Source organism: Musca domestica, unplaced genomic scaffold, assembly GCF_030504385.1.
Source record: "Musca domestica strain aabys unplaced genomic scaffold, Musca_domestica.polishedcontigs.V.1.1 107, whole genome shotgun sequence".
NCBI lineage: Eukaryota > Metazoa > Arthropoda > Insecta > Diptera > Muscidae > Musca > Musca domestica.
This window is the reverse complement of record NW_026712125.1, coordinates 2200315-2272403: the sequence shown is the minus strand read 5'-3', so window position 1 is coordinate 2272403 and position 72089 is coordinate 2200315.

Sequence of the window (72089 nt, the reverse complement as noted above, 5' to 3'; positions counted from 1 at the left end):
AAAAACCCCGAAATGTCAATATTTAAGGAGTTATGAGCGTTTTAAAATACCCTATTTTTCCTCTTTAAATATCTGCAATCAAAACGATGCTAAAAACCCCGAAATGTCAATATTTAAGGAGTTATGAGCGTTTTTAAATAAGGCTCTAAAATATCGGAACAAAACGATGCTAAAACCCCCGAAATGTCAATATTAAGGAGTTTATGAGCGTTTTAAAATACCTATTTTCCTCTTTAAATATCTGCAATCAAAACGATGCTAAAACCCCGAAATGTCAATATTTAAGGAGTTATGAGCGTTTTTAAATACCTATTTTTCCTCTTTAAATATCTGCAATCAAAACGATGCTAAAAAACCCCGAAATGTCAATATTTAAGGAGTTATGAGCATTTTAAAGCGGCTTAAAAAAAAAAATAAAAAAAACCCTGCAATCAAACGATGCCTAAAAAACCCCGAAATGTCAATATTAAGGAGTTATGAGCGTTTTAAAAACCCTATTTTTCCTCTTTAAAATCTGCAATCAAAACGTGCTAAAAACCCGAAATGTCAATATTAAGGAGTTATGAGCGTTTTAAAATACCCTATTTCCTCTTAAAATATCTGCAATCAAACGATGCTAAAAACCCCGAAATGTCAATATTTAAGGAGTTATGAGCCTTTAAAGCAGGCTATAAAAAAACTGCAATCAAACGATGCTAAAAACCCCGAAATGTCAATATTTAAGGAGTTATGAGCGTTTAAAATACCCTATTTTTCCTCTTAAATATCTGCAATCAAAACGATGCTAAAAAACCCCGAAATGTCAATATTTAAGGAGTTATGAGCCTTTTAAAAGCAGGCTATAAAAAAAACTGCAATCAAAACGATGCTAAAAACCCGAAATGTCAATATAAGGAGTTATGAGCGTTTTAAAATACCCTATTTTCCTCTTAAATATCTGCAATCAAAAACGATGCTAAAAACCCCGAAATGTCAATATTTAAGGAGTTATGAGCGTTTTAAAATACCCTATTTTTCCTCTTTAAATATCTGCAATCAAAACGATGCTAAAAACCCCGAAAAAGTAAGGAGTTATGGCCTTTAAGGAGTTATGAGCGTTTAAAAATACCCTATTTTTCCTCTTAAATATCTGCAATCAAAAAACGATGCTAAAAAACCCGAAATGTCAATATTAAGGAGTTATGAGCGTTTAAAAATACCCTATTTTCCTCTTTAAATATCTGCAATCAAAACGATGCTAAAAAACCCCGAAATGTCAAATTTAGGAGTTATGAGCTTTTAAAGCAGGCTATAAAAAAACTGCAATCAAAACGATGCTAAAAACCCCGAAATGTCAATATTTAAGGAGTTATGAGCGTTTTAAAATACCTATTTTTCCTCTTTAAATACTGCAATCAAAAACGATGCTAAAACCCCGAAATGTCAATATTTAAGGAGTTATGAGCGTTTTAAAATACCCATTTTTCCTCTTTAAATATCTGCAATCAAAACGATGCTAAAAACCCCGAAAATGTCAATATTTAAGGAGTTATGAGCTTTTAAAAGCAGGCTATAAAAAACTGCAATGTCAAAAAACGATGCTAAAAACCCCGAAATGTCAATATTTAAGGAGTTATGAGCGTTTTTTAAAATACCCTATTTCCTCTTTAAAATATCTGCATCAAAACGATGCTAAAAAAACCCCGAAATGTCAATATTTAAGGAGTTATGAGCGTTTTAAAATACCCTATTTTTCCTCTTTAAATATCTGCAATCAAAACGATGCTAAAAAACCCGAAATGTTCAATATTTAGGAGTTATGAGCGTTTTAAAACGGCTATAAAAAAACTGCAATCAAAACGATGCTAAAAACCCCGAAATGTCAATATTAAGGAGTTATGAGCGTTTTAAAATACCCTATTTTTCCTCTTTAATATCTGCAATCAAAACGATGCTAAAAACCCCGAAATGTCAATATTAAGGAGTATGAGCTTTTAAAAGCTAGGCTTTCTTAAAAAAACTGCAATCAAAACGATGCTAAAAAACCCCGAAATGTCAATATTTAAGGAGTTATGAGCGTTTTAAATACCCCTTTTCCTCTTTAAATATCTGCAATCAAACGATGCTAAAAAACCCCGAAATGTCAATATTTAAGGAGTTATGAGCGTTTAAAATACCATATTTTTCCTCTTTAAATATCTGCAATCAAAACGATGCTAAAACCCCGAAATGTCAATATTTAAGGAGTATGAGCGTTTTAAAATACCCTATTTTCCTCTTTAAATATCTGCAATCAAAACGATGCTAAAAACCCGAAATGTCAATATTTAAGGAGTTATGAGCGTTTTAAAATACCCTATTTTTCCTCTTTAAATATCTGCAATCAAAACGATGCTAAAACCCCGAAATGTCAATATTTAAGGAGTATGAGCGTTTTAAAATACCCTATTTTTCCTCTTTAAATATCTGCAATCAAAACGATGCTAAAAACCCCGAAATGTCAATATTTAGGAGTTATGAGCGTTTTAAAATACCCTATTTTTCCTCTTTAAATATCTGCATCAATCAAAACGATGCTAAAAACCCCGAAATGTCAATATTTAAGGAGTTATGAGCGTAAAATACCCTATTTTCTCTTAAATATCTGCAATCAAAACGATGCTAAAAACCCCGAAATGTCAATATTTAAGGAGTTATGAGCGTTTTAAAAACCCTATTTTCCTCTTTAAATATCTGCAATCAAAACGATGCTAAAAACCCCGAAATGTCAATATTTAAGGAGTTATGAGCGTTTTAAAATACCCTATTTTTCCTCTTTAAATATCTGCAATCAAAACGATGCTAAAAACCCCGAAATGTCAATATTTAAGGAGTTATGAGCGTTTAAAATACCCTATTTTTCCTCTTTAAATATGCAATCAAAACGATGCTAAAAACCCCGAAATGTCAATATTTAAGGAGTTATGAGCGTTTTAAAATACCCTATTTTTCCTCTTTAAATACTGCAATCAAAACGATGCTAAAAACCCCGAAATGTCAATATTTAAGGAGTTATGAGCGTTTTAAAATACCCTATTTTTCCTCTTAAATATCTGCAATCAAAACGATGCTAAAAACCCCGAAATGTCAATATTTAAGGAGTTATGAGCGTTTTAAAATACCCTATTTTCCTCTTTAAATATCTGCAATCAAAACGATGCTAAAAACCCCGAAATGTCAAATTTAAGGAGTTATGAGCGTTTTAAAATACCCTATTTCCTCTTTAAATATCTGCAATCAAAACGATGCTAAAAACCCCGAAATGTCAATATTTAAGGAGTTATGAGCGTTTTAAAATACCCTATTTTTCCTCTTAAATATCTGCAATCAAAACGATGCTAAAAAACCCCGAAATGTCAATATTTAAGGAGTTATGAGCGTTTAAAAAGCATTTTCCTATAAAATATCTGCAATCAAAACGATGCTAAAAAACCCCGAAATGTCAATATTTAAGGAGTTATGAGCGTTTTTTAAAATACCCTATTTTTCCTCTTTAAATATCTGCAATCAAACGATGCTAAAAACCCCGAAATGTCAATATTTAAGGAGTTATGAGCGTTTTAAAATACCCATTTTTCCTCTTTAAATATCTGCAATCAAAACGATGCTAAAAACCCCGAAATGTCAATATTTAAGGAGTTATGAGCGTTTTAAATACCCTATTTTTCCTCTTTAAATATCTGCAATCAAAACGATGCTAAAAACCCCGAAATGTCAATATTTAAGGAGTTATGAGCGTTTTAAAATACCTATTTTTCCTCTTTAAATATCTGCAATCAAAACGATGCTAAAACCCCGAAATGTCAATATTTAAGGAGTTATGAGCGTTTTAAAAGCAGGCTTATAAAAAAACTGCAATCAAAAACGATGCTAAAAACCCCGAAATGTCAATATTTAAGGAGTTATGAGCGTTTTAAAACCCTATTTTCCTCTTTAAATATCTGCAATCAAAACGATGCTAAAAAACCCGAAATGTCAATATTTAAGGAGTTATGCCGTTTAAAATACCCTATTTTTCCTCTTTAAATATCTGAATCAAAACGATGCTAAAAACCCCGAAATGTCAATATTTAAGGGAGTTGCGTTTTAAAACTTCCTCTTAAAAAATCTGCAATCAAAACGATGCTAAAAACCCCGAAATGTCAATATTTAAGGAGTTATGAGCGTTTTTAAAATAGTATATTTTCCTCTTTAAATATCTGCAATCAAAACGATGCTAAAAAACCCGAAATGTCAATATTTAAGGAGTTATGAGCGTTTTAAAATACCCTATTTTTCCTCTTTAAATATCTGCAATCAAAACGATGCAAAAAACCCCGAAATGTCAATATTTAAGGAGTTATGAGCGTTTTAAAATACCTATTTTCCTCTTTAAATATCTGCAATCAAAACGATGCTAAAAACCCGAAATGTCAATATTTAAGGAGTTATGAGCGTTTTAAAATACCCTATTTTCCTCTTTAAATATCTGCAATCAAAACGATGCTAAAAACCCCGAAATGTCAATATTTAAGGAGTATGAGCTTTTAAAGAGGCTATAAAAAAACTGCAATCAAAACGATGCTAAAAACCCGAAATGTCAATATTTAAGGAGTTATGAGCGTTTTAAAATACCTATTTTTCCTCTTTAAATATCTGCAATCAAAACGATGCTAAAAACCCCGAAATGTCAATATTTAAGGAGTTATGAGAGCTTTTTTAAAGCAGGCTATAAAAAAAAACTGCAATCAAACGATGCTAAAAACCCCGAAATGTCAATATTTAAGAGTTATGAGCGTTTTAAAATACCCTATTTTTCCTCTTAAATATCTGCAATCAAAACGATGCTAAAAACCCCGAAATGTCAATATTTAAGGAGTTATGAGCGTTTTAAAATACCCTATTTTCCTCTTTAAATATCTGCAATCAAAACGATGCTTAAAAACCCCGAAATGTCAATATTTAAGGAGTTATGAGCGTTTTAAAATACCCTATTTTTCCTCTTAAATATCTGCAATCAAAACGATGCTAAAAACCCGAAATGTCAATATTTAAGGAGTTATGAGCATTTAAAATTATGAGCCTTTTCGCTCTTTAAAAAAACTGCAATCAAAACGATGCTAAAAACCCCGAAATGTCAATATTAAGGAGTTATGAGCGTTTTAAAATACCCTATTTTTCCTCTTTAAATATCTGCAATCAAAACGATGCTAAAAACCCCGAAATGTCAATATTAAGGAGTTATGAGCCTTTAAAGCAGGCTATAAAAACTGCAATCAAAACGATGCTAAAAACCCCGAAATGTCAATATTTAAGGAGTTATGAGCGTTTTAAAATACCCTATTTTTCCTCTTTAAATATCTGCAATCAAAAACGATGCTAAAAACCCCGAAATGTCAATATTTAAGGAGTTATGAGCGTTTTAAAATACCTATTTTCCTCTTTAAATAACTGCAATCAAAACGATGCTAAAAAACCCGAAATGTCAATATTTAAGGAGTTATGAGCGTTTAAAAACCCTATTTTTCCTCTTTAAATATCTGCAATCAAAACGATGCTAAAAAACCCGAAATGTCAATATTTAAGGAGTTATGAGCGTTTTAAAATACCCTATTTTCCTCTTTAAATATCTGCAATCAAAACGATGCTAAAAACCCCGAAATGTCAATATTTAAGGAGTTATGAGCGTTTTAAAGCGGGCTATAAAAAACTGCAATCAAACGATGCTAAAAACCCCGAAATGTCAATATTTAAGGAGTTATGAGCGTTTTAAAATACCCTATTTCCTCTTTAAATATCTGCAATCAAAACGATGCTAAAAACCCCGAAATGTCAATATTTAAGGAGTTATGAGCGTTTTAAAATACCTATTTTTCCTCTTTAAATATCTGCAATCAAAACGATGCTAAAAAACCCCGAAATGTCAATATTTAAGGAGTTATGAGCGTTTAAAAGCGGGCTATTAAAAAACTGCAATCAAAACGATGCTAAAAACCCCGAAATGTCAATATTTAAGGAGTTATGAGCGTTTTAAAATACCCTATTTTTCTCTTTAAATATCTGCAATCAAAACGATGCTAAAAACCCCGAAATGTCAATATTTAAGGAGTATGAGCGTTTTAAAATACCCTATTTTCCTCTTTAAATATCTGCAATCAAAACGATGCTAAAAACCCGAAATGTCAATATTAAGGAGTTATGAGCGTTTTAAAATACCCTATTTTTCCTCTTTAAATATCTGCAATCAAAACGATGCTAAAAACCCCGAAATGTCAATATTTAAGGAGTTATGAGCGTTTTAAAATACCTATTTTTCCTCTTTAAATATCTGCAATCAAAACGATGCTAAAAACCCCGAAATGTCAATATTTAAGGAGTTATGAGCGTTTTAAAGCGGCTATAAAAAATGCAATCAAAACGATGCTAAAAACCCCGAAATGTCAATATTAAGGAGTTATGAGCGTTTAAAATACCCTATTTTTCCTCTTTAAATATCTGCAATCAAACGATGCTAAAAACCCGAAATGTCAATATTTAAGGAGTTATGAGCGTTTTAAATACCTATTTTTCCTCTTAAATATCTGCAATCAAAACGATGCTAAAAACCCCGAAATGTCAATATTTAAGGAGTTATGAGCGTTTTAAATACCCTATTTTTCCTCTTTAAAATCTGCAATCAAACGATGCTAAAAACCCCGAAATGTCAATATTTAAGGAGTTATGAGCGTTTTAAAATACCCTATTTTTCCTCTTTAAATATCTGCAATCAAAACGATGCTAAAAACCCCGAAATGTCAATATTTAAGGAGTTATGAGCGTTTAAAATACCTATTTTCCTCTTAAATATCTGCAATCAAAACGATGCTAAAAACCCCGAAATGTCATATTTAGGAGTTATGAGCTTTTAAAGCAAGGCTATAAAAAAACTGCAATCAAAAACGATGAAAACCCCGAAATGTCAATTTTAAGGAGTTATGAGCGTTTAAAATACCCTATTTTTCCTCTTTAAATATCTGCAATCAAAACGATGCTAAAAACCCCGAAATGTCAATATTTAAGGAGTTATGAGCGTTTTAAAAACCCTATTTTTCCTCTTTAAATCTGCAATCAAAACGATGCTAAAAACCCGAAATGTCAATATTTAAGGAGTTATGAGCGTTTAAAATAGGCTATAAAAAACTGCAATCAAAACGATGCTAAAAACCCGAAATGTCAATATTTAAGGAGTTATGAGCGTTTTAAAATACCTATTTTCCTCTTTAAAATCTGCAATCAAAACGATGCTTAAAAACCCCGAAATGTCAATATTTAAGGAGTTATGAGCGTTTTAAAGCAGGCTATAAAAAACTGCAATCAAAACGATGCTAAAAACCCGAAATGTCAATATTTAAGGAGTTATGAGCGTTTTAAAATACCCTATTTTCCTCTTTAAATATCTGCAATCAAAACGATGCTAAAAACCCCGAAATGTCAATATTTAAGGAGTTATGAGCGTTTTAAAATACCCTATTTTTCCTCTTTAAAATCTGCAATCAAAACGATGCTAAAAACCCCGAAATGTCAATATTTAAGGAGTTATGAGCGTTTTAAAATACCCTATTTTTCTCTTAAATATCTGCAATCAAAACGATGCTAAAAACCCCGAAATGTCAATATTTAAGGAGTTATGAGCGTTTTAAAGCAGGCTATAAAAAACTGCAATCAAAACGATGCTAAAAACCCCGAAATGTCAATATTTAAGGAGTTATGAGCGTTTTAAATACCCTATTTTTCCTCTTTAAATATCTGCAATCAAAACGATGCTAAAAAACCCCGAAATGTCAATATTTAAGGAGTTATGAGCGTTTAAAATACCCTATTTTTCCTCTTTAAATATCTGCAATCAAAACGATGCTAAAAACCCCGAAATGTCAATATTTAAGGAGTTATGAGCGTTTTAAAAACCCTATTTTTCCTCTTAAAATATCTGCAATCAAAACGATGCTAAAAACCCGAAATGTCAATATTTAAGGAGTTATGAGCGTTTTAAAATACCCTTTTTCCTCTTTAAATATCTGCAATCAAAACGATGCTAAAAACCCGAAATGTCAATATTTAAGGAGTTATGAGCGTTTTAAAATACCCTATTTTTATCTTTAATACTGCAATCAAAACGATGCTAAAAACCCCGAAATGTCAATATTTAAGGAGTTATGAGCGTTTTAAAATACCCTATTTTTCCTCTTTAATATCTGCAATCAAAACGATGCTAAAAACCCCGAAATGTCAATATTTAAGGAGTTATGAGCGTTTTTAAATAGGCTATAAAAAAACTGCAATCAAAACGATGCTAAAAACCCCGAAATGTCAATATTTAAGGAGTTATGAGCGTTTAAAATACCCTATTTTTCCTCTTTAAATATCTGCAATCAAACGATGCTAAAAACCCCGAAATGTCAATATTTAAGGAGTTATGAGCGTTTTAAAGCAGGCTATAAAAAAACTGCAATCAAAACGATGCTAAAAACCCCGAAATGTCAATATTTAAGGAGTTATGAGCGTTTAAAATACCCTATTTTTCCTCTTAAATATCTGCAATCAAAACGATGCTAAAAACCCCGAAATGTCAATATTTAAGGAGTTATGAGCGTTTTAAAATACCCATTTTTCCTCTTTAAATATCTGCAATCAAAACGATGCTAAAAACCCGAAATGTCAATATTAAGGAGTTATGAGCGTTTTAAAATACCTATTTTCCCTTTAAATATCTGCAATCAAAACGATGCTAAAAACCCGAAATGTCAATATTTAAGGAGTTATGAGCGTTTTAAAATACCCTATTTTTCCTCTTTAAATATCTGCAATCAAAACGATGCTAAAAACCCCGAAATGTCAATATTTAAGGAGTTATGAGCGTTTTAAAATACCCTATTTTCCTCTTTAAATATCTGCAATCAAAACGATGCTAAAAACCCCGAAATGTCAATATTTAAGGAGTTATGAGCGTTTAAAGCAGGCTATAAAAAAACTGCAATCAAAACGATGCTAAAAACCCCGAAATGTCAATATTTAAGGAGTTATGAGCGTTTTAAAATACCCTATTTTTCCTCTTTAAATATCTGCAATCAAAACGATGCTAAAAACCCCGAAATGTCAATATTTAAGGAGTTATGAGCGTTTTAAAATACCTATTTTCCTCTTTAAATATCTGCAATCAAAACGATGCTAAAAACCCCGAAATGTCAATATTTAAGGAGTTATGAGCGTTTTAAAGCTAGGCATAAAAAAACTGCAATCAAAACGATGCTAAAAAACCCCGAAATGTCAATATTAAGGAGTTATGAGCGTTTTAAAATACCTATTTTTCCTCTTTAAATATCTGCAATCAAAACGATGCTAAAACCCCCGAAATGTCAATATTTAAGGAGTTATGAGCGTTTTAAAGCAGGCTTAAACAAACTGCAATCAAAACGATGCTAAAAACCCCGAAATGTCAATATTTAAGGAGTTATGAGCGTTTTAAAATACCCTATTTTCCTCTTTAAATATCTGCAATCAAAAACGATGCTAAAAAACCCGAAATGTCAATATTTAAGGAGTTATGAGCGTTTAAAAACCCTATTTTTCCTCTTTAAATATCTGCAATCAAAAACGATGCTAAAAACCCGAAATGTCAATATTTAAGGAGTTATGAGCGTTTTAAAAGAGGCTATCTTTAAATATCTGCAATCAAAACGATGCTAAAAACCCGAAATGTCAATATTTAAGGAGTTATGAGCGTTTTAAAATACCCTATTTTTCCTCTTTAAATATCTGCAATCAAACGATGCTAAAAACCCGAAATGTCAATATTTAAGGAGTTATGAGCGTTTTAAAAATAAAGAAACTGCAATTAAAACGATGCTAAAAAAAAACGAAAAAAACCCCGAAATGTCAATATTTAAGGAGTTATGAGCGTTTTAAATACCCTATTTTTCCTCTTTAAATATCTGCAATCAAAACGATGCTAAAAACCCGAAATGTCAATATTTAAGGAGTTATGAGCGTTTTAAAATACCCTATTTTCCTCTTTAAATATCTGCAATCAAAACGATGCTAAAAACCCCGAAATGTCAATATTTAAGGAGTTATGAGCGTTTTAAAATACCATTTTCCTCTTTATATCTGCAATCAAAACGATGCTAAAAACCCCGAAATGTCAATATTTAAGGAGTTATGAGCGTTTTAAAATACCCTATTTTTTCTCTTTAAATATCTGCAATCAAAACGATGCTTAAAAACCCGAAATGTCAATATTTAAGGAGTTATGAGCGTTTTAAAATACCTATTTTTCCTCTTAAAATATCTGCAATCAAAACGATGCTAAAAACCCCGAAATGTCAATATTTAAGGAGTTATGAGCGTTTTAAAATACCTATTTTCCTCTTTAAATACTGCAATCAAAACGATGCTAAAAACCCCGAAATGTCAATATTTAAGGAGTTATGGTTTTAAAATACCCTATTTTTCCTCTTTAAATATCTGCAATCAAAACGATGCTAAAAACCCGAAATGTCAATATTTAAGGAGTTATGAGCGTTTTAAAATACCCTATTTTCCTCTTTAAATATCTGCAATCAAAACGATGCTAAAAACCCCGAAATGTCAATATTTAAGGAGTTATGAGCGTTTTAAAATACCCTATTTTTCCTCTTTAAATATCGCAATCAAAACGATGCTAAAAAACCCCGAAATGTCAATATTTAAGGAGTTATGAGCGTTTTAAAATACCCTATTTTTCCTCTTTAAATATCTGCAATCAAAACGATGCTAAAAAACCCGAAATGTCAATATTTAAGGAGTTATGAGCGTTTTAAAATACCCTATTTTCCTCTTTAAATATCTGCAATCAAAACGATGCTAAAAACCCCGAAATGTCAATATTTAAGGAGTTATGAGCGTTTTAAAATACCTATTTTTCCTCTTTAAATATCTGCAATCAAAACGATGCTAAAAACCCCGAAATGTCAATATTTAAGGAGTTATGAGCGTTTTAAAATACCTATTTTTCCTCTTTAAATATCTGCAATCAAAACGATGCTAAAAACCCCGAAATGTCAATATTTAGGAGTTATGAGCGTTTTAAAGCAGGCTATTTAAAAACTGCAATCAAAACGATGCTAAAAACCCCGAAATGTCAATATTTAAGGAGTTATGAGCGTTTTAAATACCCTATTTTTCCTCTTTAAATATCTGCAATCAAAACGATGCTAAAAACCCGAAATGTCAATATTTAAGGAGTTATGAGCGTTTTTAAAGCAGGCTATTAAAAAACTGCAATCAAAACGATGCTAAAAAACCCCGAAATGTCAATATTTAAGGAGTTATGAGCGTTTTAAAATACCCTATTTTCCCTCTTAAATATCTGCAATCAAAACGATGCTAAAACCCCGAAATGTCAATATTTAAGGAGTTATGAGCGTTTAAAATACCCTATTTTTCCTCTTTAAATATCTGCAATCAAAACGATGCTAAAAACCCGAAATGTTAATTAAGGAGTTATGAGCGTTTTAAAGCAGGCTATAAAAAAACTGCAATCAAAACGATGCTAAAAACCCCGAAATGTCAATATTTAGGAGTTATGAGCGTTTTAAAATACCCTATTTTTCCTCTTTAAATATCTGCAATCAAAACGATGCTAAAAACCCCGAAATGTCAATATTTAAGGAGTTATGAGCGTTTTAAAAACCTTTTTCCTCTTTAAATATCTGCAATCAAAACGATGCTAAAAACCCCGAAATGTCAATATTTAAGGAGTTATGAGCGTTTAAAAAACCTATTTTTCCTCTTTAAATATCTGCAATCAAAACGATGCTAAAAACCCCGAAATGTCAATATTAAGGAGTTATGAGCGTTTTAAAATACCTATTTTTCCTCTTTAAATATCTGCAATCAAAACGATGCTAAAAACCCCGAAATGTCAATATTTAAGGAGTTATGAGCGTTTTAAACCCTATTTTTCCTCTTTAAATATCTGCAATCAAAACGATGCTAAAAACCCCGAAATGTCAATATTTAAGGAGTTATGAGCGTTTTAAATAGCAGGCTATAAAAATCTGCAATCAAAACGATGCTAAAAACCCGGAAATGTCAATATTTAAGGAGTTATGAGCGTTTTAAAAACCCTATTTTCCTCTTAAATATCTGCAATCAAAACGATGCTAAAAACCCCGAAATGTCAATATTTAAGGAGTTATGAGCGTTTAAAATACCCTATTTTCCTCTTTAAATATCTGCAATCAAAACGATGCTAAAAACCCGAAATGTCAATATTTAAGGAGTTATGAGCGTTTTAAAATACACTATTTCCTCTTTAAATATCTGCAATCAAAACGATGCTAAACCCCGAAATGTCAATATTAAGGAGTTATGAGCGTTTTAAAATACCCTATTTTTCCTCTTTAAATATCTGCAATCAAAACGATGCTAAAAACCCCGAAATGTCAATATTTAAGGAGTTATGAGCGTTTTAAAATACCCTATTTTTCCTCTTTAAATATCTGCAATCAAAACGATGCTAAAAACCCGAAATGTCAATATTTAGGAGTTATGAGCGTTTAAAAATACCCTATTTTTCCTCTTTAAATATCTGCAATCAAAACGATGCTAAAAACCCCGAAATGTCAATATTTAAGGAGTTATGAGCGTTTTAAAATACCTATTTTCCCTTTAAATATCTGCAATCAAAACGATGCTAAAAACCCCGAAATGTCAATATTTAAGGAGTTATGAGCATTTTAAAGCAGGCTATAAAAAAAACTGCAATCAAAACGATGCTAAAAACCCGAAATGTCAATATTAAGGAGTTATGAGCGTTTTAAAATACCCTATTTTCCTCTTTAAATATCTGCAATCAAAACGATGCTAAAAACCCGAAATGTCAATATTTAAGGAGTTATGAGCGTTTTAATACCCTATTTTTCCTCTTTAAATATCTGCAATCAAAACGATGCTAAAAACCCGAAATGTCAATATTTAAGGAGTTATGAGCGTTTTTAAAATACCCTATTTTTCCTCTTTAAATATCTGCAATCAAAACGATGCTAAAAACCCCGAAATGTCAATATTTAAGGAGTTATGAGCGTTTTAAAATACCCTATTTTCCTCTTTAAATATCGCAATCAAAACGATGCTAAAAACCCCGAAATGTCAATATTTAAGGAGTTATGAGCTTTTTTAAAGCAGGCTCTATAAAAAAACTGCAATCAAAACGATGCTAAAAACCCCGAAATGTCAATATTTAAGGAGTTATGAGCGTTTTAAAATACCCTATTTTTCCTCTTTAAATATCTGCAATCAAAACGATGCTAAAAACCCCGAAATGTCAATATTAAGGAGTTATGAGCGTTTTAAGCAGGCTATTAAAAAAACTGCAATCAAAACGATGCTAAAAACCCCGAAATGTCATATTTAAGGAGTTATGAGCGTTTTAAAAACCTATTTTTCCTCTTTAAATATCTGCAATCAAAACGATGCTAAAAACCCCGAAATGTCAATATTTAAGGAGTTATGAGCGTTTTAAAATACCCTATTTTCCTCTTTAAATATCTGCAATCAAAACGATGCTAAAAACCCGAAATGTCAATATTTAAGGAGTTATGAGCTTTTAAAGCAGGCTATAAAAAACTGCAATCAAAACGATGCTAAAAACCCCGAAATGTCAATATTTAAGGAGTTATGAGCGTTTTAAAATACCCTTTTTCCTCTTTAAAATCTGCAATCAAAACGATGCTAAAAAACCCGAAATGTCAATATTTAAGGAGTTATGAGCGTTTTAAAATAGCTATTTTTCTCTTAAATATCTGCAATCAAAACGATGCTAAAAACCCGAAATGTCAATATTTAAGGAGTTATGAGCGTTTTAAAATACCCTATTTTTCCTCTTTAAATATCTGCAATCAAAACGATGCTAAAAACCCGAAATGTCATATTTAAGGAGTTATGAGCGTTTTAAAATACCTATTTTTCCTCTTTAAATATCTGCAATCAAAACGATGCTAAAAACCCCGAAATGTCAATATTTAAGGAGTTATGAGCGTTTTAAAATACCCTATTTTTCCCTTTAAATATCTGCAATCAAAACGATGCTAAAAACCCCGAAATGTCAATATTTAAGGAGTTATGAGCGTTTTAAAATACCCTATTTTTCCTCTTTAAATATCTGCAATCAAAACGATGCTAAAAACCCCGAAATGTCAATATTTAAGGAGTTATGAGCGTTTAAATACCTATTTTTCCTCTTAAATATCTGCAATCAAAACGATGCTAAAAACCCCGAAATGTCAATATTTAAGGAGTTATGAGCGTTTAAAATACCCTATTTTTCCTCTTTAAATATCTGCAATCAAAAACGATGCTAAAAACCCCGAAATGTCAATATTTAAGGAGTTATGAGCGTTTTAAAATACCTATTTTCCTCTTTTAAATATCTGCAATCAAAACGATGCTAAAAACCCCGAAATGTCAATATTTAAGGAGTTATGAGCGTTTTAAAATACCCTATTTTCCTCTTTAAATATCTGCAATCAAAACGATGCTAAAAACCCCGAAATGTCAATATTTAAGGAGTTATGAGCGTTTTAAAATACCCTATTTTTCCTCTTAAATATCTGCAATCAAAACGATGCTAAAAACCCGAAATGTCAATATTTAGGAGTTATGAGCGTTTAAAATACCCTATTTTTCCTCTTTAAATATCTGCAATCAAAACGATGCTAAAAACCCCGAAATGTCAATATTTAAGGAGTTATGAGCGTTTTAAAATACCCATTTTTCCTCTTAAATATCTGCAATCAAAACGATGCTAAAAACCCCGAAATGTAATATTTAAGGAGTTATGAGCGTTTTTAAATACCCTATTTTTCCTCTTTAAATATCTGCAATCAAACGATGATGCTAAAACCCCGAAATGTCAATATTTAAGGAGTTATGAGCGTTTAAAGCAGGCTATAAAAAAACTGCAATCAAAACGATGCTAAAAACCCCGAAATGTCAATATTTAAGGAGTTATGAGCGTTTTAAAATACCTATTTTTCCTCTTTAAATATCTGCAATCAAAACGATGCTAAAAACCCCGAAATGTCAATATTTAAGGAGTTATGAGCTTTTAAAGCAGGCTATAAAAAACTGCAATCAAAACGATGCTAAAACCCCGAAATGTCAATATTTAAGGAGTTATGAGCGTTTTAAAATACCCTATTTTTCCTCTTTAAATATCTGCAATCAAAACGATGCTAAAAACCCCGAAATGTCAATATTTAAGGAGTTATGAGCGTTTTAAAATACCCTATTTTTCCTCTTAAATATCTGCAATCAAAACGATGCTAAAAACCCGAAATGTCAATATTTAAGGAGTTATGAGCGTTTTAAATACCCTATTTTCCTCTTTAAATATCTGCAATCAAAACGATGCTAAAAACCCCGAAATGTCAATATTTAAGGAGTTATGAGCGTTTAAAATACCCTATTTTCCTCTTTAAATATGCAATCAAAACGATGCTAAAAACCCCGAAATGTCAATATTAAGGAGTATGAGCGTTTTAAAATACCCTATTTTCCTCTTTAAATATCTGCAATCAAAACGATGCTAAAACCCCGAAATGTCAATATTTAAGGAGTTATGAGCGTTTTAAAATACCCTATTTTTCCTCTTTAAATATCTGCAATCAAAACGATGCTAAAAACCCGAAATGTCAATATTTAAGGAGTTATGAGCGTTTTAAATACCCTATTTTCCTCTTTAAATATCTGCAATCAAAACGATGCTAAAAACCCCGAAATGTCAATATTTAAGGAGTTATGAGCTTTTAAAGCAGGCTATAAAAAAACTGCAATCAAAACGATGCTAAAAAACCCCGAAATGTCAATATTTAAGGAGTTATGAGCGTTTTAAAATACCCTATTTTTCCTCTTTAAATATCTGCAATCAAAACGATGCTAAAAACCCCGAAATGTCAATATTTAAGGAGTTATGAGCGTTTTAAAATACCCTATTTTTCCTCTTAAATATCTGCAATCAAAACGATGCTAAAAACCCCGAAATGTCAATATTTAAGGAGTTATGAGCGTTTTAAAGCAGGCTATAAAAAAAACTGCAATCAAAACGATGCTAAAAAACCCGAAATGTCAATATTTAAGGAGTTATGAGCGTTTTAAAATAACCTATTTTTCCTCTTTAAATATCTGCAATCAAAACGATGCTAAAAACCCGAAATGTCAATATTTAAGGAGTTATGAGCGTTTTAAAATACCCTATTTTTCCTCTTTAAATATCTGCAATCAAAACGATGCTAAAAACCCCGAAATGTTAATATTTAAGGAGTTATGAGCCTTTTTAAAGCAGGCTATAAAAAAAACTGCAATCAAAACGATGCTAAAAACCCCGAAATGTCAATATTTAAGGAGTTATGAGCGTTTTAAAATACCCTATTTTTCCTCTTAAATATCTGCAATCAAAACGATGCTAAAAACCCCGAAATGTCAATATTAAGGAGTTATGAGCGTTTTAAAATTACTTTTTCCTCTTTAAATATCTGCAATCAAAACGATGCTAAAAACCCCGAAATGTCAATATTTAAGGAGTTATGAGCGTTTTAAAATACCCTATTTTCCTCTTTAATATCTGCAATCAAAACGATGCTAAAAACCCCGAAATGTTAATATTTAAGGAGTTATGAGCCTTTTAAAGCAGGCTATAAAAAAACTGCAATCAAAACGATGCTAAAAACCCCGAAATGTCAATATTTAAGGAGTTATGAGCGTTTTAAAATACCCTATTTTTCCTCTTTAAATATCTGCAATCAAAACGATGCTAAAAACCCCGAAATGTCAATATTTAAGGAGTTATGAGCGTTTTAAAATACCCTATTTTCCTCTTTAAATATCTGCAATCAAAACGATGCTAAAAACCCCGAAATGTCAATATTTAAGGAGTTATGAGCGTTTTAAAATACCCTATTTTCCTCTTTAAATAATGCAATCAAAACGATGCTAAAAACCCCGAAATGTCAATATTTAAGGAGTTATGAGCGTTTTAAAATACCCTATTTTTCCTCTTAAATATCTGCAATCAAAACGATGCTAAAAACCCGAAATGTCAATATTTAAGGAGTTATGAGCGTTTTAAAATACCCTATTTTTCCTCTTTAAATATCTGCAATCAAAACGATGCTAAAAACCCGAAATGTCAATATTTAAGGAGTTATGAGCGTTTTAAAATACCTATTTTTCCTCTTAAATATCTGCAATCAAAACGATGCTAAAAACCCCGAAAGTCAATATTTAAGGAGTTATGAGCGTTTTAAAATACCCTATTTTTCCTCTTTAAATATCTGCAATCAAAACGATGCTAAAAACCCCGAAATGTCAATATTTAAGGAGTTATGAGCGTTTTAAAATACCCTATTTTTCCCTTTAAATATCTGCAATCAAAACGATGCTAAAAACCCCGAAATGTCAATATTTAAGGAGTTATGAGCGTTTTAAAATACCCTATTTTTCCTCTTTAAATATACTGCAATCAAAACGATGCTAAAAACCCCGAAATGTCAATATTTAAGGAGTTATGAGCGTTTTAAAATACCCTATTTTTCCTCTTTAAATATCTGCAATCAAAACGATGCTAAAAACCCCGAAATGTCAATATTTAAGGAGTTATGAGCCTTTAAAGCAGGCTATAAAAAAACTGCAATCAAAACGATGCTAAAAACCCCGAAATGTCAATATTTAAGGAGTTATGAGCGTTTTAAAATACCCTATTTTCCTCTTTAAATATCTGCAATCAAAACGATGCTAAAAACCCGAAATGTCAATATTTAAGGAGTTATGAGCGTTTTAAAATACCCTATTTTTCTCTTTAAATATCTGCAATCAAAACGATGCTAAAAACCCCCGAAATGTCAATATTTAAGGAGTTATGAGCGTTTTAAAATACCCTATTTTTCCTCTTTAAATATCTGCAATCAAAACGATGCTAAAAACCCCGAAATGTCAATATTTAAGGAGTTATGAGCGTTTTAAAATACCTATTTCCTCTTTAAATATCTGCAATCAAAACGATGCTAAAAACCCCGAAATGTCAATATTTAAGGAGTTATGAGCGTTTTAAAATACCCTATTTTTCCTCTAAATATCTGCAATCAAAAACGATGCTAAAAAACCCCGAAATGTCAATATTTAAGGAGTTATGAGCGTTTTAATACCCTATTTTTCCTCTTAAATATCTGCAATCAAAACGATGCTAAAAACCCCGAAATGTCAATATTTAAGGAGTTATGAGCCTTTTAAAGCAGGCTATAAAAAACTGCAATCAAAACGATGCTAAAAACCCCGAAATGTCAATATTTAAGGAGTTATGAGCGTTTTAAAATACCCTATTTTTCCTCTTTAAATATCTGCAATCAAAACGATGCTAAAAACCCCGAAATGTCAATATTTAAGGAGTTATGAGCGTTTTAAATAGGCTATAAAAAAATCTGCAATCAAAACGATGCTAAAAACCCCGAAATGTCAATATTTAAGGAGTTATGAGCGTTTAAAATACCCTATTTTTCCTCTTTAAATATCTGCAATCAAAACGATGCTAAAAACCCCGAAATGTAATTTAAGGAGTTATGAGCTTTTTAAAAAGCAGGATAAAAAATCTGCAATCAAAACGATGCTAAAAACCCGAAATGTCAATATTTAAGGAGTTATGAGCGTTTTAAAATACCCTATTTTCCTCTTTAAATATCTGCAATCAAAACGATGCTAAAAACCCGAAATGTCAATATTAAGGAGTTATGAGCGTTTTTAAATACCCTATTTTTCCTCTTTAAATATCTGCAATCAAAACGATGCTAAAAAACCCGAAATGTCAATATTTAAGGAGTTATGAGCGTTTTAAAATACCCTATTTTTCCTCTTAAATATCTGCAATCAAAACGATGCTAAAAACCCGAAATATGGAGTATGAGCGTTTTAAAATACCTATTTTCCTCTTTAAATATCTGCAATCAAAACGATGCTAAAAACCCCGAAATGTCAATATTTAAGGAGTTATGAGCGTTTTAAAATACCCTATTTTTCTCTTAAAATCTGCAATCAAAACGATGCTAAAAACCCCGAAATGTCAATATTTAAGGAGTTATGAGCGTTTTAAATAGGCTATAAAAAAACTGCAATCAAAACGATGCTAAAAAACCCCGAAATGTCAATATTTAAGGAGTTATGAGCGTTTTAAATACCTATTTTCCTCTTTAAATATCTGCAATCAAAACGATGCTAAAAACCCCGAAATGTCAATTTAAGGAGTTATGAGCGTTTTAAAATACCCTATTTTCCTCTTTAAATATCTGCAATCAAAACGATGCTAAAAACCCGAAATGTCAATATTTAAGGAGTTATGAGCGTTTTAAAGCAGGCTATAAAAAAATGCAATCAAAACGATGCTAAAACCCCGAAATGTCAATATTTAAGGAGTTATGAGCGTTTTAAAAACCTATTTTTCCTCTTTAAATATCTGCAATCAAAACGATGCTAAAAACCCCGAAATGTCAATATTTAAGGAGTTATGAGCGTTTTAAAATACCCTATTTTCCTCTTTAAATATCTGCAATCAAAACGATGCTAAAAACCCCGAAATGTCAATATTAAGGAGTTATGAGCGTTTTAAATACCCTATTTTCCTCTTTAAATATCTGCAATCAAAACGATGCTAAAAACCCCGAAATGTCAATATTTAAGGAGTTATGAGCGTTTAAAATACCTATTTTCCTCTTTAAATATCTGCAATCAAAACGATGCTAAAAACCTCGGGACGAAGCGAACGAAAAGAAAACCCGAAACGAAAAAATGTCAATATTTAAGGAGTTATGAGCGTTTTAAAATACCCTATTTTTCCTCTTTAATATCTGCAATCAAAACGATGCTAAAAAACCCCGAAATGTCAATATTTAAGGAGTTATGAGCCTTTTAAAGCAGGCTATAAAAAACTGCAATCAAAAACGATGCAAAAACCCGAAATGTCAATATTAAGGAGTTATGAGCGTTTTAAAATACCCTATTTTTCCTCTTTAAATATCTGCAATCAAAACGATGCTTAAACCCCGAAATGTCAATATTTAAGGAGTTATGAGCGTTTTAAAGCGGCTATAAAAAAACTGCAATCAAAACGATGCTAAAAACCCCGAAATGTCAATATTTAAGGAGTTATGAGCGTTTTAAAATACCCTATTTTCCTCTTTAAATATCTGCAATCAAAACGATGCTAAAAACCCCGAAATGTCAATATTTAAGGAGTTATGAGCGTTTTAAAATACCCTATTTTCCTCTTTATATCTGCAATCAAAACGATGCTAAAAACCCCGAAATGTCAATATTTAAGGAGTTATGAGCGTTTTTTAAAGCAGGCCTATAAAAAACTGCAATCAAAACGATGCTAAAAACCCGAAATGTCAATATTTAAGGAGTTATGAGCGTTTTAAAATACCCATTTTCCTCTTTAAATATCTGCAATCAAAACGATGCTAAAAACCCGAAATGTCAATATTTAAGGAGTTATGAGCGTTTTAAAATACCTATTTTCCTCTTTAAATATCTGCAATCAAAACGATGCTAAAACCCCGAAATGTCAATATTTAAGGAGTTATGAGCCTTTTTAAAGCAGGCTATAAAAAAAACTGCAATCAAAACGATGCTAAAAACCCCGAAATGTCAATATTTAAGGAGTTATGAGCGTTTAAAATACCTATTTTTCCTCTTTAAATATCTGCAATCAAAACGATGCTAAAAACCCCGAAATGTCAATATTTAAGGAGTTATGAGCGTTTTTAAATAGGCTATAAAAAAACTGCAATCAAAAACGATGCTAAAAACCCCGAAATGTCAATATTTAAGGAGTTATGAGCGTTTTAAAATACCCTATTTTTCCTCTTTAAATATCTGCAATCAAAACGATGCTAAAAACCCGAAATGTCAATATTTAAGGAGTTATGAGCGTTTTAAACCCAGGCTATAAAAAAACTGCAATCAAAACGATGCTAAAAACCCCGAAATGTCAATATTTAAGGAGTATGAGCGTTTTAAAATACCTATTTTCCTCTTTAAATATCTGCAATCAAAACGATGCTAAAACCCCGAAATGTCAATATTTAAGGAGTTATGAGCGTTTTAAAATACCCTATTTTTCTCTTTAAATATCTGCAATCAAAACGATGCTAAAAACCCCGAAATGTCAATATTAAGGAGTTATGAGCGTTTAAAGCAGGCTATAAAAAACTGCAATCAAAACGATGCTAAAAAACCCGAAATGTCAATATTTAAGGAGTTATGAGCGTTTAAAATACCCTATTTTCCTCTTAAATATCTGCAATCAAAACGATGCTAAAAACCCCGAAATGTCAATATTTAAGGAGTTATGAGCGTTTTAAAGCAGGCTATAAAAAAACTGCAATCAAAACGATGCTAAAAAACCCCGAAATGTCAATATTTAAGGAGTTATGAGCGTTTTAAAATACCCTATTTTCCTCTTTAAATATCTGCAATCAAAACGATGCTAAAAACCCCGAAATGTCAATATTTAAGGAGTTATGAGCGTTTTAAACCCAGGCTATCTAAAAAAAATGCAATCAAAACGATGCTAAAAAACCCGAAATGTCAATATTAAGGAGTTATGAGCGTTTTAAAATACCTATTTTTCCTCTTTATATCTGCAATCAAAACGATGCTAAAAACCCCGAAATGTCAATATTTAAGGAGTTATGAGCGTTTTAAAATACCCTATTTTTCCTCTTTAAAATCTCAATCAAAACGATGCAAAAAAAAACAAAAAAACCCGAAATGTCAATATTTAAGGAGTTATGAGCGTTTTAAAATACCCTATTTTTCCTCTTTAAATATCTGCAATCAAAACGATGCTAAAAACCCGAAATGTCAATATTTAAGGAGTTATGAGCGTTTTAAGCAGGCTATTTAAAAAACTGCAATCAAAACGATGCTAAAACCCGAAATGTCAATATTTAAGGAGTTATGAGCGTTTTAAAATACCCTATTTTCCTCTTTAATATCTGCAATCAAAACGATGCTAAAAACCCGAAATGTCAATATTTAAGGAGTTATGAGCGTTTAAAATACCCTATTTTCCTCTTTAAATATCTGCAATCAAAACGATGCTAAAAACCCCGAAATGTCAATATTTAAGGAGTTATGAGCGTTTTAAAATACCCTATTTTTCCTCTTTAAATATCTGCAATCAAAACGATGCTAAAACCCCGAAATGTCAATATTTAAGGAGTTATGAGCGTTTTAAAATACCCTATTTTCCTCTTTAAATATCTGCAATCAAAACGATGCTAAAAACCCGAAATGTCAATATTTAAGGAGTTATGAGCCTTTTAAAGCAGGCTATAAAAAAACTGCAATCAAAACGATGCTAAAAACCCCGAAATGTCAATATTTAAGGAGTTATGAGCGTTTTAAAATACCCTATTTTTCCTCTTTAAATATCTGCAATCAAAACGATGCTAAAAACCCCGAAATGTCAATATTTAAGGAGTTATGAGCGTTTTAAAAGCAGGCTATTTAAATATCTGCAATCAAAACGATGCTAAAAACCCCGAAATGTCAATATTTAAGGAGTTATGAGCGTTTTAAAATACCCTATTTTCCTCTTTAAATATCTGCAATCAAAACGATGCTAAAAACCCGAAATGTCAATATTTAAGGAGTTATGAGTTTTTAAAGCAGGCTATTAAAGAAACTGCAATCAAAACGATGCTAAAAACCCGAAATGTCAATATTTAAGGAGTTATGAGCGTTTTAAAATACCCTATTTTCCTCTTTAAATATCTGCAATCAAAACGATGCTAAAAAACCCGAAATGTCAATATTTAAGGAGTTATGAGCGTTTTAAAATACCCTATTTTCCTCTTTAAATATCTGCAATCAAAACGATGCTAAAAAACCCGAAATGTCAATATTTAAGGAGTTATGAGCCTTTTTAAGCAGGGCTATTAAAAAACTGCAATCAAAACGATGCTAAAAACCCCGAAATGTCAATATTTAAGGAGTTATGAGCGTTTAAAATACCCTTTTCCTCTTTAATATCTGCAATCAAAACGATGCTAAAAACCCCGAAATGTCAATATTTAGGAGTTATGAGCTTTTAAATAGGCTCATAAAAAAACTGCAATCAAAACGATGCTAAAAAACCCCGAAATGTCAATATTTAAGGAGTTATGAGCGTTTAAAATACCCTATTTTTCCTCTTAAAATATCTGCAATCAAAACGATGCTAAAAAACCCCGAAATGTCAATATTTAAGGAGTTATGAGCGTTTTAAAAGCTAGGCTATTAAAAAACTGCAATCAAAACGATGCTAAAAACCCGAAATGTCAATTTAAGGAGTTATGAGCGTTTTAAAATACCCTATTTTCCTCTTTAAATATCTGCAATCAAAACGATGCTAAAAACCCCGAAATGTCAATATTAAGGAGTTATGAGCGTTTTAAAATAACCCTATTTTTCCTCTTTAAATATCTGCAATCAAAACGATGCTAAAAACCCCGAAATGTCAATATTTAAGGAGTTATGAGCGTTTTTAAAGCAGGCTATAAAAAAAACTGCAATCAAAACGATGCTAAAAACCCCGAAATGTCAATATTTAAGGAGTTATGAGCGTTTTAAATACCCATTTTTCCTCTTTAAATATCTGCAATCAAAACGATGCTAAAAACCCCGAAATGTCAATATTTAAGGAGTTATGAGCGTTTTTAAAATACCCTATTTTCCTCTTTAAATATCTGCAATCAAAACGATGCTAAAAACCCCGAAATGTCAATATTTAAGGAGTTATGAGCGTTTTTAAAGCAGGCTATAAAAAACTGCAATCAAAACGATGCTAAAAACCCGAAATGTCAATATTTAAGGAGTTATGAGCGTTTAAAATACCCTATTTTCCTCTTTAAATATCTGCAATCAAAAACGATGCTAAAAACCCCGAAATGTCAATATTTAAGGAGTTATGAGCTTTTAAAGCAGGCTATAAAAAAACTGCAATCAAAACGATGCTAAAAACCCCGAAATGTCAATATTTAGGAGTTATGAGCGTTTTAAAATACCTATTTTTCCCTTTAAATATCTGCAATCAAAACGATGCTAAAAACCCCGAAATGTATATTTAAGGAGTTATGAGCCTTTTAGCAGCTATAAAAAACTGCAATCAAAACGATGATGCTAAAAACCCCGAAATGTCAAATTTAAGGAGTTATGAGCGTTTTAAAATACCCTATTTTTCCTCTTTAAATATCTGCAATCAAAACGATGCTAAAAACCCCGAAATGTCAATATTTAAGGAGTTATGAGCGTTTTAAATACCCATTTTTCCTTTAAATATCTGCAATCAAAACGATGCTAAAAACCCGAAATGTCAATATTTAAGGAGTTATGAGCTTTTAAAGCTAGGCTATAAAAAAATCTGCAATCAAAACGATGCTAAAAACCCCGAAATGTCAATATTTAAGGAGTTATGAGCGTTTTAAAATACCTATTTTTCCTCTTTAAATATCTGCAATCAAAACGATGCTAAAAACCCCGAAATGTCAATATTTAAGGAGTTATGAGCGTTTTAAAATACCCTTTTTTCCTCTTTAAATATCTGCAATCAAAACGATGCTAAAAACCCCGAAATGTCAATATTTAAGGAGTTATGAGCGTTTTAAAATAGGCTATTTAAAAAAATCTGCAATCAAAACGATGCTAAAAACCCCGAAATGTCAATATTTAAGGAGTTATGAGCGTTTTAAAACCCTATTTTTCTCTTAAATATCTGCAATCAAAACGATGCTAAAAACCCCGAAATGTCAATATTTAAGGAGTTATGAGCGTTTTAAAGCAGGCTATAAAAAAACTGCAATCAAAACGATGCTAAAAACCCGAAATGTCAATATTAAGGAGTTATGAGCGTTTTAAAATACCCTATTTTTCCTCTTTAAATATCTGCAATCAAAACGATGCTAAAAACCCCGAAATGTCAATATTTAAGGAGTTATGAGCGTTTTAAAATACCCTATTTTCCTCTTAAATATCTGCAATCAAAACGATGCTAAAAACCCCGAAATGTCAATATTTAAGGAGTTATGAGCGTTTTAAAATACCCTATTTTTCCTCTTAAATATCTGCAATCAAAACGATGCTAAAAACCCGAAATGTCAATATTTAAGGAGTTATGAGCGTTTTAAAATACCCTATTTTCCTCTTTAAATATCTGCAATCAAAACGATGCTAAAAACCCCGAAATGTCAATATTTAAGGAGTTATGAGCGTTTAAAGCAGGCTATAAAAAAACTGCAATCAAAACGATGCTAAAAACCCGAAATGTCAATATTAAGGAGTTATGAGCGTTTTAAAATACCTATTTTTCCTCTTTAATATCTGCAATCAAAACGATGCTAAAAACCCCGAAATGTTAAATTTAAGGAGTTATGAGCTTTTTAAAGCAGGCTATAAAAAAACTGCAATCAAAACGATGCTAAAAACCCGAAATGTCAATATTTAGGAGTTATGAGCGTTTAAAAATACCCTATTTTTCCTCTTTAAATATCTGCAATCAAAACGATGCTAAAAACCCCGAAATGTCAATATTAAGGAGTTATGAGCGTTTTAAAGCAGGCTATAAAAAAACTGCAATCAAAACGATGCTAAAAACCCGAAATGTCAATATTTAAGGAGTTATGAGCGTTTTAAAATACCCTATTTTTCCTCTTTAAATATCTGCAATCAAAACGATGCTAAAAACCCCGAAATGTCAATATTTAAGGAGTTATGAGCCTTTTAAAGCAGGCTATAAAAAAACTGCAATCAAAACGATGCTAAAAACCCCGAAATGTCAATATTTAAGGAGTTATGAGCGTTTTAAATACCCTATTTTTCCTCTTTAAATATCTGCAATCAAAACGATGCTAAAAACCCCGAAATGTCAATATTTAAGGAGTTATGAGCGTTTTAAAATAACCTATTTTCCTCTTTAAATATCTGCAATCAAAACGATGCTAAAAACCCGAAATGTCAATATTTAAGGAGTTATGAGCCTTTTAAAGCAGCTATAAAAAAACTGCAATCAAAACGATGCTAAAAACCCCGAAATGTCAATATTTAAGGAGTTATGAGCGTTTTAAAATACCCTATTTTTCCTCTTTAAATATCTGCAATCAAACGATGCTAAAAACCCGAAATGTCAATATTTAAGGAGTTATGAGCGTTTTAAAGCGGCTATTAAAAAACTGCAATCAAAACGATGCTAAAAACCCGAAATGTCAATTTAAGGAGTTATGAGCGTTTTAAAATACCCTATTTTCCTCTTTAAATATCTGCAATCAAAACGATGCTAAAAACCCCGAAATGTCAATATTTAAGGAGTTATGAGCGTTTTAAAGCAGCTATAAAAAAAACTGCAATCAAAAACGATGCTAAAAAACCCCGAAATGTCAATATTAAGGAGTTATGAGCGTTTTAAAATACCCTATTTTTCCTCTTTAATATCTGCAATCAAAACGATGCTAAAAACCCGAAATGTCAATATTTAAGGAGTTATGAGCGTTTTAAAATACCCTATTTTCTTTTAAATATCTGCAATCAAAACGATGCTAAAAACCCCGAAATGTCAATATTTAAGGAGTTATGAGCGTTTTAAAGCTAGGCTATAAAAATCTGCAATCAAAACGATGCTAAAAACCCCGAAATGTCATATTTAAGGAGTTATGAGCGTTTTAAAATACCCTATTTTTCCTCTTTAAATATCTGCAATCAAAACGATGCTAAAAACCCCGAAATGTCAATATTTAAGGAGTTATGAGCGTTTTAAAATAACCTATTTTTCCTCTTTAAATATCTGCAATCAAAACGATGCTAAAAACCCGAAATGTTCAATATTAAGGAGTTATGAGCGTTTTAAAGCAGGCTATAAAAAAACTGCAATCAAAACGATGCAAAAACCCCGAAATGTCAATATTTAAGGAGTTATGAGCGTTTTAAAATACCCTATTTTTCCTCTTTAAATATCTGCAATCAAAACGATGCTAAAAACCCCGAAATGTCAATATTTAAGGAGTTATGAGCCTTTAAAGCAGGCTATAAAAAACTGCAATCAAAACGATGCTAAAAACCCCGAAATGTCAATATTTAAGGAGTTATGAGCGTTTTAAAATACCCTATTTTTCCTCTTAAATATCTGCAATCAAAACGATGCTAAAAACCCCGAAATGTCAATATTTAAGGAGTTATGAGCGTTTTAAGCAGGCTATTAAAAAACTGCAATCAAAACGATGCTAAAAACCCCGAAATGTCAATATTTAAGGAGTTATGAGCGTTTTAAAATACCTATTTTTCCTCTTAAATATCTGCAATCAAAACGATGCTAAAAACCCGAAATGTCAATATTTAAGGAGTTATGAGCGTTTTAAAATACCCTATTTTTCCTCTTAAAATCTGCAATCAAAACGATGCTAAAACCCCGAAATGTCAATATTTAAGGAGTTATGAGCGTTTTAAATAAGGCTATAAAAAACTGCAATCAAAACGATGCTAAAAACCCCGAAATGTCAATATTTAAGGAGTATGAGCGTTTTAAAATACCCTATTTTTCTCTTTAAATATCTGCAATCAAAACGATGCTAAAAACCCGAAATGTCAATATTTAAGGAGTTATGAGCGTTTTAAAGCAGGCTATAAAAAAACTGCAATCAAAACGATGCTAAAAACCCGAAATGTCAATATTTAAGGAGTATGAGCGTTTTAAAATACCCTATTTTCCTCTTTAAATATCTGCAATCAAACGATGCTAAAAACCCGAAATGTCAATATTTAAGGAGTTATGAGCCTTTTAAAGCAGGCTATAAAAAAACTGCAATCAAAACGATGCTAAAAACCCCGAAATGTCAATATTTAAGGAGTTATGAGCGTTTTAAAATACCCTATTTTTCCTCTTTAAATATCTGCAATCAAAACGATGCTAAAAACCCCGAAATGTCAATATTTAAGGAGTTATGAGCCTTTTTAAAGCAGGCTATAAAAAACTGCAATCAAAACGATGCTAAAAACCCCGAAATGTCAATATTTAAGGAGTTATGAGCGTTTTAAAATACCCTATTTTTCTCTTTAATATCTGCAATCAAAACGATGCTAAAAACCCGAAATGTCAATATTTAAGGAGTTATGAGCGTTTTAAAGCAGGCTATAAAAAAACTGCAATCAAAACGATGCTAAAAACCCGAAATGTCAATATTTAAGGAGTTATGAGCGTTTTAAAATACCCTATTTTTCCTCTTTAAATATCTGCAATCAAAACGATGCTAAAAACCCGAAATGTCAATATTAAGGAGTTATGAGCGTTTTAAAGCAGGCTATTAAATATCTGCAATCAAAACGATGCTAAAAACCCCGAAATGTCAATATTTAAGGAGTTATGAGCGTTTTAAAATACCTATTTTCCTCTTTAAATATCTGCAATCAAAACGATGCTAAAAACCCCGAAATGTCAATATTTAAGGAGTTATGAGCGTTTTAAAATACCCTATTTTTCCTCTTTAAATATCTGCAATCAAAACGATGCTAAAAACCCGAAATGTCAATATTTAAGGAGTTATGAGCGTTTAAAATACCCTATTTTCCTCTTTAAATATCTGCAATCAAAACGATGCTAAAAAACCCCGAAATGTCAATATTAAGGAGTTATGAGCGTTTAAAGCAGGCTATAAAATAACTGCAATCAAAACGATGCTAAAAACCCCGAAATGTCAATATTTAAGGAGTTATGAGCGTTTTAAAATACCCTATTGTCCTCTTAAATATCTGCAAAAACGATGCTAAAAAAACCCGAAATGTCAATATTTAAGGAGTTATGAGCGTTTTAAATACCTATTTTTCCTCTTTAAATATCTGCAATCAAAACGATGCTAAAAACCCCGAAATGTCAATATTTAAGGAGTTATGAGCGTTTTAAAATACCCTATTTTTCCTCTTTAAATATCTGCAATCAAAACGATGCTAAAAACCCCGAATGTCAATATTTAAGGAGTTATGAGCGTTTTAAAATACCCTATTTTCCTCTTTAAATATCTGCAATCAAAACGATGCTAAAAACCCCGAAATGTCAATATTAAGGAGTTATGAGCGTTTTTAAAGCAGCTATAAAAAAACTGCAATCAAACGATGCTAAAAAACCCGAAATGTCAATATTTAAGGAGTTATGAGCGTTTTTAAAATACCTATTTTTCCTCTTAAATATCTGCAATCAAAACGATGCTAAAAACCCCGAAATGTCAATATTTAAGGAGTTATGAGCGTTTAAAATACCCATTTTTTCCTCTTTAAATATCTGCAATCAAAACGATGCTAAAAAACCCGAAATGTCAATATTTAAGGAGTTATGAGCGTTTTAAAATACCTATTTTTCCTCTTTAAATATCTGCAATCAAAACGATGCTAAAAACCCCGAAATGTCAATATTAAGGAGTTATGAGCGTTTTAAAATACCCTATTTTCCTCTTTAAATATCTGCAATCAAAACGATGCTAAAAACCCCGAAATGTCAATATTTAAGGAGTTATGAGCGTTTAAAGCAGGCTATAAAAAAACTGCAATCAAAACGATGCTAAAAACCCCGAAATGTCAATATTTAAGGAGTTATGAGCGTTTTAAAATACCCTATTTTTCTCTTTAAATATCTGCAATCAAAACGATGCTAAAAACCCCGAAATGTCAATATTTAAGGAGTATGAGCGTTTTAAAATACCCTATTTTTCCTCTTTAAATATCTGCAATCAAAACGATGCTAAAAACCCCGAAATGTCAATATTTAAGGAGTTATGAGCGTTTTAAAATACCCTATTTTCCTCTTTAAATATCTGCAATCAAAACGATGCTAAAAACCCGAAATGTCAATATTTAAGGAGTTATGAGCGTTTTAAAGCAGCTATAAAATATCTGCAATCAAAACGATGCTAAAAACCCCGAAATGTCAATATTTAAGGAGTTATGAGCGTTTTAAAATACCTATTTCCTCTTTAAATATCTGCAATCAAAACGATGCTAAAAAACCCCGAAATGTTAATATTTAAGGAGTTATGAGCGTTTAAAGCAGGCTATAAAAAAAACTGCAATCAAAACGATGCTAAAAACCCCGAAATGTCAATATTTAAGGAGTTATGAGCGTTTTAAAATACCCTATTTTTCCTCTTTAAATATCTGCAATCAAAACGATGCTAAAAACCCCGAAATGTCAATATTAAGGAGTTATGAGCGTTTTAAAATACCCTATTTTTCCTCAATCAATATCTGCAATCAAAACGATGCTAAAAACCCCGAAATGTCAATATTTAAGGAGTTATGAGCGTTTTAAAATACCTATTTTTCCTCTTAAATATCTGCAATCAAAACGATGCTAAAAACCCCGAAATGTCAATATTTAAGGAGTTATGAGCTTTAAAAGATTTCCTCTTAAAAATCTGCAATCAAAACGATGCAAAAACCCCGAAATGTCAATATTTAAGGAGTTATGAGCGTTTTAAATACCCTATTTTCCTCTTAAAATCTGCAATCAAAACGATGCTAAAAACCCGAAATGTCAATATTTAAGGAGTTATGAGCGTTTTAAAATACCCTAGGCTATTAAAATATCTGCAATCAAAACGATGCTAAAAACCCCGAAATGTCAATATTAAGGAGTTATGAGCGTTTTAAAATACCCTATTTTTCCTCTTTAAATATCTGCAATCAAAACGATGCTAAAAACCCCGAAATGTCAATATTTAAGGAGTTATGAGCGTTTTAAAGCAGGCCTATTAAAAAACTGCAATCAAAACGATGCTAAAAACCCCGAAATGTCAATATTTAAGGAGTTATGAGCGTTTTAAAATACCCTATTTTTCCTCTTTAAATATCTGCAATCAAAACGATGCTAAAAACCCGAAATGTCAATATTTAAGGAGTTATGAGCCTTTTAAAGCAGCTATAAATAACTGCAATCAAAACGATGCTAAAAACCCCGAAATGTCAATATTTAAGGAGTTATGAGCGTTTTAAAATACCTATTTTTCCTCTTTAAATATCTGCAATCAAAACGATGCTAAAAACCCCGAAATGTCAATATTTAAGGAGTTATGAGCGTTTAAAGCACGGCTAATAAAAAAACTGCAATCAAAAACGATGCTAAAAACCCCGAAATGTCAATATTTAAGGAGTTATGAGCGTTTAAAATACCCTATTTTTCCTCTTTAAATATCTGCAATCAAAACGATGCTAAAAACCCGAAATGTCAATATTTAAGGAGTTATGAGCTTTAAAAGCCCTATTTTCCTCAAAAACTGCAATCAAAACGATGCTAAAAAACCCGAAATGTCAATATTAAGGAGTTATGAGCGTTTTAAAATACCCTATTTTTCCTCTTTAAATATCTGCAATCAAAACGATGCTAAAAACCCGAAATGTCAAATTTAAGGAGTTATGAGCGTTTTAAATAACCCTATTTTTTAAACTAATATTGCAATCAAAACGATGCTAAAACCTCCGAAATGTCAATATTTAAGGAGTTATGAGCGTTTTTAAAATACCCTATTTTTCCTCTTAAATATCTGCAATCAAAACGATGCTAAAAACCCCGAAATGTCAATATTTAAGGAGTTATGAGCCTTTTAAAGCAGGCTATAAAAAAACTGCATCAAAACGATGCTAAAAACCCCGAAATGTCAATATTTAAGGAGTTATGAGCGTTTTAAAATACCCTATTTTTCCTCTTTAAATATCTGCAATCAAAACGATGCTAAAAACCCCCGAAATGTCAATATTTAAGGAGTTATGAGCGTTTTAAAATACCCTATTTTTCTCTTTAAAATATCTGCAATCAAAACGATGCTAAAAACCCCGAATGTTAATATTAAGGAGTTATGAGCTTTTAAATAGCTAGGCTATAAAAACTGCAATCAAAACGATGCTAAAAACCCCGAAATGTCAATATTTAAGGAGTTATGAGCGTTTTAAAATACCTATTTTTCCTCTTTAAATATCTGCAATCAAAACGATGCTAAAACCCCCGAAATGTCAATATTTAAGGAGTTATGAGCGTTTTAAATAGGCTATAAAAAAACTGCAATCAAAACGATGCTAAAAACCCGAAATGTCAATATTTAAGGAGTTATGAGCGTTTTAAAAATACCTATTTTTCCTCTTTAAATATCTGCAATCAAAACGATGCTAAAAAACCCCGAAATGTCAATATTTAAGGAGTTATGAGCGTTTAAAAGCGGCTATTTAAATATCTGCAATCAAAACGATGCTAAAAACCGAAATGTCAATATTAAGGAGTTATGAGCGTTTTAAAATACCCTATTTTTCCTCTTTAAATATCTGCAATCAAAACGATGCTAAAAACCCGAAATGTCAATATTTAAGGAGTTATGAGCGTTTTAAAGCATTCCTCTTTAAATATCTGCAATCAAAACGATGCTAAAAACCCCGAAATGTCAATATTTAAGGAGTTATGAGCGTTTTAAAATACCCTATTTTTCCTCTTTAAATATCTGCAATCAAAACGATGCTTAAAAACCCCGAAATGTTAATATTTAAGGAGTTATAAGCCTTTTAAAGCAGGCTATAAAAAAACTGCAATCAAAAACGATGCTAAAAACCCCGAAATGTCAATATTTAAGGAGTTATGAGCGTTTTAAAATACCCTATTTTTCCTCTTTAAATATCTGCAATCAAAACGATGCTAAAAACCCGAAATGTAATATTTAAGGAGTTATGAGCCTTTTAAAGCAGGCTATAAAAAACTGCAATCAAACGATGCTAAAAACCCCGAAATGTCATATTTAAGGAGTATGAGCGTTTTAAATACCCTATTTTTCCCTCTTTAATATCTGCAATCAATACGATGCTAAAAACCCCGAAATGTCAATATTTAAGGAGTATGAGCCTTTTAAAGCAGGCTATAAAAAAACTGCAATCAAAACGATGCTAAAAACCCCGAAATGTCAATATTTAAGGAGTTATGAGCGTTTTTAAAATACCCTATTTTTCCTCTTTAAATATCTGCAATCAAAACGATGCTAAAAACCCCGAAATGTCAATATTTAAGGAGTTATGAGTTTTAAAGCAGGCTATAAAAAAACTGCAATCAAAACGATGCTAAAAACCCCGAAATGTCAATATTTAAGGAGTTATGAGCGTTTTAAAATACCCTATTTTTCCTCTTTAAATATCTGCAATCAAAACGATGCTAAAAACCCCGAAATGTTAATATTTAAGGAGTTATGAGCTTTTAAAGCAGGCTATAAAAAAACTGCAATCAAAACGATGCTAAAAACCCCGAAATGTCAATATTTAAGGAGTTATGAGCGTTTTAAAATACCTATTTTTCCTCTTTAAATATCTGCAATCAAAACGATGCTAAAAACCCCGAAATGTTAATATTTAAGGAGTTATGAGCCTTTTAAAGCAGGCTATAAAAAAACTGCAATCAAAACGTGCTAAAAACCCCGAAATGTCAATATTTAAGGAGTATGAGCGTTTTAAAATACCTATTTTCCTCTTTAAATATCTGCATCAACACGATGCTAAAAACCCGAAATGTAATATTAAGGAGTTATGAGCCTTTTTTAAAGCAGGCTATAAAAAAACTGCAATCAAAACGGATGCTAAAAACCCCGGAAATGTCAATATTTACGGAGTTATGAGCGTTTTAAAATACCCCTATTTTCCTCTGTAAATATCTGCAATCAAACGATGCTAAAAACCCCGAAATGTTAATATTAAGGAGTTATGAGCCTTTTTAAAGCAGGCTATTAAAAAACTGCCACTCAAAACGATGCTAAAAACCCCGAAATGTAATTTAAGGAGTTATGAGCGTTTTAAAATACCCTATTTTTCCTCTTTAATATCTGCAATCAATACGATGCTAAAAACCCCGAAATGTCAATATTTAAGGAGTTATGAGCCTCTTTAAAGCAGGCTATAAAAAAACTGCAATCAAAACGATGCTAAAAACCCCCGAAACTGTCAATATTTAAGGAGTTCATGAGCGTTTTAAAATACCCTATTTTTCCTCTTTAAATATCTGCAATCAAAACGATGCTAAAAACCCGAAATGTTAATATTTAAGGAGTTATGAGCCTTTTAAAGCAGGCTGTAAAAAACTGCAATCAAACGATGCTAAAAACCCCGAAATGTCAATATTTAAGGAGTTATGAGCGTTTTAAAATACCCTATTTTTCCTCTTTAAATATCTGCAATCAATACGATGCTAAAAACCCCGAAATGTCAATATTTAAGGAGTTATGAGCCTTTTAAAGCAGGCTATAAAAAACTGCAATCAAAACGATGCTAAAAACCCCGAAATGTCAATATTTAAGGAGTTATGAGCGTTTTAAAATACCCTATTTTTCCTCTTTAAATATCTGCAATCAAAACGATGCTAAAAACCCCGAAATGTTAATATTTAAGGAGTTATGAGCCTTTTAAAGCAGGCTATAAAAAAACTGCAATCAAAACGATGCTAAAAACCCCGAAATGTCAATATTTAAGGAGTTATGAGCGTTTTAAAATACCCTATTTTTTCCTCTTTAAATATCTGCAATCAAAACGATGCTAAAAACCCCGAAATGTTAATATTTAAGGAGTTATGAGCCTTTTAAAGCAGGCTATAAAAAACTGCAATCAAAACGATGCTAAAAACCCCGAAATGTCAATATTTAAGGAGTTATGAGCGTTTTAAAATACCCTATTTTTCCTCTTTAAATATCTGCAATCAAAACGATGCTAAAAACCCCGAAATGTCAATATTTAAGGAGTTATGAGCGTTTTTAAAGCAGGCTAAAAGAAACTGCAATCAAAACGATGCTAAAAACCCCGAAATGTCAATATTTAAGGAGTTATGAGCGTTTTTAAAATTCCCTATTTTTCCTCTTTAAATATCTGCAATCAAAACGATGCTAAAAACCCCGAAATGTCAATATTTAAGGAGTTATGAGCGTTTTAAATATCCTATTTTTCCTCTTTAAATATGCAATCAAAACGATGCTAAAAACCCCGAAATGTCAATATTTAAGGAGTTATGAGCGTTTTAAAATACCCTATTTTTCCTCTTTAAATATCTGCAATCCAAACGATGCTAAAAACCCCGAAATGTCAATATTAAGGAGTTATGAGCGTTTTAAAGCAGGCTAAAAAGAAACTGCAATCAAAACGATGCTAAAAACCCCGAAATGTCAATATTTAAGGAGTTATGAGCGTTTTTAAAATACCCTATTTTTCCTCTTTAAATATCTGCAATCAAAACGATGCTAAAAACCCCGAAATGTCAATACTTAAGGAGTTATGAGCGTTTTTAAAGCAGGCTAAAAAGAAACTGCAATCAAAACGATGCTAAAAACCCCGAAATGTCAATATTTAAGGAGTTATGAGCGTTTTAAAATACCCCTATTTTTCCTCTTTAAATATCTGCAATCAAAACGATGCTTAAAAACCCCGAAATGTCAATATTTAAGGAGTTATGAGCGTTTTAAAGCAGGCTAAAAAGAAACTGCAATCAAACGATGCTAAAAACCCCGAAATGTCAATATTAAGGAGTTATGAGCGTTTTAAAATACCCTATTTTTCCTCTTTAAATATCTGCAATCAAAACGATGCTAAAAAACCCCGAAATGTCAATATTTAAGGAGTTATGAGCGTTTTTAAAGCAGGCTAAAAAGAAACTGCAATCAAAACGATGCTAAAAACCCCGAAATGTCAATATTTAAGGAGTATGGAGCGTTTTAAAATACCCTATTTTTCCTCTTTAAATATCTGCAATCAAAACGATGCTAAAAACCCCGAAATGTCAATATTTAAGGAGTTATGAGCGTTTTTAAAGCAGGCTAAAAGAAACTGCAATCAAAACGATGCTAAAAACCCCGAAATGTCAATAGTTAAGGAGTTATGAGCGTTTTAAAATACCCTATTTTTCCTCTTTAAATATCTGCAATCAAAACGATGCTTAAAAACCCCGAAATGTCAATATTTAAGGAGTTATGAGCGTTTTAAAGCAGGCTAAAAAGAAACTGCAATCAAAACGATGCTAAAAACCCCGAAATGTCAATATTTAAGGAGTTATGAGCGTTTTTAAATACCCTATTTTTCCTCTTTAAATATCTGCAATCAAAACGATGCTAAAAACCCCGAAATGCTCAATATTTAAGGAGTTATGAGCGTTTTTTAAAATACCTATTTTTCCTTATTAATATCTGCAATCAAAACGATGCTAAAAACCCCGAAATGTCAATATTTAAGGAGTTATGAGCGTTTTAAAGCAGGCTAAAAAGAAACTGCAATCAAACGATGCTAAAAACCCCGAAATGTCAATATTTAAGGAGTTATGAGCGTTTTTAAAATACCCTATTTTTCCTTATTAAATATCTGCAATCAAACGATGCTAAAAACCCGAAATGTCAATATTTAAGGAGTTATGAGCGTTTTAAAGCAGGCTAAAAAGAAACTGCAATCAAAACGATGATAAAAACCCCGAAATGTCAATATTTAAGGAGTTATGAGCGTTTTAAAATATCCTATTTTTCCTCTTTAAATATCTGCAATCAAAACGATGCTAAAAACCCCGAAATGTCAATATTTAAGGAGTTATGAGCGTTTTTAAAATACCCTATTTTTCCTTATTAAATATCTGCAATCAAAACGATGCTAAAAACCCCGAAATGTCAATATTTAAGGAGTTATGAGCGTTTTAAAGCAGGCTAAAAGAAACTGCAATCAAAACGATGCTAAAAACCCCGAAATGTCAATATTTAAGGAGTTATGAGCGTTTTAAAATACCCTATTTTTCCTCTTTAAATATCTGCAATCAAAACGATGCTAAAAACCCCGAAATGGTCAATATTTAAGGAGTTATGAGCGTTTTAAAGCAGGCTAAAAAGAAACTGCAATCAAAACGATGCTAAAAACCCCGAAATGTCAATATTTAAGGAGTTATGAGCGTTTTAAAATACCCCATTTTTCCTTATTAACTATCTGCAATCAAAACGATGCTAAAAACCCCGAAATGTCAATATTTAAGGAGTTATGAGCGTTTTAAAGCAGGCTAAAAGAAACTGCAATCAAAACGATGCTAAAAACCCCGAAATGTCAATATTTAAGGAGTTATGAGCGTTTTAAAATACCCTATTTTTCCTCTTTAAATATCTGCAATCAAAACGATGCTAAAAACCCCGAAATGTCAATATTTAAGGAGTTATGAGCGTTTTAAAATAACCCTATTTTTCCTTATTAAATATCTGCAATCAAACGATGCTAAAAAACCCCGAAATGTCAATATTTAAGGAGTTATGAGCGCTTTAAGCAGGCTAAAAAGAAACTGCAATCAAAACGATGCTAAAAACCCCGAAATGTCAATATTTAAGGAGTTATGAGCGTTTTAAAATACCCTATTTTTCCTTATTAAATATCTGCAATTCAAAACGATGCTAAAAACCCCGAAATGTCAATATTTAAGAGTTATGAGCGTTTTAAAGCAGGCTAAAATGAAACTGCAATCAAACGATGCTAAAAACCCCGAAATGTCAATATTTAAGGAGTTATGAGCGTTTAAAATACCCTATTTTTCCTTATTAAATATCTGCAATCAAACCGATGCTAAAAACCCCGAAATGTCAATATTTAAGGAGTTATGAGCGTTTTAAAGCAGGCTAAAAAGAAACTGCAATCAAAACGATGCTAAAAACCCCGAAATGTCAATATTTAAGGAGTTATGAGCGTTTTAAAATACCCTATTTTTCCTCTTTAATATCTGCAATCAAAACGATGCTAAAACCCCGAAATGTCAATATTTAAGGAGTTATGAGCGTTTTAAAGCAGGCTAAAAAGAAACTGCAATCAAAACGATGCTAAAAACCCCGAAATGTCAATATTTAAGGAGTTATGAGCGTTTTAAATACCCTATTTTTCCTCTTTAAATATCTGCAATCAAAACGATGCTAAAAACCCCGAAATGTCAATATTTAAGGAGTTATGAGCGTTTTAAAATACCCTATTTTTCCTTATTAAATATCTGCAATCAAAACGATGCTAAAAACCCCGAAATGTCAATATTAAGGAGTTATGAGCGCTTTAAAGCAGGCTAAAAAGAAACTGCAATCAAAACGATGCTAAAACCCCGAAATGTCACTATTTAAGGAGTTATGAGCGTTTTAAAATACCCTATTTTTCCTTATAAATATCTGCAATCAAAACGATGCTAAAAACCCCGAAATGTCAATATTTAAGGAGTTATGAGCGTTTTAAAGCAGGCTAAAATGAAACTGCAATCAAAACGATGCTAAAAACCCCGAAATGTCAATATTTAAGGAGTTATGAGCGTTTTAAAATACCCTATTTTTCCTTATTAATATCTGCAATCAAAACGATGCTAAAAACCCCGAAATGTCAATATTTAAGGAGTTATGAGCGTTTTAAAGCAGGCTAAAAAGAAACTGCAATCAAAACGATGCTAAAACCCCGAAATGTCAATATTTAAGGAGTTATGAGCGTTTTAAAATACCCTATTTTTCCTCTTTAAATATCTGCAATCAAAACGCTGCTAAAAACCCCGAAATGTCAATATTAAGGAGTTATGAGCGTTTTAAAGCAGGCTAAAAGAAACTGCAATCAAAACGATGCTAAAAACCCCGAATGTCAATATTTAAGGAGTTATGAGCGTTTTAAATACCCTATTTTTCCTCTTTAAATATCTGCAATCAAAACGATGCTAAAAACCCCGAAATGTCAATATTTAAGGAGTTATGAGCGTTTTAAAATACCCTATTTTTCCTTATTAAATATCTGCAATCAAAACGATGCTAAAACCCCGAAATGTCAATATTTAAGGAGTTATGAGCGCTTTAAAGCAGGCTAAAAGAAACTGCAATCAAAACGATGCTAAAAACCCCGAAATGTCAATATTTAAGGAGTTATGAGCGTTTTAAAATACCCTATTTTTTCCTTATTAAATATCTGCAATCAAAACGATGCTAAAAACCCCGAAATGTCAATATTTAAGGAGTTATGAGCGTTTTAAAGCAGGCTAAAATGAAACTGCAATCAAAACGATGCTAAAAACCCCGAAATGTCAATATTTAAGGAGTTATGAGCGTTTTAAAATACCCTATTTTTCCTTATTAAATATCTGCAATCAAAACGATGCTTAAAACCCCGAAATGTCAATATTTAAGGAGTTATGAGCGTTTTAAAGCAGGCTAAAAAGAAACTGCAATCAAAACGATGCTAAAAACCCCGAAATGTCAATATTTAAGGAGTTATGAGCGTTTTTAAAATATCCTATTTTTCCTCTTAAATATCTGCAATCAAAACGATGCTAAAAACCCCGAAATGTCAATATTTGAGGAGTTATGAGCGTTTTAAAATACCCTATTTTCCTCTTTAAATATCTGCAATCAAAACGATGCTAAAAACCCCGAAATGTCAATATTTAAGGAGTTATGAGCGTTTTTAAAATACCCTATTTTTCCTTATTAAATATCTGCAATCAAAACGATGCTAAAAACCCCGAAATGTCAATATTTAAGGAGTTATGAGCGTTTTAAAGCAGGCTAAAAAGAAACTGCAATCAAACGATGCTAAAAACCCCGAAATGTCAATATTTAAGGAGTTATGAGCGTTTTAAAATATCCTATTTTTCCTCTTTAAATATCTGCAATCAAAACGATGCTAAAAACCCCGAAATGTCAATATTTAAGGAGTTATGAGCGTTTTTAAAATACCCTATTTTTCCTCTTTAAATATCTGCAATCAAAACGATGCTAAAAACCCCGAAATGTCCATATTTAAGGAGTTATGAGCGTTTTAAAATACCCTATTTTTCCTCTTTAAATATCTGCAATCAAAACGATGCTAAAAACCCCGAAATGTCAATATTTAAGGAGTTATGAGCGTTTTAAAATACCCTATTTTCCCTCTTTAAATTATCTGCAATCAAAACGATGCTAAAAACCCCGAAATGTCAATATTTAAGAGTTATGAGCGTTTTTAAAAATACCCTATTTTTCCTCTTAAATATCTGCAATCAAAACGATGCTAAAAACACCGAAATGTCAATATTTAAGGAGTTATGAGCGTTTTAAAATACCCTATTTTTCCTCTTTAAATATCTGCAATCAAAACGATGCTAAAAACCCCGAATGTCAATATTTAAGGAGTTATGAGCGTTTTAAAATACCCTATTTTTCCTCTTTAATATCTGCAATCAAAACGATGCTAAAAACCCCGAAATGTCATATTTAAGGAGTTATGAGCGTTTTAAAGCAGGCTAAAAGAAACTGCAATCAAAACGATGCTAAAACCCCGAAATGTCAATATTTAAGGAGTTATGAGCGTTTTAAAATACCCTATTTTTCCTCTTTAAATATCTGCAATCAAAACGATGCTAAAAACCCGAAATGTCAATATTTAAGGAGTTATGAGCGTTTTTAAAATACCCTATTTTTCCTTATTAAATATCTGCAATCAAACGATGCTAAAACCCCGAAATGTCAATATTTAAGGAGTTATGAGCGCTTTAAAGCAGGCTAAAAGAAACTGCAATCAAAACGATGCTAAAAACCCCGAAATGTCAATATTTAAGGAGTTATGAGCGTTTTAAAATACCCTATTTTTCCTTATTAAATATCTGCAATCAAACGATGCTAAAAACCCCGAAATGTCAATATTTAAGGAGTTATGAGCGTTTTTAAAGCAGGCTAAAATGAAACTGCAATCAAAACGATGCTAAAAACCCCGAAATGTCAATATTTAAGGAGTTATGAGCGTTTTTAAAATACCCTATTTTTTCCTTATTAAATATCTGCAATCAAACGATGCTAAAAACCCCGAAATGTCAATATTTAAGGAGTTATGAGCGTTTTAAAGCAGGCTTAAAAGAAACTGCAATCAAAACGATGCCAAAAACCCCGAAATGTCAATATTTAAGGAGTTATGAGCGTTTTAAAATATCCTATTTTTCCTCTTTAAATATCTGCAATCAAAACGATGCTAAAAACCCCGAAATGTCAATATTTGAGGAGTTATGAGCGTTTTAAAATACCCTATTTTTCCTCTTTAAATATCTGCAATCAAAACGATGCTAAAAACCCCGAAATGTCAATATTTAAGGAGTTATGAGCGTTTTAAAATACCCTATTTTTCCTTATTAAATATCTGCAATCAAAACGATGCTAAAAACCCCGAAATGTCAATATTTAAGGAGTATGAGCGTTTTAAAGCAGGCCTAAAAAGAAACTGCAATCAAACGATGCTAAAAACCCCCGAAATGTCATATTTAAGGAGTTATGAGCGTTTTAAAATATCCTATTTTTCCTCTTTAAATATCTGCAATCAAAACGATGCTAAAAACCCCGAAATGTCAATATTTAAGGAGTTATGAGCGTTTTAAAGCAGGCTAAAAAGAAACTGCAATCAAACGATGCTAAAACCCCGAAATGTCAATATTTGAGGAGTTATGAGCGTTTAAAATACCCTATTTTCCTCTTTAAATATCTGCAATCAAAACGATGCTAAAAACCCCGAAATGTCAATATTTAAGGAGTTATGAGCGTTTTAAATACCCTATTTTTCCTTATTAAATATCTGCAATCAAAACGATGCTAAAAACCCCGAAATGTCAATATTTAAGGAGTTATGAGCGTTTTAAAGCAGGCTAAAAAGAAACTGCAATCAAAACGATGCTAAAAACCCCGAAATGTCAATATTTAAGGAGTTATGAGCGTTTTAAAATATCCTATTTTTCCTCTTAAATATCTGCAATCAAAACGATGCTAAAAACCCGAAATGTCAATATTTAAGGAGTTATGAGCGTTTTTAAAGCAGGCTAAAAAGAAACTGCAATCAAACGATGCTAAAAACCCCGAAATGTCAATATTTGAGGAGTTATGAGCGTTTTAAAATACCCTATTTTTCCTCTTTAAATATCTGCAATCAAAACGATGCTAAAACCCCGAAATGTCAATATTTAAGGAGTTATGAGCGTTTTAAAATACCCTATTTTTCCTTATTAAATATCTGCAATCAAAACGATGCTAAAAACCCCGAAATGTCAATATTTAAGGAGTTATGAGCGTTTTAAAGCAGGCTAAAAAGAAACTGCAATCAAAACGATGCTAAAAACCCCGAAATGTCAATATTTGAGGAGTATGAGCGTTTTAAAATACCCTATTTTTCCTCTTAAATATCTGCAATCAAAACGATGCTAAAAACCCGAAATGTCAATATTTAAGGAGTTATGAGCGTTTTAAAATACCCTATTTTTCCTTATTAAATATCTGCAATCAAAACGATGCTAAAAACCCGAAATGTCAATATTTAAGGAGTTATGAGCGTTTTAAAATACCCTATTTTTCCTCTTTAAATATCTGCAATCAAAACGATGCTAAAAAACCCCGAAATGTCAATATTTAAGGAGTTATGAGCGTTTTAAAATACCCTATTTTCCTCTTTAAATATCTGCAATCAAAACGATGCTACAAAACCCCGAAATGTCAATATTAAGGAGTTATGAGCGTTTTAAAATACCCTATTTTTCCTCTTTAAATATCTGCAATCAAAACGATGCTAAAAACCCCCGAAATGTCAATATTTAAAGAGTTATGAGCGTTTAAAATACCCTATTTTTCCTCTTTAAATATCTGCAATCAAAACGATGCTAAAAACCCCGAAATGTCAATATTTAAGGAGTTATGAGCGTTTTAAATACCCTATTTTTCCTCTTTAAATATCTGCAATCAAAACGATGCTAAAAAACCCCGAAATGTCAATATTTAAGGAGTTATGAGCGTTTTAAAATACCCTATTTTTCCTCTTTAATATCTGCAATCAAAACGATGCTAAAAACCCCGAAATGTCAATATTTAAGGAGTTATGAGCGTTTTAAAATACCCTATTTTTCCTCTTTAAATATCTGCAATCAAAACGATGCTAAAAACCCCGAAATGTCAATATTTAAGGAGTTTATGAGCGTTTTAAAATACCCTATTTTCCTCTTTAAATATCTGCAATCAAAACGATGCTAAAAACCCCGAAATGTCAATATTTAAGGAGTTATGAGCGTTTTAAAATATCCTATTTTTCCTCTTTAAATATCTGCAATCAAACGATGCTAAAAACCCCGAAATGTCAATATTTGAGGAGTTATGAGCGTTTTAAAATACCCTATTTTTCCTCTTTAAATATCTGCAATCAAAACGATGCTAAAAACCCCGAAATGTCAATATTTAAGGAGTTATGAGCGTTTTAAAATACCCTATTTTTCCTCTTTAAATATCTGCAATCAAAACGATGCTAAAACCCCGAAATGTCAATATTTAAGGAGTTATGAGCGTTTTAAAGCAGGCTAAAAGAAACTGCAATCAAAACGATGCTAAAAACCCCGAAATGTCAATATTTAAGGAGTTATGAGCGTTTTAAAATACCCTATTTTTCCTTATTAAATATCTGCAATCAAAACGATGCTAAAAACCCCGAAATGTCAATATTTAAGGAGTTATGAGCGTTTTAAAGCAGGCTAAAAAGAAACTGCAATCAAAACGATGCTAAAAACCCCGAAATGTCAATATTTAAGGAGTTATGAGCGTTTTTAAATACCCTATTTTTCCTTATTAAATATCTGCAATCAAAACGATGCTAAAACCCCGAAATGTCAATATTTAAGGAGTTATGAGCGTTTTAAAGCAGGCTAAAAAGAAACTGCAATCAAAACGATGCTAAAAACCCCGAAATGTCAATATTTAAGGAGTTATGAGCGTTTTAAAATATCCTATTTTTCCTCTTAAATATCTGCAATCAAAACGATGCAAAAAACCCCGAAAATGTCAATATTTAAGGAGTTATGAGCGTTTTAAAGCAGGCTAAAAAGAAACTGCAATTAAAACGATGCTAAAAAACCCCGAAATGTCAATATTTAAGGAGTTATGAGCGTTTTAAAATACCCTATTTTTCCTCTTTAAATATCTGCAATCAAAACGATGCTAAAAACCCCGAAATGTCAATATTTAAGGAGTTATGAGCGTTTTAAAGCAGGCTAAAAAGAAACTGCAATCAAAACGATGCTAAAAACCCCGAAATGTCAATATTTAAGGAGTTATGAGCGTTTTAAAATACCCTATTTTTCCTCTTTAAATATCTGCAATCAAAACGATGCTAAAAACCCCGAAATGTCAATATTTAAGGAGTTATGAGCGTTTTTAAATACCCTATTTTTCCTCTTTAAATATCTGCAATCAAACGATGCTAAAAACCCCGAAATGTCAATATTTAAGGAGTTATGAGCGTTTTAAAATACCCTATTTTTCCTCTTTAAATATCTGCAATCAAAACTATGCTAAAAACCCCGAAATGTCAATATTTAAGGAGTTATGAGCGTTTTAAAATACCCTATTTTTCCTCTTTAAATATCTGCAATCAAAACGATGCTAAAAACCCCGAAATGTCAATATTTAAGGAGTTATGAGCGTTTTAAAATACCCTATTTTTCCTCTTTAAATATCTGCAATCAAAACGATGCTAAAAACCCCGAAATGTCAATATTTAAGGAGTTATGAGCGTTTTAAAATACCCTATTTTTCCTCTTTAAATATCTGCAATCAAAACGATGCTAAAAACACCGAATGTCAATATTTAAGGAGTTATGAGCGTTTTAAAATACCTATTTTTCCTCTTTAAATATCTGCAATCAAAACGATGCTAAAAACCCGAAATGTCAATATTTAAGGAGTTATGAGTGTTTTAAATACCCTATTTTCCTCTTTAAATATCTGCAATCAAACGATGCTAAAACCCCGAAATGTCAATATTTAAGGAGTTATGAGCGTTTTTTAAAATACCCTATTTTTCCTCTTTAAATCTCGCAATCAAAACGATGCTAAAACACCGAAATGTCAATATTTAAGGAGTTATGAGCGTTTTAAAGCAGGCTAAAAAGAAACTGCAATCAAACGATGCTAAAACCCCGAAATGTCAATATTAAGGAGTTATGAGCGTTTTTAAAATACCCTATTTTTCCTCTTTAAATATCTGCAATCAAAACGATGCTAAAAACCCCGAAATGTCAATATTTAAGGAGTATGAGCGTTTTAAAGCAGGCTAAAAAGAAACTGCAATCAAAACGATGCTAAAAACCCCGAAATGTCAATATTTAAGGAGTTATGAGCGTTTTAAATACCCTATTTTTCCTCTTTAAATATCTGCAATCAAAACGATGCTAAAAACCCCGAAATGTCAATATTTAAGGAGTTATGAGTGTTTTAAAGCAGGCTTTAAAGAACTGCAATCAAAACGATGCTAAAAACCCCGAAATGTCAATATTTAAGGAGTTATGAGCGTTTTAAAATACCCTATTTTTCCTCTTTAAATATCTGCAATCAAAACGATGCTAAAAAACCCCGAAATGTCAATATTTAAGGAGTTATGAGCGTTTTTAAAGCAGGCTAAAAAGAAACTGCAATCAAAACGATGCTAAAAACCCCGAAATGTCAATATTTAAGGAGTTATGAGCGTTTTAAAGCAGGCTAAAAAGAAACTGCAATCAAAACGATGCTAAAAACCCCGAAATGTCAATATTTAAGGAGTTATGAGCGTTTTAAAATACCCTATTTTTCCTCTTTAAATATCTGCAATCAAAACGATGCTAAAAACCCCGAAATGTCAATATTTAAGGAGTTATGAGTGTTTTAAAGCAGGCTAAAAAGAAACTGCAATCAAAACGATGCTAAAAACCCCGAAATGTCAATATTTAAGGAGTTATGAGCGTTTTAAAATACCCTATTTTTCCTCTTTAAATATCTGCAATCAAAACGATGCTAAAAACCCCGAAATGTCAATATTTAAGGAGTTATGAGTGTTTTAAAGCAGGCTTTAAAGAAACTGCAATCAAAACGATGCTAAAAACCCCGAAATGTCAATATTTAAGGAGTTATGAGCGTTTTTAAAATACCCTATTTTCCTCTTTAAATATCTGCAATCAAAACGATGCTAAAAACCCCGAAATGTCAATATTTAAGGAGTTATGAGCGTTTTAAAGCAGGCTAAAGAGTAACTGCAATCAAACGATGCTAAAAACCCCGAAATGTCAATATTTAAGGAGTTATGAGCGTTTTAAAGCAGGCTAAAAAGAAACTGCAATCAAAACGATGCTAAAAACCCCGAAATGTCAATATTTAAGGAGTTATGAGCGTTTTAAAGCAGGCTTTAAAGAAAACTGCAATCAAAACGATGCTAAAAACCCCGAAATGTCAATATTTAAGGAGTTATGAGCGTTTTAAAATACCCTATTTTTCCTCTTTAAATATCTGCAATCAAAACGATGCTAAAAACCCCGAAATGTCAATATTTAAGGAGTTATGAGCGTTTTAAAATACCCTATTTTTCCTCTTTAAATATCTGCAATCAAAACGATGCTAAAACCCCGAAATGTCAATATTTAAGGAGTTAAGAGCGTTTTAAAATACCCTATTTTTCCTCTTTAAATATCTGCAATCAAAACGATGCTAAAAACCCCGAAATGTCAATATTTAAGGAGTTATGAGCGTTTTAAAATACCCTATTTTTCCTCTTTAAATATCTGCAATCAAAACGATGCTAAAAACCCCGAAATGTCAATATTTAAGGAGTTATGAGCGTTTTAAAATACCCTATTTTTCCTCTTTAAATATCTGCAATCAAAACGATGCTAAAAACCCCGAAATGTCAATATTTAAGGAGTTATGAGCGTTTTAAAATACCCTATTTTTCCTCTTTAAATATCTGCAATCAAAACGATGCTAAAAACCCCGAAATGTCAATATTTAAGGAGTTATGAGCGTTTTAAAGCAGGCTAAAAAGAAACTGCAATCAAAACGATGCTAAAAACCCCGAAATGTCAATATTTAAGGAGTTATGAGCGTTTTAAAATACCCTATTTTTCCTCTTTAAATATCTGCAATCAAAACGATGCTAAAAAACCCCGAAATGTCAATATTTAAGGAGTTATGAGCGTTTTAAAGCAGGCTAAAAAGAAACTGCAATCAAAACGATGCTAAAACCCCGAAATGTCAATATTTAAGGAGTTATGAGCGTTTTAAAATACCCTATTTCCTCTTTAAATATCTGCAATCAAAACGATGCTAAAAACCCCGAAATGTCAATATTTAAGGAGTTATGAGCGTTTTAAAATACCCTATTTTTCCTCTTTAAATATCTGCAATCAAAACGATGCTAAAAACCCCGAAATGTCAATATTTAAGGAGTTATGAGCGTTTTAAAATACCCTATTTTTCTTCTTTAAATATCTGCAATCAAAACGATGCTAAAAACCCCGAAATGTCAATATTTAAGGAGTTATGAGTGTTTTAAAGCAGGCTTTAAAGAAACTGCAATCAAAACGATGCTAAAAACCCCGAAATGTCAATATTTAAGGAGTTATGAGCGTTTTAAAATACCCTATTTTTCCTCTTTAAATATCTGCAATCAAAACGATGCTAAAAACCCCGAAATGTCAATATTTAAGGAGTTATGAGCGTTTTAAAATACCCTATTTTTCCTCTTTAAATATCTGCAATCAAAACGATGCTAAAAACCCCGAAATGTCAATATTTAAGGAGTTATGAGCGTTTTAAAATACCCTATTTTTCTTCTTTAAATATCTGCAATCAAAACGATGCTAAAAACCCCGAAATGTCAATATTTAAGGAGTTATGAGCGTTTTAAAATACCCTATTTTTCTTCTTTAAATATCTGCAATCAAAACGATGCTAAAAACCCGAAATGTCAATATTTAAGGAGTTATGAGCGTTTTAAAATACCCTATTTTTCCTCTTTAAATATCTGCAATCAAAACGATGCTAAAAACCCGAAATGTCAATATTTAAGGAGTTATGAGCGTTTTAAAATACCCTATTTTTCCTCTTTAAATATCTGCAATCAAAACGATGCTAAAAACCCCGAAATGTCAATATTTAAGGAGTTATGAGCGTTTTAAAATACCCTATTTTTCTTCTTTAAATATCTGCAATCAAAACGATGCTAAAAACCCCGAAATGTCAATATTTAAGGAGTTATGAGCGTTTTTAAAATACCCTATTTTTCCTCTTTAAATATCTGCAATCAAAACGATGCTAAAAACCCCGAAATGTCAATATTTAAGGAGTTATGAGCGTTTTAAAATACCCTATTTTTCCTCTTTAAATATCTGCAATCAAAACGATGCTAAAAACCCCGAAATGTCAATATTTAAGGAGTTATGAGTGTTTTAAAGCAGGCTTTAAAGAAACTGCAATCAAAACGATGCTAAAAACCCCGAAATGTCAATATTTAAGGAGTTATGAGCGTTTTAAAATACCCTATTTTTCCTCTTTAAATATCTGCAATCAAAACGATGCTAAAAACCCCGAAATGTCAATATTTAAGGAGTTATTAACCTTTTTAAAATACCCTATTTTTCCTCTTTAAATATCTGCAATCAAAACGATGCTAAAAACCCCGAAATGTCAATATTTAAGGAGTTATGAGCGTTTTAAAATACCCTATTTTTCTTCTTTAAATATCTGCAATCAAAACGATGCTAAAAACCCCGAAATGTCAATATTTAAGGAGTTATGAGCGTTTTAAAATACCCTATTTTTCCTCTTTAAATATCTGCAATCAAAACGATGCTAAAAACCCCGAAATGTCAATATTTAAGGAGTTATGAGCGTTTTAAAATACCCTATTTTTCCTCTTTAAATATCTGCAATCAAAACGATGCTAAAACCCCGAAATGTCAATACTTAAGGAGTTATGAGCGTTTTAAAATACCCTATTTTTCCTCTTTAAATATCTGCAATCAAAACGATGCTAAAAACCCCGAATGTCAATATTTAAGGAGTTATGAGCGTTTTAAAGCAGGCTAAAAAGAAACTGCAATCAAAACGATGCTAAAAATCCCGAAATGTCAATATTTAAGGAGTTATGAGCGTTTTTAAAATACCCTATTTTTCCTCTTTAAATATCTGCAATCAAAACGATGCTAAAAACCCCGAAATGTCAATATTTAAGGAGTTATGAGCGTTTTAAATACCCTATTTTTCCTCTTTAAATATCTGCAATCAAAACGATGCTAAAAACCCCGAAATGTCAATATTTAAGGAGTTATGAGTGTTTTAAAGCAGGCTTTAAGAAACTGCAATCAAAACGATGCTAAAAACCCCGAAATGTCAATATTTAAGGAGTTATGAGTGTTTTAAAGCAGGCTTTAAAGAAACTGCAATCAAAACGATGCTAAAAACCCCGAAATGTCAATATTTAAGGAGTTATGAGCGTTTTAAAGCAGGCTAAAAAGAAACTGCAATCAAAACGATGCTAAAAATCCCGAAATGTCAATATTTAAGGAGTTATGAGCGTTTTAAAATACCCTATTTTTCCTCTTTAAATATCTGCAATCAAAACGATGCTAAAAAACCCCGAAATGTCAATATTTAAGGAGTTATGAGCGTTTTAAAATACCCTATTTTTCCTCTTTAAATATCTGCAATCAAAACGATGCTAAAAACCCCGAAATGTCAATATTTAAGGAGTTATGAGCGTTTTAAAATACCCTATTTTTCCTCTTTAAATATCTGCAATCAAAACGATGCTAAAAACCCCGAAATGTCAATATTTAAGGAGTTATGAGCGTTTTAAAATACCCTATTTTTCCTCTTTAAATATCTGCAATCAAAACGATGCTAAAAACCCGAAATGTCAATATTTAAGGAGTTATGAGCGTTTTAAAGCAGGCTAAAAAGAAACTGCAATCAAAACGATGCTAAAAATCCCGAAATGTCAATATTTAAGGAGTTATGAGCGTTTTAAAATACCCTATTTTTCCTCTTTAAATATCTGCAATCAAAACGATGCTAAAAACCCCGAAATGTCAATATTTAAGGAGTTATGAGCGTTTTAAAATACCCTATTTTTCCTCTTTAAATATCTGCACTCAAAACGATGCTAAAAACCCCGAAATGTCAATATTTAAGGAGTTATGAGCGTTTTAAAATACCCTATTTTTCCTCTTTAAATATCTGCAATCAAAACGATGCTAAAAACCCCGAAATGTCAATATTTAAGGAGTTATGAGCGTTTTAAAATACCCTATTTTTCCTCTTTAAATATCTGCAATCAAAACGATGCTAAAAACCCCGAAATGTCAATATTTAAGGAGTTATGAGCGTTTTAAATACCCTATTTTTCCTCTTTAAATATCTGCAATCAAAACGATGCTAAAAACCCCGAAATGTCAATATTTAAGGAGTTATGAGCGTTTTAAAATACCCTATTTTTCCTCTTTAAATATCTGCAATCAAAACGATGCTAAAAACCCCGAAATGTCAATATTTAAGGAGTTATGAGCGTTTTAAGCAGGCTAAAAAGAAACTGCAATCAAAACGATGCTAAAAACCCCGAAATGTCAATATTTAAAAGTTATGAGCGTTTTAAAATACCCTATTTTTCCCTAAAAAGAAACTGCAATCAAAACGATGCTAAAAACCCCGAAATGTCAATATTTAAGGAGTTATGAGCGTTTTAAAATACCCTATTTTTCCTCTTTAAATATCTGCAATCAAAACGATGCTAAAAACCCCGAAATGTCAATATTTAAGGAGTTATGAGCGTTTTAAAATACCCTATTTTTCCTCTTTAAATATCTGCAATCAAACGATGCTAAAAACCCCGAAATGTCAATATTTAAGGAGTTATGAGCGTTTTAAAATACCCTATTTTTCCTCTTTAAATATCTGCAATCAAAACGATGCTAAAAACCCCGAAATGTCAATATTTAAGGAGTTATGAGCGTTTTAAAATACCCTATTTTCCTCTTTAAATATCTGCAATCAAAACGATGCTAAAAACCCCGAAATGTCAATATTAAGGAGTTATGAGCGTTTTAAAGCAGGCTAAAAAGAAACTGCAATCAAAACGATGCTAAAAACCCCGAAATGTCAATATTTAAAAAGTTATGAGCGTTTTAAAATACCCTATTTTTCCCTAAAAAGAAACTGCAATCAAAACGATGCTAAAACCCCGAAATGTCAATATTTAAGGAGTTATGAGCGTTTTAAAATACCCTATTTTTCCTCTTTAAATATCTGCAATCAAAACGATGCTAAAACCCCGAAATGTCAATATTTAAGGAGTTATGAGCGTTTTAAAATACCCTATTTTTCCTCTTTAAATATCTGCAATCAAAACGATGCTAAAAACCCCGAAATGTCAATATTTAAGGAGTTATGAGCGTTTTAAAATACCCTATTTTTCCTCTTTAAATATCTGCAATCAAAACGATGCTAAAAACCCCGAAATGTCAATATTTAAGGAGTTATGAGCGTTTTAAAATACCCTATTTTTCCTCTTTAAATATCTGCAATCAAAACGATGCTAAAATCCCCGAAATGTCAATATTTAAGGAGTTATGAGCGTTTTAAAGCAGGCTAAAAAGAAACTGCAATCAAAACGATGCTAAAAACCCCGAAATGTCAATATTTAAGGAGTTATGAGCGTTTTAAAATACCCTATTTTTCCCTAAAAAGAAACTGCAATCAAAACGATGCTAAAAACCCCGAAATGTCAATATTTAAGGAGTTATGAGCGTTTTAAAGCAGGCTAAAAAGAAACTGCAATCAAAACGATGCTAAAAACCCCGAAATGTCAATATTTAAGGAGTTATGAGCGTTTTAAAATACCCTATTTTTCCTCTTTAAATATCTGCAATCAAAACGATGCTAAAAACCCCGAAATGTCAATATTTAAGGAGTTATGAGCGTTTTAAAGCAGGCTAAAAAGAAACTGCAATCAAAACGATGCTAAAAACCCCGAAATGTCAATATTTAAGGAGTTATGAGCGTTTTAAAATACCCTATTTTTCCTCTTTAAATATCTGCAATCAAAACGATGCTAAAAACCCCGAAATGTCAATATTTAAGGAGTTATGAGCGTTTTAAAGCAGGCTAAAAAGAAACTGCAATCAAAACGATGCTAAAAACCCCGAAATGTCAATATTTAAGGAGTTATGAGCGTTTTAAAATACCCTATTTTTCCCTAAAAGAAACTGCAATCAAAACGATGCTAAAAACCCCGAAATGTCAATATTTAAGGAGTTATGAGCGTTTTAAAATACCCTATTTTTCCTCTTTAAATATCTGCAATCAAAACGATGCTAAAAACCCCGAAATGTCAATATTTAAGGAGTTATGAGCGTTTTAAAATACCCTATTTTTCCTCTTTAAATATCTGCAATCAAAACGATGCTAAAAACCCCGAAATGTCAATATTTAAGGAGTTATGAGCGTTTTAAAGCAGGCTAAAAAGAAACTGCAATCAAACGATGCTAAAAACCCCGAAATGTCAATATTTAAGGAGTTATGAGCGTTTTAAAATACCCTATTTTTCCTCTTTAAATATCTGCAATCAAAACGATGCTAAAAACCCCGAAATGTCAATATTTAAGGAGTTATGAGCGTTTTAAAATACCCTATTTTTCCTCTTTAAATATCTGCAATCAAAACGATGCTAAAAACCCCGAAATGTCAATATTTAAGGAGTTATGAGCGTTTTAAAATACCCTATTTTTCCTCTTTAAATATCTGCAATCAAAACGATGCTAAAAACCCCGAAATGTCAATATTTAAGGAGTTATGAGCGTTTTAAAATACCCTATTTTTCCTCTTTAAATATCTGCAATCAAAACGATGCTAAAAACCCCGAAATGTCAATATTTAAGGAGTTATGAGCGTTTTAAAATACCCTATTTTTCCTCTTTAAATATCTGCAATCAAAACGATGCTAAAAACCCCGAAATGTCAATATTTAAGGAGTTATGAGCGTTTTAAAGCAGGCTAAAAAGAAACTGCAATCAAAACGATGCTAAAAACCCCGAAATGTCAATATTTAAGGAGTTATGAGCGTTTTAAAATACCCTATTTTTCCTCTTTAAATATCTGCAATCAAAACGATGCTAAAAACCCCGAAATGTCAATATTTAAGGAGTTATGAGCGTTTTAAAATACCCTATTTTTCCTCTTTAAATATCTGCAATCAAAACGATGCTAAAAACCCCGAAATGTCAATATTTAAGGAGTTATGAGCGTTTTAAAATACCCTATTTTTCCTCTTTAAATATCTGCAATCAAAACGATGCTAAAAACCCCGAAATGTCAATATTTAAGGAGTTATGAGCGTTTTAAAATACCCTATTTTTCCTCTTTAAATATCTGCAATCAAAACGATGCTAAAAACCCCGAAATGTCAATATTTAAGGAGTTATGAGCGTTTTAAAATACCCTATTTTTCCTCTTTAAATATCTGCAATCAAAACGATGCTAAAAACCCCGAAATGTCAATATTTAAGGAGTTATGAGCGTTTAAAATACCCTATTTTTCCTCTTTAAATATCTGCAATCAAAACGATGCTAAAAACCCCGAAATGTCAATATTTAAGGAGTTATGAGCGTTTTAAAATACCCTATTTTTCCTCTTTAAATATCTGCAATCAAAACGATGCTAAAAACCCCGAAATGTCAATATTTAAGGAGTTATGAGCGTTTTAAAGCAGGCTAAAAAGAAACTGCAATCAAAACGATGCTAAAAACCCCGAAATGTCAATATTTAAGGAGTTATGAGCGTTTTAAAATACCCTATTTTTCCTCTTTAAATATCTGCAATCAAAACGATGCTAAAAACCCCGAAATGTCAATATTTAAGGAGTTATGAGCGTTTTAAAATACCCTATTTTTCCTCTTTAAATATCTGCAATCAAAACGATGCTAAAAACCCCGAAATGTCAATATTTAAGGAGTTATGAGCGTTTTAAAATACCCTATTTTTCCTCTTTAAATATCTGCAATCAAAACGATGCTAAAAACCCCGAAATGTCAATATTTAAGGAGTTATGAGCGTTTTAAAATACCCTATTTTTCCTCTTTAAATATCTGCAATCAAAACGATGCTAAAAACCCCGAAATGTCAATATTTAAGGAGTTATGAGCGTTTTAAAGCAGGCTAAAAAGAAACTGCAATCAAAACGATGCTAAAAACCCCGAAATGTCAATATTTAAGGAGTTATGAGCGTTTTAAAGCAGGCTAAAAAGAAACTGCAATCAAAACGATGCTAAAAACCCCGAAATGTCAATATTTAAGGAGTTATGAGCGTTTTAAAATACCCTATTTTTCCCTAAAAAGAAACTGCAATCAAAACGATGCTAAAAACCCCGAAATGTCAATATTTAAGGAGTTATGAGCGTTTTAAAATACCCTATTTTTCCTCTTTAAATATCTGCAATCAAAACGATGCTAAAAACCCCGAAATGTCAATATTTAAGGAGTTATGAGCGTTTTAAAATACCCTATTTTTCCTCTTTAAATATCTGCAATCAAAACGATGCTAAAAACCCCGAAATGTCAATATTTAAGGAGTTATGAGCGTTTTAAAGCAGGCTAAAAAGAAACTGCAATCAAAACGATGCTAAAAACCCCGAAATGTCAATATTTAAGGAGTTATGAGCGTTTTAAAATACCCTATTTTTCCCTAAAAAGAAACTGCAATCAAAACGATGCTAAAAACCCCGAAATGTCAATATTTAAGGAGTTATGAGCGTTTTAAAATACCCTATTTTTCCTCTTTAAATATCTGCAATCAAAACGATGCTAAAAACCCCGAAATGTCAATATTTAAGGAGTTATGAGCGTTTTAAAATACCCTATTTTTCCTCTTTAAATATCTGCAATCAAAACGATGCTAAAAACCCCGAAATGTCAATATTTAAGGAGTTATGAGCGTTTTAAAATACCCTATTTTTCCTCTTTAAATATCTGCAATCAAAACGATGCTAAAAACCCCGAAATGTCAATATTTAAGGAGTTATGAGCGTTTTAAAGCAGGCTAAAAAGAAACTGCAATCAAAACGATGCTAAAAACCCCGAAATGTCAATATTTAAGGAGTTATGAGCGTTTTAAAATACCCTATTTTTCCCTAAAAAGAAACTGCAATCAAAACGATGCTAAAAACCCCGAAATGTCAATATTTAAGGAGTTATGAGCGTTTTAAAATACCCTATTTTTCCTCTTTAAATATCTGCAATCAAAACGATGCTAAAAACCCCGAAATGTCAATATTTAAGGAGTTATGAGCGTTTTAAAATACCCTATTTTTCCTCTTTAAATATCTGCAATCAAACGATGCTAAAAACCCCGAAATGTCAATATTTAAGGAGTTATGAGCGTTTTAAAATACCCTATTTTTCCTCTTTAAATATCTGCAATCAAAACGATGCTAAAAACCCCGAAATGTCAATATTTAAGGAGTTATGAGCGTTTTAAAAAACCCTATTTTTCCCTAAAAAGAAACTGCAATCAAAACGATGCTAAAAACCCCGAAATGTCAATATTTAAGGAGTTATGAGCGTTTTAAAATACCCTATTTTTCCTCTTTAAATATCTGCAATCAAAACGATGCTAAAAACCCCGAAATGTCAATATTTAAGGAGTTATGAGCGTTTTAAAATACCCTATTTTTCCTCTTTAAATATCTGCAATCAAAACGATGCTAAAAACCCCGAAATGTCAATATTTAAGGAGTTATGAGCGTTTTAAAATACCCTATAAAGAAACTGCAATCAAAACGATGCTAAAAACCCCGAAATGTCAATATTTAAGGAGTTATGAGCGTTTTAAAATACCCTATTTTTCCTCTTTAAATATCTGCAATCAAAACGATGCTAAAAACCCCGAAATGTCAATATTTAAGGAGTTATGAGCGTTTTAAAATACCCTATTTTTCCTCTTTAAATATCTGCAATCAAAACGATGCTAAAAACCCCGAAATGTCAATATTTAAGGAGTTATGAGCGTTTTAAAATACCCTATTTTTCCTCTTTAAATATCTGCAATCAAAACGATGCTAAAAACCCCGAAATGTCAATATATAAGGAGTTATGAGCGTTTTAAAGCAGGCTAAAAAGAAACTGCAATCAAAACGATGCTAAAAACCCCGAAATGTCAATATTTAAGGAGTTATGAGCGTTTTAAAATACCCTATTTTTCCTCTTTAAATATCTGCAATCAAAACGATGCTAAAAACCCCGAAATGTCAATATTTAAGGAGTTATGAGCGTTTTAAAATACCCTATTTTTCCTCTTTAAATATCTGCAATCAAAACGATGCTAAAAACCCCGAAATGTCAATATTTAAGGAGTTATGAGCGTTTTAAAGCAGGCTAAAAAGAAACTGCAATCAAAACGATGCTAAAAACCCCGAAATGTCAATATTTAAGGAGTTATGAGCGTTTTAAAATACCCTATTTTTCCTCTTTAAATATCTGCAATCAAAACGATGCTAAAAACCCCGAAATGCAATATTTAAGGAGTTATGAGCGTTTTAAAGCAGGCTAAAAAGAAACTGCAATCAAAACGATGCTAAAAACCCCGAAATGTCAATATTTAAGGAGTTATGAGCGTTTTAAAATACCCTATTTTTCCTCTTTAAATATCTGCAATCAAAACGATGCTAAAAACCCCGAAATGTCAATATTTAAGGAGTTATGAGCGTTTTAAAGCAGGCTAAAAAGAAACTGCAATCAAAACGATGCTAAAAACCCCGAAATGTCAATATTTAAGGAGTTATGAGCGTTTTAAAATACCCTACTTTTCCTCATTAAATATCTGCAATCAAAACGATGCTAAAAACCCCGAAATGTCAATATTTAAGGAGTTATGAGCGTTTTAAAGCAGGCTAAAAAGAAACTGCAATCAAAACGATGCTAAAAACCCCGAAATGTCAATATTTAAGGAGTTATGAGCGTTTTAAAATACCCAATTTTTCCTCTTTAAATATCTGCAATCAAAACGATGCTAAAAACCCCGAAATGTCAATATTTAAGGAGTTATGAGCGTTTTAAAATACCCTACTTTTCCTCATTAAATATCTGCAATCAAAACGATGCTAAAAACCCCGAAATGTCAATATTTAAGGAGTTATGAGCGTTTTAAAATACCCTATTTTTCCTCTTTAAATATCTGCAATCAAAACGATGCTAAAAACCCCGAAATGTCAATATTTAAGGAGTTATGAGCGTTTTAAAGCAGGCTAAAAAGAAACTGCAATCAAAACGATGCTAAAAACCCCGAAATGTCAATATTTAAGGAGTTATGAGCGTTTTAAAATACCCAATTTTTCCTCTTTAAATATCTGCAATCAAAACGATGCTAAAAACCCCGAAATGTCAATATTTAAGGAGTTATGAGCGTTTTAAAATACCCTATTTTTCCTCTTTAAATATCTGCAATCAAAACGATGCTAAAAACCCCGAAATGTCAATATTTAAGGAGTTATGAGCGTTTTAAAATACCCTATTTTTCCTCTTTAAATATCTGCAATCAAAACGATACTAAAAACCCCGAAATGTCAATATTTAAGGAGTTATGAGCGTTTTAAAGCAGGCTAAAAAGAAACTGCAATCAAAACGATGCTAAAAACCCCGAAATGTCAATATTTAAGGAGTTATGAGCGTTTTAAAATACCCTATTTTTCCTCTTTAAATATCTGCAATCAAAACGATGCTAAAAACCCCGAAATGTCAATATTTAAGGAGTTATGAGCGTTTTAAAATACCCAATTTTTCCTCTTTAAATATCTGCAATCAAAACGATGCTAAAAACCCCGAAATGTCAATATTTAAGGAGTTGTGAGCGTTTTAAAGCAGGCTAAAAAGAAACTGCAATCAAAACGATGCTAAAAACCCCGAAATGTCAATATTTAAGGAGTTATGAGCGTTTTAAAATACCCAATTTTTCCTCTTTAAATATCTGCAATCAAAACGATGCTAAAAACCCCGAAATGTCAATATTTAAGGAGTTATGAGCGTTTTAAAATACCCTATTTTTCCTCTTTAAATATCTGCAATCAAAACGATGCTAAAAGCCCCGAAATGTCTATATTTAAGGAGTTATGAGCGTTTTAATATACCCTATTTTTCCTCTTTAAATATCTGCAATCAAAACGATGCTAAAAACCCCGAAATGTCAATATTTAAGGAGTTATGAGCGTTTTAAAATAAGCTATAAAGAAACTGCAATCAAAACGATGCTAAAAACCCCGAAATGTCAATATTTAAGGAGTTATGAGCGTTCTAAAATACCCTATTTTTCCCCTTTAAATGTCTGCAATCAAAACGATGCTAAAAACCCCGAAATGTCAATATTTAAGGAGTTATGAGCGTTTTAAAGCAGGCTATAAAGAAACTGCAATCAAAACGATGCTAAAAACCCCGAAATGTCAATATTTAAGGAGTTATGAGCGTTTTAAAATAAGCTATAAAGAAACTGCAATCAAAACGATGCTAAAAACCCCGAAATGTCATTATTTAAGGAGTTATGAGCGTTTTAAAGCAGGCTATAAAGAAACTGCAATCAAAACGATGCTAAAAACCCCGAAATGTCAATATTTAAGGAGTTATGAGCGTTCTAAAATACCCTATTTTTCCCCTTTAAATGTCTGCAATCAAAACGATGCTAAAAACCCCGAAATGTCAATATTTAAGGAGTTATGAGCGTTTTAAAGCAGGCTATAAAGAAACTGCAATCAAAACGATGCTAAAAACCCCGAAATGTCAATATTTAACGAGTTATGAGCGTTTTAAAATACCCTATTTTTCCTCTTTAAATATTTGCAATCAAACCGATCCTAAAAACCCCGAAATGTCAATATTTAAGGAGTTATGAGCGTTTTAAAATACCCTATTTTTCCTCTTTAAATATCTGCAATCAGAACGATGCTAAAAACCCCGAAATGTCAATATTTAAGGAGTTATGAGCGTTTTAAAATACCCTATTTTTCCTCTTTAAATATCTGCAATCAGAACGATGCTAAAAACCCCGAAATGTCAATATTTAAGGAGTTATGAGCGTTTTAAAATACCCTATTTTTCCTCTTCAAATATCTGCAATCAAAACGATGCTAAAAACCCCGAAATGTCAATATTTAAGGAGTTATGAGCGTTTTAAAGCAGGCTATAAAGAAACTGCAATCAAAACGATGCTAAAAACCCCGAAATGTCAATATTTAAGGAGTTATGAGCGTTTTAAAATACCCTATTTTTCCTCTTTAAATATCTGCAATCAAAACGATGCTAAAAACCCCGAAATGTCAATATTTAAGGAGTTATGAGCGTTTTAAAATACCCTATTTTTCCTCTTTAAATATCTGCAATCAAAACGATGCTAAAAACCCCGAAATGTCAATATTTAAGGAGTTATGAGCCTTTTAAAGCAGGCTATAAAAAAACTGCAATCAAAACGATGCTAAAAACCCCGAAATGTCAATATTTAAGGAGTTATGAGCGTTTTAAAATACCCTATTTTTCCTCTTTAAATATCTGCAATCAAAACGATGCTAAAAACCCCGAAATGTCAATATTTAAGGAGTTATGAGCGTTTTAAAATACCCTATTTTTCCTCTTTAAATATCTGCAATCAAAACGATGCTAAAAACCCCGAAATGTCAATATTTAAGGAGTTATGAGCGTTTTAAAATACCCTATTTTTCCTCTTTAAATATCTGCAATCAAAACGATGCTAAAAACCCCGAAACGTCAATATTTAAGGAGTTATGAGCGTTTTAAAATACCCTATTTTTCCTCTTTAAATATCTGCAATCAAAACGATGCTAAAAAACCCCGAAATGTCAATATTTAAGGAGTTATGAGCGTTTTAAAATACCCTATTTTTCCTCTTTAAATATCTGCAATCAAAACGATGCTAAAAACCCCGAAATGTCAATATTTAAGGAGTTATGAGCGTTTTAAAATACCCTATTTTTCCTCTTTAAATATCTGCAATCAAAACGATGCTAAAAACCCCGAAATGTCAATATTTAAGGAGTTATGAGCCTTTTAAAGCAGGCTATAAAGAAACTGCAATCAAAACGATGCTAAAAACCCCGAAATGTCAATATTTAAGGAGTTATGAGCGTTTTAAAATACCCTATTTTTCCTCTTTAAATATCTGCAATCAAAACGATGCTAAAAACCCCGAAATGTCAATATTTAAGGAGTTATGAGCGTTTTAAAATACCCTATTTTTCCTCTTTAAATATCTGCAATCAAAACGATGCTAAAAAACCCCGAAATGTCAATATTTAAGGAGTTATGAGCGTTTTAAAATACCCTATTTTTCCTCTTTAAATATCTGCAATCAAAACGATGCTAAAAACCCCGAAATGTCAATATTTAAGGAGTTATGAGCGTTTTAAAATACCCTATTTTTCCTCTTTAAATATCTGCAATCAAAACGATGCTAAAAACCCCGAAATGTCAATATTTAAGGAGTTATGAGCCTTTTAAAGCAGGCTATAAAAAAACTGCAATCAAAACGATGCTAAAAACCCCGAAATGTCAATATTTAAGGAGTTATGAGCGTTTTAAAATACCCTATTTTTCCTCTTTAAATATCTGCAATCAAAACGATGCTAAAAACCCCGAAATGTCAATATTTAAGGAGTTATGAGCGTTTTAAAATACCCTATTTTTCCTCTTTAAATATCTGCAATCAAAACGATGCTAAAAACCCCGAAATGTCAATATTTAAGGAGTTATGAGCGTTTTAAAATACCCTATTTTTCCTCTTTAAATATCTGCAATCAAAACGATGCTAAAAACCCCGAAACGTCAATATTTAAGGAGTTATGAGCGTTTTAAAATACCCTATTTTTCCTCTTTAAATATCTGCAATCAAAACGATGCTAAAAACCCCGAAATGTCAATATTTAAGGAGTTATGAGCGTTTTAAAATAGGCTATAAAGAAACTGTAATCAAAACGATGCTAAAAACCCCGAAATGTCAATATTTAAGGAGTTATGAGCGTTTTAAAATACCCTATTTTTCCTCTTTAAATATCTGCAATCAAAACGATGCTAAAAACCCCGAAATGTTAATATTTAAGGAGTTATGAGCCTTTTAAAGCAGACTATAAAGAAACTGCAATCAAAACGATGCTAAAATCCCCAAAATGTCAATATTTAAGGAGTTATGAGCGTTTTAAAATACCCTATTTTTCCTCTTTAAATATCTGCAATTAAAACGATGCTAAAAACCCCGTTTTAAAATACCCTATTTTTCCTCTTTAAATATCTGCAATCAAAACGATGCTAAAAACCCCGAAATGTCAATATTTAAGGAGTTATGAGCGTCTTTCATTCAGTTTATTAAATATCCTACTTTTTGTATTAGATGGGCCCATGTAATAATTTCCTTTAAAGTAGAAACATTTTTTCTTAATTTTTTTTTAAAGTATATATTTTTATTTACATTATTTACATGATGCAAAACAAACAAACCGTGGAAGACATTAATTTATACTAAACTTATCGAGAACCCTAAAATCTATTTACCATACAAAGAATTGGAAGACATTGATTTCTAAAACTATTTTAATTATATAATATTTTTTGCAATAAAATCACTTTTAAATCACATCGTATTCCAAGGATTCCTCTGCTACCAAAAAGTGCTACCCAAATAGTGTCGGGATTTCAGAGAAGATAGACAACAACATTTTTTCGTTGCGCAGGAACTTCCAGGCAAAAAAACATATCAGAATCACATTTCGTAGAGGAAGTTACACTCATTCCCAAGAGTTGTGGCAGTGCTGGGCATCAATTAAAGCGTCATTAGGGATTTTTCTTCGTTTTATATTTTGGAAGGTGATTTCCTTGATTTATCGTTCCAATTTCTCATTGTAGTAATTTTGTAGCTCCTCCTCGCTCATGCCTTGCTTATAAATGCCATTGGCCATGGTGTTGTGACTGCTCGCCGAGTGCCTCGAATGGGAGGCAAGTTGTTGCAAAGATTTCCTAACTTGCTTCAACATTTTGCTGGGTGTTTGTTGCAATAATTTGAAGGATTTTTGAGGGAATGACATTTTTGTTAATTTTTATTTTTTTTTTAACTGCCGAGAGATGATGTTTATGTTAAGTCGACTGAATGTTGACTGATGTCCTTTGAGAAAACTGCCTCAGAATTTATAGGAAATTTTTGTGGCTGAGAACGGAATTAAATTTTCATTTATTTGAGTGTGTGTGTATTTTCTTTAAACGCTTGTGTTAGAGCAGCCTATTGTAGTCATGGTCATATTATTTTTTGTCTCTTTTGCTCAAAGAATACATTCGCCATCTAAATATTTTCATAGAACAACAGGTAAAAATCGTTCGAGGAACAGTAGAAAATATACGATTTTATAATTATTTCAGAGAGTAATCAAGGATTTTTGCACAAACAAAAATTAAATAAAACAAAAAATTAAAAAATAGAATAAAATTGCATCAGGACTATAGCCGCTTAAAAAATTTCGGAGGACTATCGGTCCTATAATCGCATTTTTTTAATAAATTTCTCCAGGACTATCAAGGCTATACATTTTTTGGTTTTTTTAAGGGGCGATGGGGCTTAATTTATATTTTTGGGAAACTTTTTTCAAAGATCGTCAGGATTACAACCGGAAATTTTTAAATATATTTTTTCAAGATCTTCTCTTTTAGATCATTACCTGATATTGATTATTCAATTTTTTCTCAGTACCATCGGGGCTACAATAAAGGAAATCCATGCCGCTTACTTGATAGTCCTTGAAAATACCCTTAGAAAGTGAACCAGTAAGAGAAGATCAAAAGTCGGGCGTAATCCCGTAACCAATAATTTTTTATTCGGAATTTATTTGAAGTGGATCATAACAACTATGAACCTTATTTGAATACGTATCATGGCTTTAGAGTAGCCACAATATGGGAACTATATCCAACTCTGAATCGATTTTCAAGAAATTTGAAGTACATAACCTGAAATCGGATATATGGGAGCTATATCCACATCTGAACCAATCTTGACAAGATTTTAGGCACTTATTTCTGAGCTGTATCTGATAGCTGGTACCAAAGATCATTGTAGTGGAGTGCATATTACGCATGTCAGAGACATAACAAGTAAAAAAGCTGTAAGTTCGGCCGGGCCGAACTTTTAATACCCTCCACCACTTGGTACAAATTTGGCAATTTCCAAAAAATAAAACCCGTTAAAAATTCTGTTAAAATCTTAAAAATACCGAATGCTTATACGACGACGTGGGCCTGCATAGGCAACTTTTGTCATAAGTTATTACAATATTTAAATGCGAAACTTGAAGAAAAATCTGTTTATAATGTAGCTAAAATCGTCAAAATACCGAATATGGGGGTACCGTTATATGGGGGCTATACGAAGACGTGGACCTGCACAGACAATTTTCTGGTATGGGCTGAAGTATCCATTACGAACTCCACATACGAAATTTGAAACAATCCCTGTAAATAACGTCGCTAAAATCATTAAAATACCGAATATCGGGGGGTACCGTTATATGGGGGCTATATGAAGACGTGGACCTACATGGCTCATTCTTTGACTTTGGATGAAGTATCCATTACGAACTTCAAATACCAAATTTGAAATAATTCCGGTGAATAATGTCGCTAAAATCATCAAAATACCGAATATCGGGAGGTACCGTTATATGGGGGCTATATGATAACTTGGACCTACATGGCCCATTTACGAACTTAACCTGCCTACTGGGAAAAAATACATGTGTGCAAAATTTTAGCCGTCTATCTCAATTTGTTCGAAAGATAGCGTGATTACAACAGACAGACAGACAGACAGACGGACATGGCTAAATCGTCTTAGAATTTTACGCTGATCAAGAATATATATACTTTGTTGGGTCTGACATGAATATTTAGAGGTGTTACAAACGGAATGACAAAATTAATATACCCTCCATAGTATGGTGGAGGGTATAAAAAAACACCAAATCGGAGGAAACATATATATGGCAGCTATAGCTATATCTGAACCGATTTTCACCAAAACTTGCTTCTAGGATGAATTCATTCAGAATTGTAAAGATTCAGGTCATTTGGACTGTTATTGACCATTTGGTCCACAAAAACCCCTGGAATCGGATAAAGACATATGTGGAAGCTATATCTAAATTTGAATCGATTCGGGTTCGTTTTTGGATCAAACAAATATTGTTTAGGAAATTTTTATCTCAATCGGATAATAAATGCGACCTGCATTTTGTTCACAAAAAAACATGGACAGGCGGACTGACATGTATATATAAATTGACTCAGAAAGTGATTCTATGAAGATCCTCAAAAGTAATTATGGGTCTATCTCAAAGACATAATATCCTTACCACTATGTGGTGTAGGGTATACAACCCTTTCGGCAGTGATCTCCTAAAAAAAATTCTTAAAAATCTACGCACCTAATATTTTTGAAGGACAATTTGGGTGTTTTTTCTCAGGACCAACATTTGTCCATTAAAAGTGGATTTTTAATTACATTTCAGAATGGAATCCAATTTAATTTTTTTTTTTGCAAGAACTAAAACTGTGAACTTTTATACCCTCAGTGATATGGCTAGAAAGGGTATTTATAATTTAATGCGGTCAAAACGTGTCTCATCTTCTTTAGACCAAATCCGTTTCAGGACATTTGGAACCGATCTAGCGATGTCCGGTCGTCTGTCTGTCTGCCTGATGCGCACGATAACTATCGAATAGAGTATCCGATTTGATCCAAACTAGGTACATCGTAATATTATAATTAAACTAAGATCGAGTTCGGAGATGGGCAATATCGCTCCACTCCTTCTGGTATCGATCCCACCACAAAAATGTTAATGTACTGCACAGATAGAGAAAAGATAATCCGATTTTGATCAAAACTTTCCAACTCCTAATACTTGCATTAGTGCTAGATCATGTGCTAAAATATACAATATCGTCTTTTGCATTTGACCATTAATTGTGATTTTTTTAAAGAAATTTCCCAAGAAGCATTGGGGCTAAAATCGAGGATTTAAGTGAATATTTTTGGAAGACCCATTGAGGTTATAATTGCGAATTTTTACTATTTTTATATCCTCCACAATACTATGGAGGGTATATTAATTTTGTCATTCCGTTTGTAACTCATCGAAATAATGATCTTAGACCCAACAAAGTATATATATTCTTCATTAGCGTAAAATTCTAAGACGATTTAGCCATGTCCGTCTGTCTGTCTGTGTGTCTGTCCGTCCGTCTGTATGTTGCAATCACGCTATCTATCGAACGAATTGAGATATAAGACTAAAATTTTGCACACATGTTTATTTTGCCAGTAGGCAGGTTAAGTTCGTAAATGAGCCATGTAGGTCAAAGTTTTCATATGGCACCCATATAACGGTACCTCCCTATAAAAATTGTCTATGCAAGTCCAGGTCTTCGAATAGGCGCCATATATCAGTACCTCCTTATGAGAATTCGTACTGGAAGTTCGTAATGGAAGCTACAGCCTGTGACAGAAAATTGTCTATGCAGGCCCAGGTCTTCGTATACCTCCCTATGTACGGTATTTTGATTATTTGAAATTGAATATGGTAATGGCCTGTGACAGACAATGCCTATGTGACAATATTCGTGAATTTTAATACAAGTTCTTCCAAGGACAATCAGTGCTATAATCGCTATAATTAGTTTTAGTTTTTTTTTTTAACGATTTTTTCTAGGGACCATTGAGGGCAACGATGGTGGATTTTTTAGGATTTTTTTCAACGTTTCATTTCATTTCATTTTTTAAATTTTTCAAGGACTGTTATCGTGGATTTTATTTTTTTTTTTTCAAGGACTATAATTGTAGATATTTTCAAAATCATAGATTTTATTAATTTTTGAGGATTTATTTTAACTTTTAAATTATTTAAAATCATTTTTTTAATTGTGGATTTTTAACGTTTTTTTTAAAGGAATATAATTAAAGTTTTTTAGTGAATTTTTCGAAGATTATATTTTTTGATTTTTAACATTTTTCCAAGGACTATAACCGGGGATTTTTTTTTAATATTTATTCAAGGTCTTTATACGCGATTTTTTTTTTATTTTGTTTTCGAGGATCGTATTTTTTGATTTTCTTTCGAGTAACATTTCTATGACACAGAAGAAAACCACCCCTTCTCTCATTCAACAAGTTGTTTACTTGTTGCTTAAGGAAAATCCTTTTACACAGACAAATACACAACGAGAGGAAAGAAGAAACAAATACATACCCAAAACTACGACACACTGCTCTAACACTAGTATCCTAAATACACATCTCCACAAGTCACACATATACACTTACACATACACACACATACGAAAAAAGATCTTCTTCTAACCTGAGTCACAACATTTTCCTATAAATAGTGTGGCAATTTCTTCTAAGGACATCAGTCAACATTCAGTTGTTCTAGCAAAAACATCAACAGTCTACAGCGATTCAATAAAAAATTAACAAAAATGTCTTTTCCTCAAAAATCCTTCAAATTATTGCAACAAACACCCAGCAAAATGTTGAAGCAAGTTAGAAAATCTTTACAACAATTTGCCTCCCATTCAAGGCACTCGGCAAGCAGTCACAACTCTATGGCCAACGGCAGTTATCAGCAAGGCATGAGCGAGGAGGAGCTACAAAACTACTACAATGAAAAATTGGAACGATAAATCAAGGAAAAAACCTTCCAAAATGGAAACAGGGAGAATCCCTAATGACGCTTTAATTGGTGCTCAGCACTGCCCCGACTCTTTGGAATGAGTATAACTTCCCCAACGAAATGTGATCCTGATATGTTTCTCTTGGAGTTCCTGTGCAACGAAAAAATGTTGTTGTACATCTCAACTGAAATCCCGACACTATTTGGGCAAAACTCTTTGGTAGCAAAGGAATCCTTGAAATACGGTGTGATTTGAAAGTGATTTTATTGAAAAAATATTATATAACTAAAATAGTTTTAGAAATCAATGTCTTCCAATTCTTAGTTCGGTAAATAGATTTTAAGTTTCTCGATAAGTTTAGTTTAAGTCAAATGTCTTCCACGGTTTGTTTGTTTTGCATCATGTAAATATTGTAAATAAAAATAAAATATTTCTTAAAAAAACACAAATTTTTGAAATCTTTTTATTTTACAACAAAGATCTGATGGATCCGAAAAAAATATCCTGTAAAAATTCTCTATCAAAACTGTGATGGTCCTTTATAAATTATTAATTGAAAAACACCATTATATCTGTTCTGGCTTTAGGTGCTCTAAAACGTTCTCAAGAAATATTATTAAAAAATGGTGACCAGACGATCCGTAAAAAAGACCTTTTGTGAAATATTTATATTATTTAAAAACGCTATTTTGAAAGGTCCTTGAAAATTCACGGTTGATGGCAATTTTCTATTCAAAACACAGGTCACTTATCCCAGGTTGGATCAATGAAAACAATTCCTAAAAATTCAAGCAGAGTCCATCAAAGCTACTTATCAAAAAAATCCAAGTTAAGTTCTTAGGAAAAAATCTTGATAAATTGTTTTATGGCTCCTAAATTACCTGGAAAATTCTTTAAAAAATATAAGTTTTGGGATTCTGTTATCCTTGGAAAATTTCTTTAAAAAAATCCATGTTTTTGGCTTCTGTTATCCTTGGAAAAATCTTTAAAATACTTCACGTTTTTGGCCTCTGTGATCCTTTAAAATATTCTTGACAAAAATTTACATTTTTGCAAAAGTTCCTTGGAAAAGTTCTTTAATAAATTCCACGTTTTTGGCCTCTGTGATCCTTGGAAAAATTCTATAACAATTCCACGTTTTTGATCTTTGTTATCGTTGGAAAGATTTTATGAAAAATCCAAGTTTTTGCTTAGAAAATCTCTTAAAAATATCCACGTTTTTGTTTTCAGTGATCCTTGGAAAAATTCTTTAAAAAATCTACGTTTGATGGCCACAAAAGTACTTGAAATAATTATTTAAAAAATCCACATTTAATGTTCTTAGCTAAATTCCTTTAAAAATGCAGGTTTATGAAGTCCTTGGAAAAAATTATTTAAAAAATCAACGTTTAAGGCTGCTAAAGTCCTTGGAAAAATTCTTTAAATAATCCACGATTATGGCTATTAAAGTCCTTGGAAAAAATTCTTTGAAAAATCCACGATTATGGCTACTAAAGTCCTTGGAAAAAATTCTTTAAAAATCCACGTTTGTAGTTTCTAAAGTCCTTTGAAAAAATTCTATAAAAATCCACGTTTATAGCTACTAAAGTCCTTGTAAACAATTCTTTAAAAAATCCACGATATGGCTAAGAAATTCTTTAAAAAATTCACGATTATGGCTATTAAAGTCCTTGGAAAAAAAATTTTAAAATACCGACGTTTATGGCTACTAAAGTCCTAAAAAAGAAAAGCCCCACATTTGTGGCTGCTAGGGTCCATGGGATAAAATCATCAGAAATCCTCGTTCATTTTTGTTAAAAACCTTGAAAAAAAATCCACGTTAATGGCTACTAAAATTCTTGGAAAAAATTCTTTAAAATTCCAAATTTATGTCTACTAAATTCTTTGGAATAAAATCTTTGAAAAACCACGTCTTTGGATACTAAAGCCCTTTAAAAAGATTCCATAAAAACACATTTATTGCTTTTAATGTCCTTAAATATTTCTGAAAAAAGTCCACGTTCATGGCTGCTAAAGTTATTGCCAATTTTTTTAAATGCAATAGAATCCTTAGAAGTTTTTTTATATCCAATAGAGTCCTTGTTAAATATTCTTTAAAAAATCCAATACAGTCCTTGAAAAAAGACTTTTAATATCCACGTTGATGGCTATAATCCTTCGAAAGAATTCCTTAAAAATCTATGTTTATAGGTGATATCCTTGGCAAAAAATTCTTAAAAATCCACGATTATGCCTTCAAAGCCTTGGGAAAATATTATATAAAAAATCCATGTCTATGGCTTCTAAAGTCCTTGAAAAAAATCCCAAGTTAAATAGTCGAATGGTCCCTCGAAAAATATTCTTTAAAAATACACGTTCCACGGACTTTGGAATATATTCTTTAAAACGCATGTTTATTGCTCCGAGTTTCCTGGAAGAGTAGTTTTTAAAAATTAAGGTTTTTTCAACTAATGGTATTGGAAATTATTATTTAAAAAATCAATGTCTGGTCGTCTAATAGTCCTTCGAAAAATCTTTAAAACTGCATATTTAATAACTACAAAATCCAATGTCATTAAAAATCACGTTACTGCGATCTGTATATCCTTAAATAAATACTTAATAATAACCCACTTTTGGTGACTTGGTTTTTGAACATAAATTCCTTAAAAACCTGTCTTCCTATGTTGGCTCTTTAAAAACTAAAAATAATATTATTTCATAAATATTATTAATATTCTCTAAGGCTAACGAACAACCACACGCAATGCCAAAAGGACATAGCAACAAGTTGTGAATTTCCATCTTCCTGCTGAGTTTTACAAAAATCTTGCTCATTCATTTCCCTTGACTAAACCACCCTTAAAATTACTAAAATGAGACAGAAAAATACATATGCACTCTTCGCACTTATGGAGACAAGGGACAATTCATTCAACACAAGAATTTTAGGAAAAATCGTATAAAATCAGGCTCCTCACCGAGAGAGGACATCATTCAACGATTACAACTTCTGTAGTTAACATTTCAAATCAAAATTGAAAAAAATTAAAACTATCATCAAAAATGGCTCAAACCATGATTTTGTCCATCAACACCAACGTAGCCCCAATTTCCTTTGGCTGGAGAAAACCATTCAAGAAATTTGCCAAAAATTGTAAAAATTTCTTCAGCAAATATGACGTGCAGCAGCATAAGAAATTAGCCTTGAACTCTCAGGCTTCTGTGCAGCCACAAACCTGCCTCACCGAAGAGGAACATCAAAATTGGCTAAATGAACAATTGGAGAGCCAGGCATCCTTGCTGTGTTAAGCCACTGCCATCTATTGGTGGATAAATGTTCCAATGGAATCAAAACATCAACTACGCTTTAATGGAAACATTTTGGGTTTCTGGAGACATGGAGGGTGAACTTCTTCAGCGCACTGGCGAAAAGTATGAAATGGAAATCCCGACAATAAAAATTGGTTTCTTCTTGGTTTACTGCTGCTGGACAGGTGATCATCCCTTCGCGTCTTTGGATTTGCTGAAAATTTAAAAAAAATTGTGATTTGGAAATGAAAGCTTTAAATTTGAAAATCTTTTAGAAATTGCGATAAAAATTAATTTAGAAAATAGTTTGTAGAAAAAAATCAATGTCTTCCAACTAAGTTTAAGTTCGTAGCATAAGTAGTTTAAGAAAATGTCTTCCGGTTTGTTTGTTTTGCAATTGTAAATATGTAAATAAATAATAAAATATACCTATGTAACTTTGAAAAAAAGACATAAAAGTGTTTTCTGATTTATGTTGTCTTTGGAATTAGTTTTCAAATGAGGGGACTCATTGGGCCTGACTGAAATTATATTCCCAATCGGGGTTGTCTCTTAAGACTTTCGCTTTAAAAATAAGCCTAAGTTGCCTTATGAAAATCCAAGCCTTAAAAATCATTAGAAATCTAAAAAAATCCACGTTTATGGCTACTAAAGTCCTTGGAAAAAATTGTTAAAAAAAATCCACGTTTGATGTCTTCTAAAGTCCTTGGAAAAAATCCGCGTTAATGGATTGGAAAAATTATTTAAAAATCCACGTTTATGGCAACTAAAGTCCTTGGAAAAAATTGTTAAAAAAATCCACGTTTATGGCCACTAAAGTCCTTGGAAAAATTGTTAAAAAATCCACGTATATGACTACTAAAGTCCTTAACAAATTCTTTGAAAAAAAATTCTTAGGCCTTGGAAAAAATTCTTTAAAAAATCCCCGTTTATGGCTACTAAAGTCCTTGGAAAGAAATTCTTTAAAAAATCCACGTCCTTTCAAAAAATTCTTTAAAAAATCCACGTTTATGACTACTTAAGTCTTTAGAAAAAAAAAATTCTTTAAAAAATCCACGTTTATCGCTACTAAAGTCCTTGGAATAAATTCTATAAAAAATACACGTTTTTGACTACAAAAGTCCTTGGAAAAAATTGTTTAAAAAATCCACTTATGGCTACTAAAATCCTTGAAAAAAAAATTCTTTAAAAATCTATGTTTATGGCTACTAATGTCATTGAAAACAATTCTTTAAAAAAATCTACGTTTATGACTACTTAAGTCCTTGGAAAAATTCTTAAAAAATCCACGTTTATTGGTCTGAAGGTCCTTGGAAAAATTCTTAAAAATCCACGTTTATTGGTCTGAAGGTCCTTGGAAAAATTCTTAAAAAAATCCACGCTCTTTGGTCTGAAGATCATTGGAAAAAAATTTTTAAAAAATCCACATTTATGACTACTAAAGTCCTTGGAAAAAAAATTTAAAAAATCCACGTTTATGACTACTAAAGTCCTTGGAAAAAAATTTTAAAAAAATCCACGTTAATGGCCACTAATGTCCTTGGAAAAAATTCTTTAAAAAATCCACGCTCTTTGGTCTGAAGATCCTTGGAAAAAAATTTTTAAAAAATCCACATTTATGACTACTAAAGTCCTTGGAAAAAAATTTTTAAAAAATCCACGTTTATGACTACTAAAGTCCTTGGAAAAAAATTTTAAAAAAATCCACGTTAATGGCTACTGATGTCCTTGGAAAAAATTCTTTAAAAGATCCACGTTTATGGCTACTTATGTCTTTGGAAAAAATTCTTTAAAATCCACGTTTATGGCTACTAAAATCCTTGGAAAAAATTCTTTAAATAATCCACGTTTATGGCTACTAAAGTCCTTGGAAAAATTGTTTAAAAAAGCCATTTTTATGGCTTTTAAAGTCCTTGGAAAAAATCCACGTTTATGGCTAATAAAGTCCTTGGAAAAAATTCTTTAAAAAAATTCACGTTTATGGCTACTAAAGTCCTTGGAAAAAATTCTTTAAAAAATCCACGATTATGGCTACTAAAGTCCTTGGAAAAAATTCTTTAAAAAATCCACGTTTATGGCTACTAAAGTCCTTGGAAAAAATTCTTTAAAAAATCCACGTTTATGGCTACTAAAGTCCTTGGAAAAAATTATTTAAAAAATCCACGTTTATGGCTACTAAAGTCCTTGGAAAAAAT